At 41.5% G+C, this 60,948-nt stretch overlaps 2 protein-coding genes across 2 annotated transcripts; one reads left to right on the top strand and one right to left on the bottom strand.

The window, feature by feature from the left end:
• The first annotated feature begins 2,037 nt into the window (after positions 1 to 2,037).
• Positions 2,038 to 4,791, top strand: LOC138836941 (spermatogenesis-associated protein 31-like). The gene is made up of 3 exons (XM_070035645.1): positions 2,038 to 2,250; positions 3,461 to 3,518; positions 4,495 to 4,791. Exons 1-3 carry the CDS (start codon positions 2,056 to 2,058, stop codon positions 4,539 to 4,541), a joined length of 300 nt encoding a protein of 99 aa, XP_069891746.1. The 5' UTR covers positions 2,038 to 2,055; the 3' UTR covers positions 4,542 to 4,791.
• A 22,576-nt stretch (positions 4,792 to 27,367) lies between these two features.
• LOC138836933 (spermatogenesis-associated protein 31A3-like) lies at positions 27,368 to 33,672 on the bottom strand. Its single transcript, XM_070035636.1, has 4 exons — positions 33,473 to 33,672; positions 31,970 to 32,027; positions 31,145 to 31,205; positions 27,368 to 30,906 (listed from the first exon to the last, which is right to left on the bottom strand). Exons 1-4 carry the CDS (start codon positions 33,665 to 33,667, stop codon positions 27,453 to 27,455), a joined length of 3,768 nt encoding a protein of 1,255 aa, XP_069891737.1. The 5' UTR covers positions 33,668 to 33,672; the 3' UTR covers positions 27,368 to 27,452.
• Positions 33,673 to 60,948: the final 27,276 nt, after the last annotated feature.

Raw genomic sequence — 60,948 nt, 5'->3', positions numbered from 1 at the left:
ACCCTTAGATGTGTATTTTAATGTTTTTTTCTTTCATGCATGTGTTTCTAACGCATTTATAAGATTATCTCTTTGTTGCTTTTTATGGCCCTCCCCCACAGTATAACCCCTGCTTTCACTATATTTGATGTCAGTATAACTTGTGGAGGAGATGGGGAAAAACCAGTTGTTTAAGGATACAGGTGGACCTGTTGCAACAATGAGAAGTACAAGTTGTCATGTCCAAAACGAGCTTTACAACGTCGGTGCGGGGGGGGGGGGGGCGGGGGAGGGGGGAAGGAGAAGGATTGGGATGGGGGGGAGGAGGGAGGCTGGGAAGGGATGTGAAGGGTAAACAAAGGAGGAGGCTGCAATGCTTGGTAAGAAATGTACGCATTATCCTGCCCATGTAATTGTAACTCCTCTGTACAGTATGTTCACAAATAAAATAAAATTAAATTAAAAAAAAAAGAAAATGGCACAGAGCATTAACCGGAATTTTTCCACAGCAGAAGTATAGCCTCATGAAACATCACTAGTCATTAGGAAAAGGCAAAACCAGAGGGTCCCACCCCTTTACATCCACTAGGATAGCTGTTATAAAACAAGCAGAAGCAAGTGGAGCTGTGGCTCCAGTGGAAGACTGTTAGCCTTCAGCAAAAAAAAAAAAGCTCAGGAAGAGGCTTCTGCCCTCTTCAAGCCCAAGATCAGCACACACGAAAAACAACAAACAAACCAGAAAGTTGATGTTGGTAGGAATGTGAAGAACATAGAACCCTACTTTCTTGCTAGTTTTTTCTTTAGGTTGTTTTGTTTGGCAGTCGTATGATTTCAACTCAGTTCCTCACACTAGGCAGAGCTAGGGCCACACCTATTTTTTGCTTTTTAGTTACTTTTCAGATATTTTTCAGTTATCTTTCTGGTATTTTACCTCAAAGCCACCTTTGGACTTCAATCCTCTACTTCTTGTTCCTGCTTAGATGGAATTACAGATGAGAGACACCAAGTCATCATAGGCCATTATTCCATTTCAGCAGGAAGCATCTAGACATCGACAATAACTCTTTATAAAGAAATTGGTGAGTAAAATTGAGAGTGGGGAAAATGTAAAAGGACCCGACATCTGAATATGTTCACATGTGAAGATTTAACTCATGACTTGACCAGGATGCTTCCAGTTTCTTGAGTTTTTCAAAGGCAGCATTTTTCTCTTCTTTTTTACTCTCCTATCCCCCCACCTACCCACCTACCAACTTGCCATGCCCTAGGAGAGGAAATTCAGGATGATTCTCATACCTTGAGTCAAGGTCATCACACTCCTCTCCTTATCTTGCTTTCCAAGGTATTGAAGGAACATTTAGGACGATGACTACATCTCTGGAGACTGCTGGTTAACACATTTGGAAATAAGCAGGCCCAAGAACACTATTAGGCTGGAACTTCACACCTCAGCACTTAAACCCATCAGGAAGTCCATGCTCCTGGACCCGTCCATAAAAGCCTCCTTCTTCCCCTACCCACAAGGACTGCTCTTCTTTGTCAGGCAATAGCTCAAGTAGGTCTCATTTTGCCTGCAAATTTATAAACCTTTATTTCCTTTACTCTAAGACATTAATCTCACTGACATTGAATTGACATTGAATTCAGGGAACTGAATTTCCAGTAACATGGGAGAGTTGGGAGTTGTAGACAGGGGTCATCTTGAGACTAAAAAGCAAAGTGAACAACACAAAATCCAGAGTAAATTGTAAATTTTCAAAAACTGTTAACTATATGGTCTTTAAGCAGTGATCTCCAAAGAAACAGGTTATGTCTCAGTTCAAGGGAAAGGCACAGGAAATGGATGGAAGTATGCCTCTGACAGGTTGAGCAGGTGAATTTGGAGATAGGAATCTAGAGGGCCCAAGACTGAAAGACTTGCTGAGCTAGTGGCAGTGGTAGGGCTTTGTGACACATCACTCCTCCCCCTTGTGACTTAGTAGAAAACCAGGTCTTTGTGATGTAGGCCTTCATTTACTATATATTGCCAAAGAAACTCCCAGAGCTCAGTTGCTCAGGAGCAATAGTGCGATTCAGATGATGGAGAATCCTCTCTTGTCACTGAAAAGCGTTGCTATTCCATGGCTGAGCCCTGAACTCGCCACCTTTGCAATGGATATGATCCTTGCCATTGTGGGTGGGGTGGGGCTCTTCCGCCTGCTACTGCTACTTCCCTGCTTCAAGGAAAATCCATCTTCACCAACACCTGAGAGAAAGAACAAACTGACTAAGGTAAGATCCCTAAGGACAGACCAATCAAAAATGAGTATACACACACACACACACACACACACACATTGGAATTTTACTTATCAGAGTGATATTGTAGCATCTGTAAAGGAATGGAAGACTTGGGAAAATTAAGTGAATTAAGTCAATCCCAGAGACAAAGGATCCATGTTTTCCTTTATATGTGGAAGCTAGATTTAGCTTATATGTGCACAAATATGGTTAGTGCTATTCATGTGTACACAAATGTATTGACTGAGATATGGTAGAGTCAAAGCAGATCTCAAAGTGGAATTCATTAGAAAGCCAAAAATCCAAGTTCAGTAAAATAAAAAAAACAGGAAATGAGTTCTTGACAGGGTGGGGAGGGGGCAAAGGGAAAGGGGTAGTCACTGGAGAAGAGGGGGAAATGTAGACAAGAATCCAATGTATAATCTATCACAATAAGAAGGAAAGGGCTGAGTGGGGGAGGAATGGGAGACACTGTGGAAAGGATTAACAGTGATCAAGATACATGATATTCACAAATGCTTTGTGAAATGGCAACTCCTGTTTACAACTACTTGATAATTTTCTACATGGTTCTTTTGTTTACTGATATTTTCACTTCTCCAAAACAAGTAGCAAGGCTTCTAGAGGGGAAATTCCAGAAAAGAAGAGAGCCATCTTCTCCTAGGCACTATCAGCACAGGGCATAATGTCAGTAGCATAAGGTAGTATTCTGAACTCTCAGAACAGCTGTGTGGTGTGCAGCAAGTACCAGGGTTAATTCAAACCCTGAAGCCCAGCAACCAAGGACTGAGGTCCTGAGAGCTGAGGACCTGAACACTCAATCTTATGTCACAGCAGGGGCCTGAAAACCGCAGTCTCCCCAGTGTTAGGCTGATTAGAGGGCGGTTCAAAGTCCATGTCAACCTCCCATCAGAGGCTAAGGTCACCTTTGGATTCAGGAAGGAAAAGCCAACCTGGAAGCTGAGAGGCACCTGGAAATCAGGGTCTTGGTCTTGAGAACAGAAAAAGCACTGAGGTGATCTTGGTTGTCTGTCTCATATAAGAAAAACAGAAATAATTAGCAGCCACACTAACTGTGAAGAAAGGAAATGCAGGGACACTGGTGAAGACATCATTTTATCCAGAAACACCAAATATCTCAACTTGTCTAGGGAAAGGAAAAGAGTAAAGAGGTCTAAGTCACGTTTTTCTCATCTCTCAGTATTCTGTGGAGAAAAGAGGCCAGATCAAGAGCAGGAAGAAGAGTGTTGCTATGAAAGGTAGGCTCTGCACTTTCTCCCAAGGGGATTTGATCTCTATCTCTGACTACCAGAGCTAGGTCACCAAGTATTTCAGTGTGTAAAACCTTAGCAGGAGAGTCCTGGGAAAGAAACCAGAACTGGAGACACTTCTCAGGTTCTCTGCGTGGAAGGAAGCTGCTAAGTATCATGACAAATGGGAGGGGCTGAGAGGCTTTGAGGTAGCACTGCTTTGCTGTGGAGGTGTGTCACACAAGGGGAGGGGCTAAGAGGCTGTGAGGTAACACTGACTTGATGTGGAAGTGTGTCACACAGCGGGAAGGGCTCAGAGGCTGAGAGGTAACACTGACTTGCTGTGAAGGTGTGAACTCCAGGCCCACATGTGGACCAACTCAATTCCCTAAGAACTGTATTAATGATGAGACACCCTTTCTCCCAGTCTACCAAGAGAGGTTCTGCAGGTTATGGAGGTTTTCCGAGCAGGTGGTGCCTTGTAAATAAAGAAGCCCTACCCTTCTCTATAGCCTCTTAGCACTGGCACCTGTCTTGCCGCCATGAGTATAGATTTGGGATCTAGCGAGATCTTCCATGTTCTTTAATAGAGAGATGTTTCCTTCAGCCTCTTGGGAGTCCTGGGGCCCTCCCTTGTCTGCCCTAACCACTGTCTCTGTTTCTAGTTTGCAGACAGACTCGGGAACACATTGAAGAGATTCATGATCTAGTTTCCCTTTGTGTACATAAAGATTTTCCATGTATCCCTGTGCCTGCATTTCTACTCCAGGGAATGGAGTTATTTTGGGATTAAGGAAGAGTTTAGGTTGGTCTAGGATGTGGCTGAAATCTCAGATGTAGAGAAGTACGGGCTGTGTAAATATCAGGGTATAGTTTTGTGGGTGCCATGGAGAGCAGGTTAACTACACTTGCTTGTCTGGCCTATCTTGCCCATCCTGCTAGGCCTATCTGTTGCTTAATAAAGTTTGTCTCCTCTCTCGTACAGACACCTCTGGAAGCTCAATGACACCGGCAACTTTCAGCACTTCTTAAACGCAGATGCCCTAGGTGAAGTTCTCAACTCAGAATCTGCTACAGTCCCCCATTACCGAGGCATTCTGAGGAGGACATTTTCTCCAGCATTTTATCCCTGAAGACTTCCCCAACCCCTTCACCTGAATTCTCTGTCTCTGGCCTCTACCTTGTCACAAGTGTAGATGTATTCCCCGTTTCTGTTGGGTCACACTCATCCCAGAATGTGTGTCTGCCTCTTGAATCTTTGATTGCTCTAAAGAACATTTATTGTGCTCACTTGCACATTCTCCTCCCCCTTCTCATTCTCCTCAACCTGTGTCCCTGCACTCCACTCAACCTGACTCAAACATGGAACTTCAGGGAAGTCCCACCAGAAACCACCCCACAGAGCTCTCCAACCGACAGCTCTAGGGTGCCTTGTCCTATCCCAGCCCTTAACCCTGATATGCTGGAGCTGCCAGAGATAGTGATTAGAAAGAGCAAAACTAAAAGCTTTTCAGGAGAGAGAAAACCCTCTGGATTCTCTGGGGAACAGGATGCAGTCCCTGGGCATGCCTGGCATGCCTTCCTTCAGCCCTTCTGAAACACAAAGGGAAACACAGCAGCTTCCTGATTCTCAGGAGGTATTTTCCCCCACAGTGTTGGGGGGCCTTCCCTTTCTGAACAGTGAGTCCTTGGTGGCTCCTGTCAAGATGTCTGGTCATCCATTAGACTTATCCTCTATTTTGTTCAACATATTCTCTAAGTACATGCCAGTACAAGTTCAGATTAAAGTTCCTCCACAGTTCTTTCTACCCCAGCCCTTGATGCCTCATTCAGTCCAAGTTCAACACTTCATGCAAACTGTGCCCTGGCCCCAGCCTCCACCAATGGCTGAGTCTGAGGCCCTTGCCCATTTACATCTTGTGCACCATTCCTAGCATTTCATTCAGCTCCAATGAGGACATGTACATTTTCTGGCCTTACAGCCCAGAAAAAGTTCAAATTTCCTAGTCTACCTGCTGTTGAACAGGAAGAAAATCACTTTGTAAAGAAGTGCCTGGAAAGTCATAGGATTTCACCCTCTGTGGTCCAACAGTTTCACAAAGCTTTCACTCATGATCAGGGCCCCTGGCAAAAGAGGCTATCAGCCTTCCAGGTGATTTTGTCAGCTTTGGGTTGAAGAAAAAGTTAGAACATCATCTCCAAGAGAGGCTCATGCAGTACCTCTATAGAACAAAATTCAAGATCTAGATGTCTCCTGATGGGAAATTCCCAGGAACAGACCAGGTAGGGGACAAGTATAGGTATTTACAAAACTCCATATTTGTAGATAATAGGAGCCAGAATATACAGAAGGCAACCTCAGAGTGCTCAGAAGTGTTTCAGGGATGGGAGAACTCCAAATAGGACCTGGAACATTGTAAGTGCAGAATAGTGAAAGATCTGGATGGGGACACAAAGCTCCTGGGTGGATTTTCTAGATGCATAACTGAGAAAGAATTAGGAAAGGATTTGAATAGACCATCAAGTCATGGTTCAGAATACAATTCTCTGATTCATTCAAAGAAGAACTGCTTAGTAAAAAAAAAAAAAAAAAAGAAACATAAAATCCCATCTTACCAGAAAATGGGAGTTTATCAATATCATTAGTTATTCCAGGGGCACCACAGACCATACTTTGTCCCCCCACATCCCCACACACCTTGAAAACTCCAAGTTTAGCATGGAAACGGGCAGAGATCCACCCTTGGGAACTATGCAAACCTGCAAGAGTTCCTCCCAGGAGGTTTCCCACTTTGATGCTGCCGCTCAACAGCTATAGGACCCTCATATTAAGAAACTGGGTGAAACGCCAGTAGAGCTTGTGCCTAAAGATTCTCAAGCCCATAAAAGTCTCCCCCCATACCAATTTCACAGGGAGTGTCTGTGAACCTGCCCTGTAGTGACTTCAAGGCCAATCCCACAGACAAGGGGGTCCAGTTCCAGGGAGAAGATTTCACAATGTACCAAAAAATAAGAGAGAAAAAACTGACTGATGATCATACATCAATTACCTTCACCACATGAAACTCTGAGAGGAACATACACTGTATTGTCACAACTGTGTTCTCTCAGCAGTCTCTCCAATTGGAGAGGGGAAAGTGGACTATTTTCTGAGGTCAGATTGTATAGTCTTGTAGGGAGAAACCTGGCACCATGATAGTGTTCCATGATTGGGGAGAAGTAGTCTAGAACCACCTACAAGCCCTGTAATGGGCATGTCTGAGACATAAAATGAAGAAAGCTTCTGCCACAGTGTGTCAGTAGGAGAGATCTTTGTTGAATCCACATCTGAAAGGAAAGAAGATCTCAGGGAAATGGCAGAGGGTGAAGAGAAACTGCCCACTTTCTTGCCAGTCCACAAGAATTCCAATAATTTGTACTTTAGAAGTTTAGAACTTCTGAAGACCACTCAAACACCATCCCCCTCCAAAATTTCTATTTCCACGCATCCTGCCTGAAATAACAGGAAGAGTCAAGCAGTACAAGTGAGAGTCCAGCTTTTCATCATATCATACAGGATGTGATGCTAACACATTCCGTGAAGACTGTATGCTCCCACAGTGCTGCTTGCAGCATACATGTTGCCTTCCACCAACTTCCTATGAGTTAAGCTCTGCAGAGCCAAGAAGAGGATGCATGAAGAAGCAACAGGATGCCAAGACATCCAGCTTCCAGGACTCATGGTAGAGCAAGATGTTTAATGGGCCTGATGAAGGAGAGAGATTATCAGAGACCCAAAGCTAGAATCCAGAAGGAAAAGCTTCCAGGAATGAGGCCCTCACAAGGCCAGGAGCTGAATCCTCCTGCCCAGTTCTGGAAGATAAGTACCACAAGGAAGATCTCTTCCTTATCTGTACCGGAGAAAGGACAGCATCCTCCAGAAAGTCATTCAGGAACCAGATAAATTATCTTTTGTCAATTTTTTCCTAGTAAAGACAAAAGTCAGGTAAAGTCACTGGAAAATTCAAAGATCCAGTCAGCTAGTACCCAGAAGCAGGACTTAATTTAACCACAAGCAGAATTTTCAAGGACAGTGGAGTTTCTGAAGTGCAGACATGCCTGAGCACTGTTGGAAGAATCATAGGGAAGAAAATGAGATTTCAACATGAGTCTTATGTCTCCAAGAAAACATTGCAGAAAGCAGTATTTTAGCCTCCCCTCTCTCAACATTCCCACTATCATACGGCTCACCTTTCTCACTACCCCATGGAATCTACCTAGAAGAAGGAAGCCAAGTAAAGAACAGCAGGGTCTCTTTTGCCCAACCAGCCCCACTGGACATAGCCATCCTGTCAATGATTGGAGAGTCTCATACTATAACTACCCTGAACAGTCTTGCTTCCCAGAAAGCCTGCATCTCTACTCAGCCGTGCCTGCCAGCCTAGGGAAATATATGTCTCAGGCCAGCATACACACTTCCCATGGCACTGTCATCATATTAGTTTAGTGGTCAGTCACACATACCATGCTTCTTACATGGTATGTAAGGTGAAGTTTTCTTTTCTTTTTTTAATACGTTTTTTTATCATTAAAAAACTACAGAGGAGTTACAGTTACATGAACAAGGTCATGAATACATTTCCTATCAAGCATAGTTACCTTCTCCTTTATTTTCCCCTACCATCCCCCCACCTCCATAACCTCACTCCCCCCTCCCCTACTTCCCCCCTCCAGGCTTAAATTGTAAAGTTCATTTTCAACATAGTATCTTGTACATCTCATTGTTACAATGGGTCAACCTGTATCCCTATTTAAGCATTTTGTTTTTTCCCTTCCCCTCCCCAAACTCGAGAAGTGTATATACAAGATGCAGGGCACCAACATCAAAAACAGTGAAAACAGGGATTATACCGTTGGGGAGGAACATACAAAAAAATCACATGGTACATTATAAATATGTTAGGAACAATAGCAAGAAAGAAAAAAACCACTTTTGTCCCTATCTTGAGGTTCGTTTCACTGAACATCATCTTATCTGGTCATATGAACATAGCTTTTGACCATTTCTGCTAGACTCAGACATATACTAGTTATTGCAAATAAGGGAAATCATAGGACCTATGTTTCTTTAGTCTTGGCTTATTCACAATATAATTTTTTCCAAGTCTTTCCATTTCCTAACATTCTTTCTGATGGAGGCATATAATTCTATTATATATATAATATATATTATATATAATGTATATAATATATAATTACTGTTTCTTATCTGTCCATTGTTCAGTCCCTAGAGAAATAAACTACAGAAAGCCTTTATGATATGTCAGGATGAGGAAACCTGTGAAGACATCATGACAAGGCCTTGTTGACCCTACTTTTTAGTGGTTAATTGGATATTAGATTCTCTGGACTTCCCTGCCCAGGCAAGCTTTAAATTGTGATTCCCAGATCTCAACCACCACCAGCTGGTCTCATGACACTTTTATATGTTCTCTCTGGTGGAAGTTCTTAGGCATTCATGAGTAATTGCTTGCACACAGTGATTCTTCAGATGTGTAGTAATTCTATGAAACTTTCATGTCCATCATCTGCTGCAGGATGGGCCTGATTGACTTATTGAACTGAAACCACTTAAGCTTCAATAAAGGCCTGTATTGGGTTGATTTGGTTGTCCTTCTGGAGTTTTCTTATAACACACTTTTACCTCTGAGAGTGTCCTTCTATCCTAATAAATATTTTGAATAAACTTTGTTATTACTCTGAATACATGCTGTGTCTTGGATGAAATTTCTCATTGCAGTCCATGATGGCCATAGGCAGATTTTCTGTGACATTTTGATACATTTCAGTCTGAAAGTTGGTTGTTTTCTCCACTATCCTTTCCCTTCCTATCCTCACCCCACCACTGAAGTTGTAAAGTTCATTTCTGATATAGTGTCTTGAGTATCGTTCTTGCAATGGTTCATCTTTTGTCCTTCTTTAGCATTTTGTCATTCCCTTCCCCAAATCACACTTGATTTTTAAACCTGCACTATTGGATGAACTTTTTGGATTTTTCTTGTCCTTTTTTTTGCCCGTCCTGAGGCTTGAACTCTGGGCCTAGGCACTATCCCTGAGCTCCTTTCACTCAAGGCTAGCACACTACCACTTGAGATTTTTTTCTGAGCACTCTAGCTTTTTCTGAGTAAGTTTGTGGGAGATTAGAGTCTAATGGCCTTTCTACATCGGCTGGCTTCAAACTGTGATCTTCAGATCTCAGTTTTCTGATTAGCTACTATTAGAGTTGTGAACCACCAGTGCCCAGCCTTATCTTTTCTTTATTATTTTCCTATTTCCTGTGTAGTTCCCCATACTTGTCTTAAGTAATCTGTCCATGCAATAAGGCAACCATTGGGGAGTTCTGGGAACATGGCGGAGGAGAAGCTGGAATCTGAACAAGCTCTCGCATAGAAAGCAGTTTTAGAGTTCCAGTGAACAGTCCTAAGCCAGAGAATCACACCAAGTGTGCCATCACAGGACAGAGAGTTAGACAAGAGAGGGGAAGCCAAGACAAGGAGACACATCTGAGCGCCTGCCAGCAGCCGCCGCCGTGGAGGCGGCAGGGTCGCAGTGGCGACCGCAGCCGCGGCCATACCTGAGCGCTCATGCAGAGAGTCCGGGACGAAGGAGCCAGACACAGCGGGCGAGAGGATTCTACTCAATACCAGCAAGAACCGACAAGGAGCGGACTTCTTCATCCTGCAGTTTGCAGACCAGAGATGACCCAGGATCCAAGACTCAGCGTGAGTAGAAGCCCGACATGTTCACTCCTTCTCAGGGAGCAGAGGAGGGAAGGCCACCCCTCCCACCCAGCACCGGTGATCTCCATCTTGGATACCGACAAAGCTCGGAGGAGCTGCCAGCTCCAACTCAGGCCTTGGAATAAAATGAGTCATTTAGCAGGTCACAAGAACTTAACGGCGAAGTGACCTGCCAGACTCAGCTCCATCCAGGGAAAATCACCCAGCTCAGGCGCCAGCCATTGGAGTGGCTTTCCTCACTGGGTAACCAGAGCCAGAGGCTGCCCCTCCCTCTAGCAACCTCCACAATCAATTGAAAAACAGAAACCCTGAGAATGGCTCCAGGCTGGGCTCTGTGAGTTTTTCACAAAATAGCCCCAGGGAAAAGCTACTGTTTGTTGAAAGGCCTCAACTCTACCCAGAACCTAGCCTCATCACCCCTCTTTTGTGATTCTCAAAGCAGATCACCCTCCTATTAAACTAACCTGGGAGGGGGATCTCAAAATCTTGGGTAAAGCAGAGCATTTTTCTGCATGTTTGAACAAACTGACTTAAGAAACCAATCAAGCCACAGGAACTCAAGCTGACCAGAGACTCCAACAAGAGGCTGGTTACAGACAAAAGGGAGATACAGGATTCTTCCCACCACTCCCAAAAAAATCAAAAAAAAAAAAAATGAAAGACCTTTTTTTTTCTTCTTCTTCTTTTCTTTTTTCTCTCTTTTTTTTGGTACCTTATATATATAAAAATTTTTTTTCCTTTTCTAAAACTTTTATTAATCTTTAATTTTTGCCTTTTTTGAAAAAATAATTGTTTTCCAGTAACTTTTTTTCCCTCTTATAATTTTTATTTTAGGAATACGTGAATGTGCGTTTTCCTTTCTATTCTTGTCTTCTTTCTCTTTTTCTTTCTTTCTTAATTATCTTTTTGTATTTTGTCTAGCTCTACTGAACTTCTGATCTTTTTTTTCTCCCTTTCTTATCCTTTTCACCTTTTCCTCTCTTTTGTTCTTCTGTATGTGACTTAACTCTTGTCCTGCACATCCTCAGATAAACCCATAGTTAACTAGTAGACCCTATCACCCATTGTGTACACACTTAATCCACAAATTTATTACTCAATCCAAAACCTCTGAGACTTAAATTCCTTAATAGCAGTACTACCTCTTTATACCTATATAATATTTTAAGCATTTTTAAAAAGTTTTTCACATCTCCTCTATCTCCCTCCTGTTTTCTCAATATATTCACATTCCTCTCTAAATAGATGGTCTTTCAATCTCCATAACTATATTAATTTTTACGTTTCTATTTTTTTTCTGGTCTCTTTTCATTTCCCTTTCCCTTTCTTCTTTTTCTCTCTCTCTCTACTTGCATCCTACCCAACCTATTTCCTGCATTGAGATTAGGACATACTTAACTCTCCCTGTGCCTCCCCACACCAATCTAATCCTATTTTTTACCCACATCTCTCCCTAACCCTAAAAATTTCTGGTTTTCCAAATTCTTCTCTGCGGTTTGAAACCCATTAACATATAGTTGTTTGATGTTGAATAGATGTATCTGTTGAACTAGATTGTATCTGTAGACTATTGACTGTATAAATGCAAACATTGGTTGATGGTTGCCTTAAGATAGTGTTCTAGCACAAAACTGGTGCTATTTTCATCTCAAATGGGCAGAGTAAGCCGGAAAAACAATGGCAAATCCGGGTACCTCAATTCCCAATCTTGATAATCAGGGGTCAGATCAGATAATGAACAATCCAGAGGAGAGTTCCCAAATAGCTCTACAAACACTGGTGGCAAACATGATAAATGAGAAGTTTGACAACTTACAAAGGACTCTGTATGAGTGTGATAGGGAGAGAGAGGAGGCATCCCAAAAGTTTATACAGGAATATCATAAGTGTGAGGAAGCTACGCAAAAACTGATACAGGATTTGCATGAACAACTTGAGAATACTCAAAGAGAAAGGGAGGAATGGCGCGAGCAGGCTGAGAACACTCAAAGAGAACTGCAGGAATCCCACGAACGGGAAGAAAGAGAACTGCAGGAATCCCACAGACGGGAGGAAGCTAATCAAAGAGTAATTCAGGAACTGAGAGACCAGGTAAAGAATACACAAAGATCACTAAAGGCATTCATGAAATCCATTAACAAAGAGCTGAAGGAAGTCAGGGAGACCACAAAGGGAATGCTGAATGGAACCCAACAGAAGGAATGGGAGTCCAAAGAAACCATAACCAATCAACTAAGTGATTTGAGAACAAACACTGAACACCAAATTAAGGAAGTAAAGAAATTCATACAAGACCTAAAACAGAGCTTCAACAAAGAACTTGAAGCCATCAAAGCTGACCAATTAGAAGGAAAAGAGATAAAAAACAAAGTAGAGAGTCTTGACAGCAGGTGAGACCATGCAGAAGATCGAATCTCAGGGATTGAAGACAGCCTAGATATTATAGAGAAAGAACATACAACCATCCAAGACAAGTCCAAGAAATATGATAGATCTATCCAACACCTGGAAGACACCATCAGAAGGCCTAATCTAAGGATAATGGGTGTAGAAGAGCACCTAGAAACAGAAGTTAATGTTCTAGGAAATTTGTTTAACAGGATCCTAGCAGAGAACTTCCCAAACATACAAAAAGATCTGTATTCAGATACAAGAAGCTTTTAGAAGCCCAAATAGACCAGACCAGAATAGGACATCCCACTGTCATGTTATAATCCCCACAGGATCAATTCAGACCAAGGAAAAGATCCTTAAAGCTGTCAAGGAGAAAAGGTTAATCACCTATAAAGGGAAACCAATTAGAATCACCTCAGATTTCTCAGCAGAGACAATCAAAGCAAGAAGAGCCTGGAATGATGTATGCCATGCCCTAAAAACAAACAACTATCAACCAAGAATACTGTACCCAGCTAAACTCTCCTTCATAACTGAAGGCCAAATAAAATCCTTCCATAGCAAAGAAAAATTGAAACAATACATCTCCACCAAACCAGCCCTACAAAAGATTCTTAAAGATGTCCTACACATAGAAAACCAACAAGACCGCAACAAAGGCCAAGAAACTGCACCCAAACTGAGAATCCAAGAACCATAGGAAGAACCCAGTTTTTGCAGCCCCCAAGAAGGTGGATAACATGGCAGGAACTCCCAAATACCTCTCAGTACTATCTCTTAACGTTAACAGACTGAACTCTCCAATTAAGCGACATAGACTGTCTAGTTGGATTAAAAAACAAGACCCTTCTATCTGCTGCCTGCAGGAGTCACATCTTGCCCGTAAAAAAAAACACATTTTCAATGTTAAAGGCTGGAACAAAATCTACCAAGCAAACGGCCCCCATAAACAGGCGGGAGTTGCAATCCTAATATCAGATAAAATAGACTTCAAATTAAAATTCGTGAGAAGAGATAAAGAAGGTCGCTACATACTAATTAAAGGATCTCTCCTTCAGGAGGATATTACAATTCTAAATATCTATTCGCCAAACAATGGAGCACCCAAATTTATCAAAGAAACACTACTTTCCCTCAAATCCCATATAGATCCAAAGACATTAATTCTTGGGCATTTTAACACACCACTCTCCCCACTAGATAGATCAACTCGGCAAAACCTCAACAGAGAAACCGCAGATCTAAACAGCTGCATAGATCAACTAGACTTAACAGACATCTACCGAACATTTCACCCGGCAGCATCAGAATACACGTTTTTCTCAGCAGCACATGGAACGTTTTCTAAAATAGACCACATTTTATGCCACAAAGCAAACTTGTCTAAATTCAGAAACATTGAAGTTATACCTTGCATTCTCTCTGACCACAAGGGAATAAAATTAGAACTCAACACCAAAAGCCACCAAAGAAAGTCCAGTATCACATGGAGGCTGAACAACACACTGCTGAATCAAGAGTGGGTCATGGAAGAGATTAGAAAGGAAATTCAAATGTTCATGCTATTCAACAAAAATGAACACACAAATTACCAGCTCCTCTGGGACACAGCAAAGGCAGTACTCAGAGGCAAGTTTATAGCTCTGAGCTCCTACATCAACAAATTGGAGAGATCTGAAATTAGCAATTTAATGACACATCTAAACCTCCTTGAAAAAGAGCAGCAAGATAAATCCCAATCCAGTAGACGGAAAGAAATAATCAAAATTAAATCAGAATTAAATGAATTAGAATCCAAAAAAACTATAGAAAGAATCAACAAAACAAAGAGTTGGTTCTTCGAAAAAATTAACAAAATTGACAGACCCTTAGCAAATCTTATCAGAAAAAGAAGAGAACACACCCAAATTAATAAACTCAGAGATGAGAATGGAAACATCACCATGGAAACAACCAAGATTCAAAACATTATAAGAGAATACTTCTCAAAATGTTATGCTAATAAGTTTGAGAACTTGACAGAAATGGACCTTTTCCTAGCAAATGTTGACATGCCAAAACTAAACCAAGATGAGTTAAACCAGCTTAACAGGCCCATATCAAGCATTGAAATAGAAACAGCAATAAGAGACCTCCCAGCTAAGAAAAGTCCAGGACCAGATGGTTTTACAGCGGAATTTTACAAGGCCTTCAAAGCAGAGCTCACACCAATACTCCTCCAACTCTTCAATGAAATTGAAAGAGAAAGCTCACTACCGAACACGTCCTATGAAGCCATCATAACCCTCATCCCAAAACCAGGCAGGGACTCATCAAAGAAAGAGAACTATAGACCCATTTCTTTGATGAACATTGATGCAAAACTTCTCAACAAAGTTTTGGCCAATCGACTTCAACAATTCATCCAAAAAATCATACACCATGATCAAATAGGATTCATTTCAGGGATGCAAAGCTGGTTCAATATATGTAAATCAATTAATATTATTCATCACATCAACAGGAGCAAGAATAAGAACCACATGGTTATCTCCATAGATGCAGAAAAAGCATTGGACAAGATCCAACACCCCTTTATGATGAAGGTTTTGGAAAAATTAGGAATCCATGGAACATTCCTCAATACAATAAAGGCTGTATATGACAAACTTACAGCCAGCATTATACTCAATGGTAAAGAACTAAAGCCATTTCCTCTTAACTCAGGAACAAGACACGGATGCCCACTCTCTCTACTTCTCTTCAATCTAGTATTAGAATGCCTAGCTACAGCAATAAGACAAGATGCAGACACAAAGGGGATCCAAATAGGGAAAGAAGAAATAAAACTCTCCCTTTGTGCAGATGACATGATCTTGTATTTAAAGAATCCCATAGACTCCACTCCCAAATTACTCAAGCTGATTCAAAACTTTGGCAAAGTAGCAGGTTATAAAATTAACCCCCCAAAATCAATGGCTTTTCTGTATGCCAACAATGAGCAAAGTGTGGCTGAAATTAGGAAAGCAACTCCATTTGTAATAGCCCCACAAAAAATAAAATACCTAGGACTTAACTTAACTAAAGAAGTGAAGGACCTCTATGATGAAAAATTTAAAATCTTAAAAAAGGAAATCAACACAGAACTTAAAAAATGGCAAAACCTCCCATGCTCCTGGATTGGAAAGATTAACATCGTGAAAATGGCAATACTTCCCAAGGCTATCTACAAATTCAACGCAATACCTATCAAAATTCCACCCTCATTCTTCAAGGAAATTGAAGAGGCAATCCAAAAATTCATATGGAACAATAAAAGACCCCGAATAGCAAAAACGCTCCTCAACGGAAAGAACACTGCTGGAGGAACATCAATACCAAAGTTCAAACTATACTATAAAGCCATATTAAACAAAACAGCTTGTTATTGGCATAAGAACAGACCTCAGGACCAATGGAATAGAATTGAAAACCCAGAAATGAACCTACAGAACTATAGCCATCTATTCTTTGATAAGGGAACTAAAACAATAGAATGGAAGAAAGACCTCTTCAGTAAATGGTGCTGGCAAAATTGGTTAACTACATGTAGAAAACTTAAGCTAGATCCTTATATATCACCCTGCACCAGAATCAACTCCAAATGGATCAAAGACCTTGAACTCAAAGCAGACACTCTGAAAACATTACAGGATGGAATAGGAGAAACCCTAGGTCTCCTTGGCTCAGGCTGAAATTTTCTCAATAGAGACCCATAAACACAAAAAAATCAAAGAAAGTTTGGACAAATGGGATTGCATAAAGTTGCAGAGTTTCTGCAGGGCAAATGACATAGCTAGCAAGATCAATAGAAAACCCACGGATTGGGAGAAGATCTTTGCTAGCCATACAACGGACAAGGGTCTCATATCTAAAATATACTTGGAACTCAAAAAATTAAATCCCCCAACAACAAATCCTCAAAGAAACAACTGTCCAATAAATAAATGGGCGAAGGACTTAAAGAGAAACTTCTCTGAAGAAGAAAGAAGGATGGCCAATAGCCACATGAAGAAATGTTCAACATCCCTAGCCATAAAAGAAATGCAAATCAAAACAACATTGAGATATCACCTCACTCCAGTTAGAAAGGCAAAAATCAAGAACTCTAACAACAACAGATGCTGGAGGAGATGTGGACAGAAAGGAACCTTACTTCATTGTTGGTGGGAATGTAAACTTGCTCAACCACTTTGGAAAGCAGTATGGAGGTTCCTCAAAAGACTTCACATAGAACTCCCTTATGACCCAGCAATCCCACTTTTGGGCATTTACCCAAATGTTTACAAACAAGACCACACTAAAGCTACCAGCACAACTATGTTTATTGCAGCATTATTTACCATAGCTAAGATATGGAACCAACCCAGATGCCCCTCAGTAGATGAATGGATCAAGAAAATGTGGTATATATACACAATGGAATTCTATGCCTCCATCAGAAAGAATGACATTGCCCCATTTGTTAGGTAATGGAAAAACTTGGAAACAATTATATTAAGTGAAGTAAGCCAGGCCCAAAGAAACATAGGTCCCATGATTTCCCTTATTTGTAATATCTAGTAGATGTATGAGTCAAGCGGAAAAGGTCAGATAATGTGATGTCAGGAAAATGAACCCTTAGATGTGTATTTTAATGTTTTTTTCTTTCATGCATGTGTTTCTAACGCATTTATAAGATTATCTCTTTGTTGCTTTGTATGGCCCTCCCCCACAGTATAACCCCTGCTTTCACTATATTTGATGTCAGTATAACTTGTGGAGGAGATGGGGAAAAACCAGTTGTTTAAGGATACAGGTGGACCTGTTGCAACAATGAGAAGTACAAGTTGTCATGTCCAAAACGAGCTTTACAACGTCGGTGCGGGGGGAGGAGGGAAGGGGGGAAGGAGAAGGATTGGGATTGGGGGGGAGGGGGAGGCTGGGAAGGGATGTGAATGGTAAACAAAGGAGGAGGCTGCAATGCTTGGTAAGAAATGTACGCATTATCCTGCCCATGTAATTGTAACTCCTCTGTACAGTATATTCACAAATAAAATAAAATAAAACTAAAAAAAAATAAGGCAACCATGGCCAAGGAGTATATTGTTTACCCTAGGGATAAAATTCTACCATCCAACTTAATGCTTTTTTCCAGGTGCCAGTAAGCTTATTACAGAATCTAGAAACTAAACTCTTCTTTACTTTTTGAATATTTAAATAATATTTAAGTATTGTACAAAGCAGTTGACATTCACTGAAGCAATTTATGAATATAGTTCATCTTGATCAATGTTACCCTTTCAACATTCTAATCCACCCCTTCCAACTGAGACTAATCCCACAGTTCTCTCTTCCTTCCAGAACCTCACTTACCCACATGGAAAATAAACAATTGATTCCTTAAAGGACTTTGAAATGATTTGTTAGCAAATATTATGCTAATGATTATCGGTGCTGGAGAAATAACTGTTGATGCCATGTAAGTCTCGGAGCTGTGAACCTCGTTCGGAATCCATGGAAGTTTCAATGACTGTGTGGTCCTTGAACTGTATGACTGAGATGTAAGGCTCTCATGTGTATAGGCAATTACTAAATATCTCTGGAACTTGTGAGAAAACACTGAAACTACTGATTAGATAAATGCACTAGCAACTGGCTATTGAATACACCACCAAAACGAAATCATTACGGTTTTTTTTTTGTTAACATCTACAAATTTTGGGGCAACCTGATAATGGCTTGATAAAGTTGAGCAAACACAGAATTTTTAGGAGTGGAGAACAATTCAAGGTAAAAGTGGAAAAATGATCACATCTAAAGAATTGACTAGAAAAGAATTTAAGATAAAAAGAGAGGCCTTTTAAGAAAAAACATAAGTATCTTTCAAAACAGGATAAGAGAATTTCTTCTGGGGAAAAAAAGATTGTTTTAATAAGTAGGAGAGAAGCTGGCTCATATAGAGAAAGCTCCTAACTAGATTTCCCCTGACCAACTTATGTAAATGAAAGATGCGGTGGGTCATCTCTATTGGGTAGTGAATGATGTCCCTATGCCACACCATGATTGGTTAACATTTGTACGTGAGGACGCTCAGTTTGCATGTCAAGTTAGGACTTCCGGGGACTGTTTAGTCTGGCGGTTGGGACAGGAATAGGCCTGGAGGAGGGCTGGGAAGTGCACCTGTGGTCCTTGAGCAGAACTGTGTGATACGCTGTCAGATGGCTGTCGTCGGTTCAGACGTGAAGGCCAGGTGGTCTTGGGCCCTTCTTGGGATGTGCCTGGCCTGAGGCTCCTGAGGGCTCATGTGAGTGTGCCCGCAAGTCCTGGGAGGTGCCAGGTGAGAACCTCTGCGAAACACCAGAGACCCAGGCCGATGACGCTGAAATCCAGCTTGGAGGGGGACTGACTTAATTGGAGTTTCACAGAGGCTTTTCTGCTTGGGCTGGCTTCAAACTCTGATCCTCAGGTCTCAGCCTCCTGAATTGGTAGGATAGCAGGCATGCGCCAACAAATGGCTGTCTCATATAATTTTTATGTTTTTGTTGTCATATTATATTCTCATATCTATTTTCTGCATTGATAATATTTTTAAATATATCCAGCTTTAAATTTGCATGTTTATTAGCATCAGTTAGTTGTTGATTATTACAAGGTACTTTCACATTTATATGTCCATATATGAATACAATATACTTTGTACAAATTCACCCAGTCACCTTCCTGTTTCCCCTCCTCCCCTTCTCAAAAGTTTGATTGAGATCATATTCCATTTTCAAACATATATATGAAGTATTTCAAGTATATTCACCGTCTTTCATCCTCTCTGTGCAACTTTCCCATTACTGCGAATACCCATATCCTGCATCGAAGTACCTGCCTTACAATCCTGTCAGTTATTTCTAAAGCACGTGTTAAGTGTTCAAAGGAGTCTCACATTCATGTTTCACAGCCTATATACTATAACCTGACTGACCATGTTCTACCTACGTCCTAGCATTCATCGGCTTTTGGTGAGTTGGATATTTTCCTGTTTATTTACAGATGTAATATATTTCACTTTTAATTAAGATGTAATACATCTCAGCATTATCTATCAACTAACAGTCTGTTTTCGCACAAACACAAATGTTTTTTTTTTTTTTTGGGTCCGGTCGTGGGGCCTTGAACTCTGGGCCTGGGCGCTGTCCCTGAGCTCTTCAGCTCAAGGCTAGCGCTCTACCACTTGAGCCACAGCGCCACTTCCGGCTTTTTCTTTTTGCTTACGTGGTGCTGAGGAATCGAACCCAGGGCCTTGAGCATGCAAGGCAAGCGCTCTACCACTGAGCCACCTTCCCAGCCCCAAACACAAATGTTTTTGTGTGTACATATTATTCTTTATTACTTTGAATTTTATATCCAGCTAGAAATATTGAGCCAAAAGTTGACCAAATATTCTGGATTTTCTAGGTTTATAATGACATCAACTAGAAAGGTTGGTGGTTGCATATTTTCCCTCAATTCTCCACTCTGAAATTCTTAATGCTCCCTGTGTACTGATAAGGGTTTTAGGGCAATGTTTAACAGAAGCAATGATTCCTATTGAAGTCTTCTTCCTGATTATAAAGTAAATAGTTTTCATCTTTTTTACTTAAAAATTGTGTATTAATTGCAGTTTTTGTTAGTGAGAATGAACCAATCATTCCTTTCATTTATTTTTCAATCCAGTCCTTATTTAAAATTAAATAATATAATAGTAGAAAAAATGTAAGGTAAATTTGCAAACTTCACCACTGCTTCCTTATTTCATGACAACTGCCTATGCTTTCAGCTCTACAGATGTTCACCTATCTTCCAAAAGCTTGGAGGAAAAGTCATACAGAAAGTGAAATGGAGCATCACTTTCCAACCTTGAGGTCATTAAGGATCAGATTCAATTTTGGGTGAAGGTGTGACCTCATACAAATAACAAATGGTATAAATCAGGGTTTTAATTTTCCTTGAGAGCCTGTTATTACAGACTTACTAGCATATCTTCATCAGATTGACGTTTCCTACAAGTTTGGTCATTTTTCTGTTAACGAAAAAGGCAAGAAAGAAGGAGGAAAAGAAAGGAGAGCGACAATCATTGTGTCTATTAATCTGTGCATGATGATTTTTTTGTCTTCAGCTATGGTGGTGCTTCTTTAGGTGTCCGTAAGTAGCAGCTTCTAGCTAGCTGTCCAGCAGCCTCAGCCCTGTGGTAAGTTTCCTGTTGTCATCTTGTAAATTTGCCCTGAACTACTTCAGAAAGTGTTTTATGCTCTTAGCTATTTTTCATTCTTAGAGCTATAAATTTAATTACACTATATTTAATGAAATTGAAGACAATTGTTATGATATAATTTATAGCTTTTTTTCTTGCTTAGTATGCATTTGTCTGTGGTTTGACTAACTTTTCCTTTTACTGAATGACAATAAGTGCTCCTAAAGGAAACTCAGGTTGGAAAGGATCATTGGAATTTATACATTATTTCCAAGTATGTCATCCCTTTTGAGTTGATAAACAAGTTAGAGAAAGTTGACTAGACAAATGAGGCACTTATATAAAACTAAAACTGATGAATTTAAAATATATATGAGCCCATATCAGAGCTACAGGGAGAAAGCCAAGACACATCATGACACCTCTATGCTGTGAAGGTGCTATGTCTAGTGCCAGGGACAAAGTCCCAGGACCTCTGTGGGAGGTTAGAAATCTACCATTGAATAGAAGGACTCCACAGGAAGCCTGTACTCAAAAGGGATGGGCTAGAGCCAAGGGAAAAGGGGTAGAGGAACGAAGAAGAGAGGGGTAGGAAAATGCAGATGTATTACCTAGAAAATTAGGAAGTATGAGGGAAGAGGTGTGGACAGAGTGGTTGAGAATTTTGAAAGGGTGACATTGACCAAGATACATTGTATTTAGAAAACCCTCCGTGAAATGGCAACTCCTTTCTACAACTACTTAAAGATAATTTAAAAAATTAATTTAATAATAAGAAAGTAAGGATTACCTTTCATGGTAATGTTGTGAAGGGATTTATGGGATGACTCTTTGGAGATGTATTAATCTATTCATGCTAGTACTACTGAATATGTTACTTTTGCTATTATCAAAAACCCACATCAAGTGATTTAATGCTAATATAGTTAAACTCAAATTTTCTTGTACTCTTTAAGGGGTAAAACTATTTTTCAGTGAAAGATGAACTTGTTTAGGAAGTACAACTTAAATTTAATGCTGCTGCATGTAAGTTCATTGTTGTAAATCATGGTGGTTTAACTACAGAAATGAGTATTTTTCTCCCATTTTCGAGTCTTTTGAATTAGAGAGGTTAATTAGGACTTGAATTCAGTGTATTTCTTAACCATCACAAGCGAACATATTAATTATGGCAATGTAGAAGATTCTGATGTCACCTATATTGTATAAAATATGAATGACTATACTGATTATTGTGACTCATACAGGCAGTTGCTTTGGGTTTTGAAAATTCTAAGCCTGATCTAGTGAGGAAAATGCTGGTTAAAATGCCTTTTCTCTACATTATGGGATTTGTAGATTTTTTTTGTCAGTTGTAGGGCTAGAACTTTGGGCTTGGGCACTGTCCCTCAGCTCTTCAGCTCAATGCAAGTGCTGCATCGCTTGAGCTACAGCACTACTTCTGGTTTTCTGGTGGTTTATTGGAGGTAAGAGTCTTACATACTTTCCTACCCAGGCTGGCTTAAAACCGAGATCCTCAGATCTCAGCCTCCGGAGTAGCTAGGATTCTGGGTGAGTCAGTAGCGCCTGGCTGATTTGTAGATTTTTACATTGTGACATCTCCACATTCTCTTAGCTTCTCATTTATGTAGTAATCATTGGGCTTCCAGAGGTTTTATTTAAAAATCAGACCTATTCCAAGTATCACAACTTATTCTAAGAAGTTTATACACAGTAGCTGATCACTGACTCATACTTGGTACCTGAACTGGATTAGAGAGTTATCGGGCATAGTTTAGGCTGGTGATACATGTACTTAACCATCTTCTAGCCTCCCCAGTATCATTTCAACACATAGGAAATATGATTGACCAATTAAATAACCCACATTTTGTACCTTCCAGATTTTGCCTATTTTTTGTGGTTCTATTCCTTCATTTAATTTATGCATATGCTCATATAGCATTGTTGAATTATTATTTCTTAGAAAGTCACTAGCAATACATGTAACAGAAGAGTCTTTGAAGGGCCCTGAGTGCAGGGATCTGAGTCCTGTGCTGAGACGCAGGCATTCCTCCAGAGCAGGAGGAGAGAGGCCCCATCGTAAGGGTCGCACCTTGTGACCCCTGACGTGTCACTATATTTTGGTCAGTTTTTCCAGTTTTTCCAGTTGTCTAAATGAAAAATCTGGTTATTTTAGAGATAGCAATGGCTTGGTGTTATTTTACACAGAATCAAATGCTCCTAGAATTTACTTTTGAAATCTGTCTCAGAGGTTCTTCTAGAGGTCCAGTTTGATGTCTGAGATTTGGTGTCAGATACACTGTTTGCAAGAGAACCCCAATTCAATATAATTTTAACTTTTCACACCTTGAAACATGAACAAGCTTTCAATTTTCAACATTAACATTAAATTGTTATTAATTAAAAGTTCATTCATATATCTCCTATAAAGTATAGCTGATGAAATCTGCAAAATTGAAATCAAAAGAACAGTCTGTGATATTCATCTTTATTTTCTTTCTTAATGTCCTTCCCTACAAGTTATAATTCATTGAGATCTCCATCCCCCAAACAATCAGTAAAATCTATTCACAGTAAATATTGTGAGGGTTTAATTCTAATTCATTCTACATTTTGCTTTTTTTGGTTGTCTTTTTGTTTCCACAGTCTTGCTACTTAAGGGACTGTGAAGGATTTCAGATACTACTGCCTCCCAACTGTAGGTGACATCAGTCATGAACACTGAGTGCAGGTGTGGTGACAAGGGACATGATCTTGCCAGAGGTATGTAATTGACTAGGAAGTAACAGAGATGACTTATGTCTCTCTGCTCTTCCTCACAAGTGCTTGTCTAAGTATTAATTTCCACACAGAAAGACTACTCTCTCTACATCTCACATTCTGAAACCATGGGTTGTAAAGTCACTCATATCCCATACACCCTGTACACATTGGAGGCACTCGACACACTGCTGTGGTTTCTACTTTGTTTTCAATTTACCAAGAGTGAAATTTCAGAATGATGTGATTTAATATAAACAGATATGATTGAACCATTAGTTTCTACACTGTAGTTCTCAGCCTTCCTAATACTGAGTAATTGATATTTTTGCTCAACTCATCGATTTACTATCTGTTAGTAGATGAGGAATTTGTCTAATGTTTTCCATGCAGTTAATAACTGAGTATTTTAGGGATTATCTTATGAAAAGGGATCATATTTATTTCCCACTTCCTTACCATAAATTTATGGTTTAGGCTTTAGGAAAATAAGTAATTAAAAAAGTATACAATTAAAAACCAGTATTTACTAGATCCAGGGGAGAACCCTAAGGTTACAATTCCTCAGTAGGACAAATTCATGGACAAACAAAATAAACACCAGGCAAAAATACTCTAAAGTTAGGGGTAGTGGGATAAAATGAAAGAAGTAAACAAATGAAGAGAGGCAAGGAGGGCATAAGGCAGTCATAAAATTCAGTGCACAACTTAGAGAATTTGGATAAGAAATGGTGTTGAGAGGGGATGATGGAGAACAATGAAAGGGGTGACATAAACAATAATATTTAGCTTTGCTTTAAAGATACTAAATAGGACCTCTATTTTCAATGTGCACATTGCCAAATAGCACACAATATGAAATCCACTGTTTCTTAATCAAGGAATTGTTTTGTAAAACTTGGGAGAGGTTTGATGATTTGGCTATTTCTCTTTGTGCATCTCACAACATGGTTACACAGATATCTCCATAGTAAGCTGACTGATTTTCTTTGAGGTGGGAGGTCTGTTCCTAGAGTGGTATGAATGGATTTTATATGAAGTCTAATTTTGGTTTTTGAGAAAACTCTAAACTAATTTCAATAGATTCGTTTACCTTCCCACCAACAGTAAATAAGAATTCTGTTCCCTCTGCATCCTCACTAGCATTTGTTATATTTCTTGTGTGCGTGCGTGTGTGTGTGTGTGTGTGTGTGTGTGTGTGTGTGTGTGTGTGTGTGTGTGTGTGTGTGTGTGTGTGTGTGTGTGTGTGTGTGTGTGTGTGCTGACTCTGGGGCTTGAAATCAGGGTTTAGGAATTGTCCCTGAGATTCATTGCTGAGGATAGTCTTCTGGCACTTAAGCCAGAGTACCACTTCCAGCTTTTTAAATCTCTCATGGACTTTTCTGCCCCAGCTGGCTTCAAACCATGATCCTAAGATCTCATCCTTATGAGTAGCTAGGATTACAGGCTTGAGCCACTGGTGCCCAGCCCTGAGTTGTTTTCTTGATGATAACCATTCTTGTTGTGGATTTGATTTGTATTTCCTTTATGCCTAAAAATATTGAACAATTGTTCATGTATTTGCCATCTTATTTTGAAAACAGATAAGGAAAATATTCACTACTTGGTCATTAAGAAAAATGATGTAGTTTGCTAAAAATTGTATAGCCCTGGAGATCTTCATATTGGGTGAAATAGGCCATTCCCACAAAGACATATATCACATTGTTTTCTCTCATTTTTAGGAACTAGGAGAAAACAACCAAACTACCAAGGCCAATGATATAAAACGTGGATTACAGTGGAGTGTTGTGTATTTATGTGTGTGTGTATGTGTGTGTGTGTGTATGTGTGTGTGTAAATGCATTAACATTTGTTGAAATGACATGGGCAATTTAATGTTTATGAAAACCTTGAAACATTAGATATTTACTCTTAAATCACTTATGTTTGATGCAAATCTTGACAGTAACCTTTCTTATATATATTTTTAGAATCATAAATCACGATAGTGTTCCTATCTTTTCTTCAGCACCCAGTATGGGTCTGATATGAAGCAAAAAAATCACAACAAAGAAAAACACAAATTTCCTTAAACATGTGTGCCTTGTGTTCTGAATTTATTTTGCCTTGCAAATGGTTTTATGCCTAAAAGGGGCAAGTGATGTTTTTTTTTTCATGTCATGTAATTTTATTTAATTATAAAGGTGATGCACAGAGGGTTTATAGTTACAAATATCAGATAAAGGGTACATTTCCTTTGGACAATTGTTTTTCCCGTCCATACCCACTTACAAGTTGTAAAGTTCATTTTCAGCATACAGTGATCTATTTTTAAGCCAGTGTTGTTTCTATTTAAACAAAGGTTCCTGCAGATATATTAAGGCTGTTACTAGGACAAAGGTAACAAGATTCCAGTAGAATGTGCCCATGGGCTCTTCAATATTGATATAACTGATTGAATATCAAAGCTTGTCTGAAATGATAGTAGCTTTTGGAAGGAGATACAACACAACAGAACAAGCTTGGGCAGATGTCGATGTGGAGTCATGTGATGGAAGGGGAACATCCTCTACATTCCTTCCCCAGCATCAGATGGTCCATGTTAAAAAAAACCCCACACATTCTCAGTGTTGTCACCAACCTTCAGAAAGGAAGGTATAATTTTTTCAATACCAGCTGTTCATATATCCTGAGATTATAAAGTTGTATCTATACCAGACCCTAGTCAACATACCTTTTTTTAATAAGGTGGATCAGCAGAGATCATTGTACTGTCACTGCTTAATTCAAAATGGTATGTGGATTTATGTGAAAACCACGTGTTGCAGAAATGTACCTACCTGCACTGGGCCTAGGCTCTCTGTGCAGTTTCTGGTGTACACTGCCTGAGTCCATAGAAGAAACAACTCAAACTTGTTTCTTGTAACACATTCCTAGTTTCAAGATTCAGCTTATAGAGCTTTAAAGAATATGCAGGTACATTGCTGGGCACATGGGGCTCCTGCCTGCAAACCAACTCACTCCTGAGTCTGAGATCAAAATCTTGTCCCCCAAAGTGGCTCAGGTCAGGACAAGGCCAACATTCCATACTTTCTCTCAAACCAACTACACTATTCTCCATCCATGATTAGGATTCTATATTCCAGCAAAAGGAACAACAAAAGGCTTTAGGATCTAGTTCCAAAAGTCTCAGTAAACCAGTAGCTAGTCAACTGCCAACATTCTGGAGAACAGGCTGATTGGCTTCTATGCTTTCTGGAATTCAATACAACCCAAACCAGTGACCCAACAGCACAAAGGATCACTAGCCATGAATGGAAGCATGGCCTTCCCTACAGACCCCTATCATCCAGTGGCTGAGACAGCTTCTGTGAAGATTCCCAGAGAAGTGGTAATGGCAGATATAAGACAAACATAGGCTTTGTTAGTCAACATTCTGTTCTAGGTGAATAGCCCGCAAGTACAACAGATAATGTTCCAACTGAACCAAGTTCATTAGTTTGAGGAACATCCCAGAAATCTGTCTTCCCAGGCTTCCTCATCCTGACAACCCCAAAACTTGTACTGATGAAATAACAGGATAGGGAAGAGGGTGGATCGAAGCTGAGTCTTCAGTGGCATTATGTCATTTGCCCATCCCTTCTAGAAGCTTCTTTGAGGAAGACCACAGACTGCCCATCCTTACACCAGCCGAAGGCACAAAGAGAAGTCAGTACATCTCATGACACACAAAGACTGTATTTGAGGGGGAGACAGAGATTGTACTCATTCACAAAAAGCAGATTTGCTTGGCACGAACTGGAGTTAGTCCTCACAAAAATGAGCCTCACAAGGAAGTACATGATAAGCATAATATGCATGACTGCCTAACCCACCCTGGGGACATTGCCCTGGGCAATGGATGTGCTGCCCTGGGACATTTGTCTCCCTTGGACTATGCTGGCAGCCATGGCTGAGTAGAGACGCAGGCTTTCTGGGAAGCAAGTCTGTCCCAGCGTTGTTACGGTTTGAGAGACTTCTGTCATGGAGAGGACGGCTATGGCCAGTGGGGCCGGTTTGGGGAAAAGAGACCCTGCTGGTCTTCATTTGGCCTCCTTCTTGGTAAGGAGGAGCCATGTAGGAGTGGGAATGTCTATCTGTGAAGGCTTGAAATTCTTTGTGGAAAGTTTTGTTGGAGGCAGAAGGCCTACGGTGAATTTCTTCTTCTAGGATTTGCTCAATGGTGTTCTTGAGTGTCTGGGCTTCAGGCCCTCCACTGTCTTGGATTCTGCTTGTTGTTAAGTCTTGGTTCTTGCTATTGGCTGACTGGAGTTTTGAATTTGGCAGTGAGTCTGCCTGACTATTCTCTTTTGAATTAAAAATGGACATAAAAAACTTCTTTATTCGGTTTCCAAACTGACTCTCCGGGGGATGCTGTGCTCTCTCTGACACAGGTATGGAGTTCCTCCTCACAGTTCTTGTTTTCCTGACCTGGGCAGGAGAGTTCAGCTTGCAGCCTTGTGAGGGCCTCAGTCCTGCAGGCTTTGCCTTCTGTGTTGTAGCTTTGGGCCTCTCACAGCTCTGTGTCTCATTATGCCCATGAAACATTTTGCTGTACCATGGCTGCTGGAGTTTAGATGTCTTAGGTTCTTGCTGCTTGGTGATTTGCTCTCCCTTTGGCAAGGGAGAGCGTCGCTCATAGAAAGTGGATATGCTGCTTCCAGAAAGGTTCTCTGAGCTAGTTAGAGAACTCTGAGAAGCAAACATGTCATCAGCAATCAGCATATTGGGGGCACCACCTTGCAGGAATGCGTCAGCATTGAAATCCTGCAGGATATCATCAAAAGGGGTGCTTTCGCTTGTACTAGTTGACCCTGCGAGTTCTTTAAGGCATGAATCAAGTGGGTAGTTGGAAATTGAGATTCTGGAGGGTAATGGTGTTTCAGTGGTCCTCAGTAATTCTTGGATGGACACACTGTGGCAGACGTTTTCTTTCTCTTGTGTTGCAGACATGCCCATTTCTGGGCTATTTGTTGTTTCTAAACTGCTTCCTTCTGATCCTGGCACAATGTTATGGTGCCACTTTCTTCCTAGTAAGATACAAGATGGAGTCTCAGAAAGCAGTCTACCTTCCTTTCCACTAGGAGAGACCTCCAAAGGACCACAGTGATGATTATACTGTGTTCCCCTCGGGGTTTCAGGTTGTGAAGGTGGTTGAGAAGGTTGTAAGGCATGGCCTTCAGTTTTTTCTCTTTCTTTGCTCTTTTGTTCTTTGGGAAGGGCTTCTCTCTGGTATGCACCCTCCTTCACGGTGTGATAGGCCTTGAAGTTACTACAGGCCATGTAGGGTGACGCTCCCTGTGAAGTTGGTAAAGGGGGAGCCTTTTTCAGAGTAAGGATGTTTATCGGTTTGAGAATTTTTAGGCATAAGCCCCACTGGTGCTTTGCCCAAAGCTTCTTGATATGCACATCTAGCAGCTGTCGAGTGTCAGCATCAATGTGGGAAACCTCCTGGGAGGAGCTCTTGCAGGTTTCCCTGGTATTTAAGGGTGGTTCTCCGCCAGTGTTCTTGCTAAAGTTGGAGTTATCACGTGCGGGCAAGGCGTGATCTGTCTTACCCCGGTAATGACTAACATGCATAGGGACCTTGTCGCTACTGATCTGCTCCCATTTAGTGATGAGATGGGCTATTGGGGTTTCTCCTAGATAGTTCTTATTTGAATGAGTTGGGGGAAAATATCCTGAATCACTAGTCGGTTTCTTCATGCCGCTTTCTAATTTTTTCTGTGTTTTGGCCTCTAGAAAATCCCCTGAGCAGCTTTCTGCATCCCTGTCTAGAGTTCTCACTACTCTTCTCATAGAGAATTGCAGATCCGTTCTAGAGTTCTTCCATCCTTGGGGTACTGGACACTCTGGGGTTGTTTTCTGAATGTTCTGGTAACAATTATCTACAGATGTAGAGTTTTGTAAAAATGCATGTTTGTGGTCTGTCTCTGTTCCTATGCAATTCTTAGGTGACAGCTGGATCTTGCGATTTGTTTTACATACGTGCTGTAGGCTCCTCTCTTGGAGGTGATGTTCCAGCTTTTTCCTCATGTCAACGCTAATAAAATCACTGGATTCATTGCTAAAGCCTGTCTGGTTCCAGGTGTCCTGATCTTGACTAAAAGTTTTGTAAGACTGTTTGACCACAGAGGGTAAAATTCTATGACATTCTAGGTGTTTCTTCTTGAGATGATGGTCTAATTGTTGAACAACAGGTGGGATAGTACAGGACCTCACTGGAGGTGAAGGACAGGATTGTATTGGTGTACAGAACGTGTCATGGGCATAGTTCTGGATCTCAGCCACTGGGGAAGGCTGAGGCCACGATAAGGTTGGAGTGAAGGGTTGTGATTTGACCAAATGGTGCTGTAAAGGCTGTGGTAGAAAGTACGGTGGAGGTACTTTAGCTTGGACTTGTCCTGGAACTAAGTGCAAGAAACTATTGAATAAAACAAAGGGTAAGTCTAGTGGATGACCAGACATTTGGACAGGAGCCACCAGGGACTCGCTGTGCAGGAAGGGAAGGCCCCAGAACAGTTGGCAGCATTTCTGCAAGACCATGGGGAAGAACAGCTCCTGAGAATCAGGAAGCTGCTGTGGTTTTCCCTCGGTGTTCCAGAAGGGCTGAGGGACGGCAGTGTCTTGTGCACTGCTCAGTGACATCATCATGTTCCCCTGAGAATCCAGAGGGTGTTCTTTCTCCTGAAAAGCTGATTTCAGCTTTTCTCTCTTACTATTCACTCTGTCTGGCAAATCCAGATGATCAGAGTTGAGGGCTGGGATAGGAGAAGGCACCCGAGAGCTGTTGGTTGGAGAGCTCTGTGGGGTGGTTTCTGGAGGGACTTCCCTGATGTCACATGGGGGAAGACCCGAGTTTGAGTCGTGCCTGGGTGGAGTGCAGGCCACAGGTGGAGGAAAATGAGAACAGGGAAAAGACTGTTCTCCTAGAGCAATCGACGGCTCCGGAGGCTGAGACACACTCTGGGATGAGTGTGACTCAACAGAAACTGAGGAGCCCATGTGGACTGGTGACAAGGTACAGGCCAGAGGCTGCAAGCCCTGGGGAGAAGGAGGTCGGGAAGCCTTCAGGGACACAGTGCTGGAGAAAGTGTCCTCCTCAGAGTCCCTCGGTGACGGGTGGGCTGTAGCAGATTCTGAGTTGAAAACTTCACCTAAGGCATCTCCTTTTAAGAAACGCTGAAAGCTTCCAGTGTCATCGAGTTTCCCTAGGGCGCTGTAGGAAACAGGAGACAAACTTCATTCAGCAACAGACAGGCCCAGTATGGGCATGGGTAATTACCTGCTGTCCATGGCACCCACACAACCACACCCTGTCATTTACACAGCCCTTACATTTCTACATCCTGTGGCTTCAACCACATCCCAGGCCAACCTGAAGTCTCCCTCAACCCCAAGACAATTCCATTCCCTGGGGTAGAAATGCAGGCACAGGGACATGTGGAAAACCTTACCTACTCAGAAGGGAAGCTAAGTCATTCATCTCCTCAAGCTCTTCCCGAATCTCTCTGCAAACTAGAAATAGACGGTGGTTAGGGCAGATAAGGCAGGGCCTCTGGAACCTACAGGAGGCTGAAGGAAACATATCTCTATTAAAGAATATGGAAGATCACATTGGATCCCAGATCTGTATTCATGGCTGCAAGATGGCTACCAGTGCTAAGAGGGCATATAGAGGGTTAGTGCTGCTTTATTTACAAGGGACCACCAGCCGTGCAAACCTCCACAAACTGCACAACCTTTTGGGGGACTGGGAGAAAGGACGTCTCATTGCTAATACAGTTTTTAGGGAATTGAATTGGGCCACATGTGGGCTTGAAGTTCACAGCTCCTCATCAAGTCAGTGGTACCTCACAGCCCCTTAGCCCCTCCCCCTGTGTGACACACCTCCACATCATCAGTGTGACCTCTCAGCCTCTGAGCCCCTCCCCCTGTGTGACACACCTCCACATCATCAGTGTGACCTCACAGCCTCTTAGCCCCTCCCCCTGTGTGACACACCTCCACATCATCAGCGTGACCTCACAGACTCTCGGCCCCTCCCCCGTGTGACACACCTCCACATCCTCAGTGTTACCTCACAACCTCCCAGCCCCTCCCATTTCTTATGATGCATATCACATCTTCATTCCACGCAGAGAACCTGAGAAGCGTCTCCAGTTCTGGTTTCTTTCCCAGGACTCTCCTGCTAAGGTTTTACACACTGAAATACTTGGTGGCCTGGCTCTTGTTGACAGAGACCTAGATCAAATCCCCTTGGGAGAAAGTGCAGAGCCTACCTTTCAGAGCAGCACGTTTCTTCCTGCACTTGATCTGGCCTCTTTTCTCCACAGGATACTGAGAGATGAGAAAAACGTGACTTAGACCTCTTTACTCTTTTCCTTTCCCTAGACAAGTTGAGATATTTGGTGTTTCTGGATAAAATGATGTCTTCACCTGTGTCCCTGCATTTCCTTTCTTCACAGTGTGGCTGCTAATTACTTCTGTTTTTCTTTCTTTTTGGGGGGCAGGGTCCGGTTCATGGGGCTTGAACTCTGAGCCTGGGCATTGCCCCTCAGCTCTTCAGCTCAAGGCTAGCACTCTACCACTTGAGCCACAGCACCACTTCCGGCTTTTTGCTTTTTGCTTATGTGGTGTAAGGAATCGAACCCAGGGCCTCACCCATGCAAGGCAAGCGCTCTATCACTGAGCCACCTTCACAGCCCATTTCTGTTTTTCTTATATGAGATAGACAACCAAGATCACCTCAGTGCTTTTTCTGTTCTCAGGACCAAGACCCTGGTTTCCAGGTGCCTCTCAGCTTCCAGGTTGGCTTTTCCTTCCTGAGTCCAAAGGTGACCTTAGCCTCTGATGGGAGGTTGACATGGGCTTTGAACCGCCCTCTAATCAGCCTAACACTGGGGAGAGTGAGGTTTTCAGGCACCTGCTGTGACATAGGATTGAGGTTCAAGTCCTCAGCTCTCAGGACCTCAGTCCTCGGTTGCTGAGTTTCAGGGTTTGAATTAACCCTGGTACTTGCTGCACTCCACACAGCTGTTCTGAGAGCTCAGAATACTACCTTATGCTGCTGACATTGTGCCCTGTGCTGATAGTACCTAGGAGAAGATGGCTCTCTTCTTTTCTGGAATTTCCCCTCTAGAAGCTTTGTTACTTGTTTTTGAGAAGTGCAAACATCAGTAAACTAAAGAACCATTAAAAAATTATGAGTGGATGTACACGGGAGTTGCTATTTCACAAAGTGGTATAACTGTTAATTCTTTCCCCAGTGTGTCCCTTCCCTCCCCCCCACTCAGCCCTTTCTTTCTTACTGTGATAGATTATATATTGGATTCTTGTCTACATATCCCCCTATTCTCTGTTGACTACCCCCCTTTCCCTTTGACCCCTCCCAACCCTGTCAAGAACACATTTCCGATTTTTCTATTTTACTGAACTTGGATTTTTGGCTTTCTAATGAATTCCACTTTAAGATCTCCGTTGACTCTACCATATCTCAATACATTTGTGTACACATGTGTAACATCCACCGTATTTGTTGAGTATATAAGCTAAATCTGCCTTCCACATATCAAGGAAAACATGGATCCTTTGTCTCTCTGGGACTGACTTAAATCACTTAATTTTCCTAAGTCTTCTATTCCTTTACAAATGCTACAGTATCACTGTAACTGATCAGTAAAATTCCAATGTGTGTGTGTGTCTCTAACTATCTATCTATATCTATCTACCTACTTACCTACCTACCTACCTATTTTTGGGTTGTCTACCCTTAGGGATCTTACCTGAGTCAGTTTGTTCTTTCTCTCAGGTGTTGGTGAGGATGGATTTTCCTTGAAGCAGGGAAGTAGCAGTAGCAGGAGGTAGAGCCCCACGCCACCCACAATGGCAAGGATCATATCCATTGCAAAGGTGGCGAGTTCAGGGCTCAGCCATGGAATAGCAACGCTTTTCAGTGACAAGAGAGGATTCTCCATCATCTGAATCGCACTATTGCTCTTGAGCAACTGAGCTCTGGGAGTTTCTTTGGCAATATATAGTAAATGAAGGCCTACATCACAAAGGCCTGGTTTTCTACTAAGTCACAAAGGGGAAAGAGTGATGAGTCACAAAGCCCTACCACTGCTGCTAGCTCAGCAAGTCCTTCATTCTTGGGCCCTCTAGATTCCTATCTCCAAATTTACCTGCTCAACCTATCAGAGGCATTCTTCCATCCATTTCCTGTGCCTTTCCCCTTGAACTCAGATATTACCTGTTTCTTTGGAGATCACTGCTTACAGTCCATATCATTAACAGTTTTGAAAATTTAGACTTTACTCTGCAATTTGTGTATTTCACTTTGCTTTGTAGTCTGCAGCTCCCAACTCTCCCGTGTTACTGAAAATTCAGTTCCCTGAATTCAATGTCAATTCAATGTCAGTGAGATTAGTGTCTTATTGTAAAGGAAATAAAGATATATTAATTTGCAGGCAAAATGAGACATACTTGAGCTATTGTCTGAGAAAGAAGAGCAGTCCTTGTGGGTAGGGGAAAAAAGAGGCTTTTATGGACACACCCAGGAGCATGGACTTCCTGATGGATTTAAATGCTGAGGCATGAAGGTCCAGCCTAATGGTGTTCTTGGGCCTGCTTATTTCCAACTGTGTTAACCAGCAGTCTCCAGAGATGTAGTCATCATCCTAAATGTTCCTTCAATACCTTGGAAAGCAAGATAAGGAGAGGAGTGTGATGACCTTGACTCAAGGTATGAGAACCATCCCGAATTTCCTCTTCTAGGGCATGGCAAGTAGGTGTGTGGGTGGGGCGATAGGAGAGTGAGAAAGAAGAGAAAAATGCTGCCTTTGAAAAACTCAAGTAATTGGAAACATCCTGGTCAAATCATGAACTAAATCCTCACATGTAAACATATTCAGATGTCAGGTCCTTTTACATTTTCCTCACTCCTAATTTTACTCACCAATTTCTTTCAAAAGAGTTATTGTCGATGTCTAGCTGCTTCCTGCTGAAATGGAATAATGGCCTAGGATGACTTGGTCTCTCATCTGTAATCCCAGCTAAGCAGGAGACAGAAGTAGAGGACTGGAGTCCAAAGCTGCTCTGAGGAACACTATCACAATGATAACTGAAAAAGATCTGAAAAATAACTAAAGCGCCATAAAAATAATGGGACCCTAACTCTGCCTAATGTGGTCCTGAGTTCAAATGATACTATTGCCAAACAAAACAACCTAAATAAAAATCTAGCAAGGAACTAGGGCTCCATGTTCTTCCAGTTACTGCCAACCTCAACTTTCTCTTTTGTGTGGTTTTTCATGTGTGCTGATCTTGGGATTGAACCCAGGGCAGAAGCCTCTTCCTGAGCTTTTTGCTGAAGGCTAACAGTGTAACACTTGAGCCACAGCTCCACTTGCGTCTGCTTGCTTTATAACAGCTATCCTAGTGGATGTAAAGTGGTGAGACCCTGTGGTTTGGCCTTTTCCTAAATACTAGTGATGTTTCATGAGGCTGTATATCTACTGTGGAAAAATTCCAGTTGATGTCCTGTGCCATATTCAAATTAGGTTTATTTTTAATTCATTATTCTGTGCCAAATCTAGGGCTTGAAGTCAGGTTCTGGGTGCTGTCCTTTGTGTTTTTGTGCTCAAGGGTAGGGTAGTGCTCCACACAGCTCCACTCTTGGCTCTTGGGGGCGGGGGATGGAGAGAGGTATCTGTGTGATAAATTGGAGATAAAAGTCTTACATGCGGGCTGGGAAGGTGGCTCAGTGTTAGAGCGCTTGCCTTGCATGCCTGAGGCTCTGAGTTCGATTCCTCAGCACCACATAAGCAAAAAGAAAAAAGCCGAAGTAGCGCTGTGGCTCAAGTGGTAGAGCACTAGCCTTGAGCTGAAGAGCTGAGGGAGAGTGCCCAGGCCCTGAGTTCAGGCCCCACGACCGGACCCCCCTCCCCCCCAAAAAAAGTCTTACATGCTTTGCTGCCTAGGCTGGCTTCAATCTTTGATCCTAAGATCTCTGCTTTTGAGTAGCTAGGATTACAGACATGAGCTAGTGGTGCCCAGCAATTCATAGTTTTTTAGTCATTTAGTGTAGAACTCTCATTCCCAGCTGGAATAGACATAGTAAAGTGCTAACCCTAGACAAGCTTTTGTTCTATGTAATTATTTCCTTAAAGCCACAGTCGTTTATTCTGTCCTAACCTCTCATTTTGAATGAATATGCAAGTTTAAAGGGAGTGCTCACTATTTTGCACTGTATGCAGATATCACTCAGCTCATAACTCACTTCCTTAGTCCGAAGCATATTGAACCGTTGAAGAGGAGGTATGGACTGGACCCAGTGTGTGAGCACAGTTGAGTCTCTAAGGGCTTCTGGCCAGGCTCAACCTGGCCAATGTGCGGGGTTTATGTCTGGTCTGCACTTCCTCGCGGACACCAGCAGGGGCGCTCGCGGCACCAAGTGGCTATAGTGTCCCTAGGAGCATCTGGGTTGGAGGCTCAGCAGGCTCCAGGGCACAGAGCCTTGTGCTGGAGGGTTGCGGTGGGGTTTACAGGTTGAAGCTTATTTTTGGTGTGCTCTGGCTTCTTGAAACACACAAGAGAAGAGAGCAGCAAGGAGGCGTTAGCACCAAGCGGAGGACTGGAGTGATGGCCAGTGGAGGACACTCAGACGCGGACTCGGCCCTACCACCCTGTTCAGGACGCTCTTGAATCTTTCTATGCAGACCTGGAACCCAGGAGTGGCGGGATACACTCGTGAGTGCAGAAAATCGTTTAAAACCTGTATCAGAAACTGAGAAAACGCCATTGCATTATTATAAACTTTTATGAAAACCGTGGCTGGCCTGCTTCTGAAAATGAAGCTAGCACGAGGTGGTTTATAGTTGATTTGCCCTCCTAAGTCCGGAAGATGAAAGTACGTTTGACTCTGGGAGCCCAGGTGTCTTGCAGTCCCCAAGAAAGCTCTCGTTGTGGTAAGGTTAGCAGGAGCATGTTGAGAGAGGAGAGAACAGGATGGGATTGCTGGACAGGAAGGTCAAGCCAGTGTCTTCACTGGTGTTTTGGTGTGGATAAATCTTCCAGGGACTTTGTTACAAAAAGAAATCACTGGCCCTGGCCCAGGTGGCTTGGTCCTGCATTAGCATCATCGGTGTCTGGAGTTGGCACTCCACCCAGTAAGCAGACCAGAGAGGTGCAGGGCTGCCAGGTGGACACAGCCTGCTCAGACACAGAGAACAGACAGGTAAAGGGAAGCACCACCATCTGAGACTTTCTTACTTTTTTTTGGGTGGGGGGTCCCGTCGTGGGGCCTGAACTCTGGGCCTGGGCACTGTCCCTCAGCTCTTCAGCTCAAGGCTAGCGCTCTACTACTTGAGCCACAGGGCCACTTCTGGCTTTTTTTTGCTTATGTGTTGCTGAGGAATCGAACCCAGGGCCTCAGGCATACTGCTACCACTGAACCACCTTCCCAGCCCCGAGAGTTTCTTTCTTAAATTCTTTTTAAAACTAAGATTAATGATTTGACTTTTAAAATGTTTACTGTATTATTGAGGTGATATGTAGAGTGTTTACAGTTACACAAGTCAGGTAAAAAGTATTCCTTTTTGGTCAATGTATCCCTCTCTCTGTCTGTCCTAGTTTTTCCCTCCCATCCCCACTCAGTGTTCTATAGTTCATTTTCATCATAATGTCCAGTGAGAATCTTGCAGCATTTGCTCATCCATTGCCTTGTGACTCTTATCTCCATTTAACTAGCAAAAAATTCCCAAAGTGTAGGTATGGCTTAAATAGTAGAGCACCAGACTTGAGTGGATAAAACATGAGCATGAGGCTGAGTTCAAGCTCCCAAAGAAACAAAAAACAAACAAAATTAAAACATCTTCCTAGAGTATATTGACATGGCTCAACTTTATACAACGTTATATCTCTATAAATAATTTCTCTGATTTTTAGCTATTAAGGTCCACTGGTTATTAGCAACTTAAACTCCCTCCCCCTTTAAAAAGTAATGTAAAAGCATAACTTCTTTCAATATCACTTTCCTTTAGTTGGAATTATCGTGCTGAATTTGTCAGATCAATGTGGCCTGGACAACTTTGATTCTTATTCCTCGACTGTTGATTTGTTAAACCATGCTAGTCTCTGTGTGGAGCACACAGCTGTACTGGGGTGAGAGTCACATGTGCATAGACAGTGATGTAAGGCAGCGCTGTTGGAATCTGAAGGTCTCCTGGCAGCTCCACGCCTTGAGTTTTCTACTTTCCTCATTTCTTCCCCAGGCCTCTCTCTAGCTTGTTGAACCCTTCTTAACTCTGGCTCTTTCCCTGAAAATGTGCCTTCCTGAAATGCTTGATATCTCCCTTTGTGTTCTCCTGTGCAGTTTTGGCTCTTAGCAGCCTCTGTGAAGGTCAGAAGTGAATGCTCAGGCATCTGTGAGGGAGAGGGAGCAACACTTTACGGAACCTGCAACTGCCACATATCCTGGCTATTGGGTGTCTCCTGTGCCCCAAGATGTGCTATGCTTCCACCCCAGATGTCTGAGGGCACTTCTCACCTGAGGAAGATTCTTGCATAGCTCACTGCTTGGCCCTGGTAAGGAAGGGATATTTCACAAACCAGATCCCAAGTCCTCTGTTCATGAGATCTCTACCTGGTGTTCTGGTTCACAGCAATCCAAAGAGAAGCTAAGACCCATACCACATGTCTGCCATTTGTACTCACGTTTTTTATTATTTTTTAAAATGCCCCGCAAGGAGAAAATATTTGCAAAACACATCCAAAACGCTTACTGGTAATAATCTTTGTCCACACTAAAATATTAGTAAATAATAATAGTTTTCTTGGGATCCACATAGTTCAGTGTTTAGACCAGAATTTCAATGGAATTGTGAAGCAACAGTAAGGGAAGTGGCATTCCAGATTCTATAGAATGGAAATAATCCTCTGGATTATAGAAACTGAATGATATATTGTTCTGTGGCTATTTAAACCATTTCACCATAGAATCTGAGAATTTTGTAGAAACTACCAAATTGGGAAAGTTTGGGTTTAACATAACATGACTTCTGTTTTGAAACTGTGAGGTCAGTGTTATTGATGTGGAATCAGGCTGTGTGCTTCTATCCCAGAACCTCTCACAGACAGGAGACGTCCTAAGAAAACTGCAGGTTAAATCTGCCCCTGCTGACATCATTGAGTGACCCCTAGAAGTGATTCCTAGAAGTCCATCCATTGCACAGATAGAGCCCTGTGCTTCTGATGTGAATCCATATATTTCCTCCCTCTGTACACAGCCTTCTCCCTTGACTGCACATGTACCCACCCAGTGTATTTTTAATATTCTGGTTTGGTAGAGCCCAAAGCAGATTACATTTTGCAAATCACATTTTCATGAGTGGAAGTATATGTGTCCATGGGGAAGAGACTGTATGTTTGTAACATGGCCTTGGTGTTTTATATTGCTTTTGAAATTACCTAACAGGGTTCTCTGATTAATGACAGGGTCTGATAGTCCTACCCAGGGGCCTGGGAGGCCTAGGCAAGTGCAGTTACAGGACTCAGTGCTTTGGGGCAGTGAGCTCTCAAAGTCTCCTTTAAGTCTGTGTTTAAAAGCAGAAACTGCTGCTTTGCCTATTCTCTGTATTTTATTTCACATAATGGTCCAATCTTGACAGACTATGCAGAAGTTATGGGTCCTGTCAGAAAGTGGGGTGTGGTGGGTTGTTGAATGTAGCTGGGATGGGAATGTGTCCTGATGTGAATGCTGTGGGAGCCTGCCTGGCTGCAGAGGTAAGCCTTGTTCCTAGACTCTGCTGTCCTGACTGGTGCTGTCACTCCTCTACCTCCCATCTGGCCTGCCAAATGAGGACTGCATAGCTCTCCTTTTAGGGTTATTTCAGCCCTTTAAAGATGCATATTTATGGTCAATATGTGTTCCGAGTGATATATAGGGTAGATAACAGAGAGTTTTAGAAAGTTGTACAGAAGTTCTTAGATCAGTAGTCGGTGTAATTCAGGAAATACTCATCAAATGCCAACTGTGGGTCAAGCAGTATAATGAAAGCTGAGGAAATAACGATTAACTCTGGTTCCTTATGAAAATGACCTGCTTTATTTAAGGTGCATTGGCAGTGATTTGAGAGTCACCTCACTTGATTGCAACCTGTTTTTTTGCCGAATGCAGAGCTTCTCTTTTCCTTTAGAATTATTATGCTTCTCAGAAATGTGTCCTGAGTACATTTAAACCTCAGAGGGAGTGAGTGAATTGGGAAACTGGCATTTTTTTTACATAAGGACACACTTTGCACTATGTTTTATGGAGAGAAGTAAATTGCTCAATCCTAGTTGTAGCAATCTCTAGTTTCATGTATGATTACAAGCTTATGATTTCTACCTAGCTTTTTTCTCCCCTAAGGTGATGCTTCCCCAATTGGTTTTGACAGTTCACTTGTTAAAAGGAAATAACTAGAAATGGTTCTTTTCTTTTGAAGCTGTTCAGAATTCGTCCATTTAAAAAGAAATTTTATTTATCAATAAGGCTCATCATCAGTTTTTCATATTGAGATTTTTTCTGATGAAGCAAGAGAAAGAAAACAAAAACAGGTCTTTTTTGTTTGTGTTCTGGTACTGCAACTTGAACTCAGGGCCTGCCTACTGTCACTGACCCCTTAGTTTTTCTGCTCAAGGCTATTGCTGTAGCACTTGAGTCACACATACACTTGTAGCTTTCTGGTGGTTGATTGGAGATAAAAGTCTCAGGAACTTTCCTTCCTAGGCTGGGTTTGAACTGGGCTCTTCAGTCGTCAGCTTCCTGAGTAGTCAGAGTTATAGATATGAGCAGAGGGGCCCAATTTCTTATCAACTTTTGAAGAAAATGTCAGAGGCTCCCGAGCTTGCAGTGCTGTGTGTAACTAGCAGTGTTCCTGTCAGGCCTTATGGAAAGTGTCACCTTGTGAACCCTTCCATTTCCCTAAGTGATTAGCTGTCAATTATGTGAGTTGATTCTAAAGCCTCTTATTTAGAGTGTAAAATAAATGATAATTCATTAAAACTTGATCAAATTGTTCCTCTCAAGGGAAGACTGTGTCAGCATAGGTATTATTTCTTTTTCTGCACTAAGCTTTGCATACTTTGTGTTAGGAAAATAGAAATGTGGTTTCATACCATGGATGTTATCTGCTCTTTCTTAGAGTTTGTATGAACTCAGCTTGTGGCCTCCATATCAGGGCTCAGATTACAGACCAGACTCAATAACAGAACCATAGAAGAACATTCTAGAGGTTTAGTAAATTTTGTATTCTGTGGAGTGAGATATGCCTATAGGTTAAACACAGGGGTCCTGAACAAAAGTGGAGGAGGGGGCTGATTGGTCCAGGTGTCATAGCAGAGAGACATTACAAGAAAGACAAGGTGAATAGATAGAAAGACAGACATGGAGGTTGAGGCCCATAGTTGGGAGAATATGGAGAAGTTAGAGAGTATATGAAGTTAGAGGGCATAGAATGGAGATGTCAGGAAAGTCAGAGGTTATATCAGATAACAGTGAAGGTAACAGGGCACAGCAGAGAAGGAAAGGGAGATCAATGTCACAGGAGAGAGCACAGAGGCAGGGGCCATGATAGAGAGAGGACAGGGCGAACAAGGAGCACTAACAGATGACAAAGAGGCTGGGGGGCAGAGCCCCAGAAGATATAGTTCAGGGGATATAGGCAAAAGACATCAGGAAGGTCAGGAAGTGACAGAAAAGAGAGGAGAGGGAGTTCGTGAGGCACAGTAGACAGGACTCAGAATGGAGGGCTCATAGCACTCAAGGAAGTCAGAGCCCAGCAGAGAGAAAGGACAGGGAAGGCTAGGGCATAGCGTGGACAAGGAGGTCGGGAGCACAGCTGAGAAGTTAGGCAGGTCACAGAGGAGAGGGGTGAATGAAGCTATAAAGGAAAGGAAGATCAGGAATCACAAAGAAAGGGTATTTATCTCAGGGCACAGTCAGGGAGAGAGAAAACATGGAGGTAAAAGGGTACAGGCAGAGAAAGAGAGGGGCCCTACATCTTTGTGCTTTTATTGTGCCCAAAGTGATATCCAAATAGGGCCCCAGGGTTGCTCTATCCTGGAGTGTGAAGCATGGATGTGGTAGTTCAGAAGGAACTGAATGTAGTCAGGTTTATTGTGAGTACAAATGTCTGAGTGGTTTCTGTAAAAGGAGTTGGAGGAAAGTGGAGCAAAATCTGTCTATTTTGCTCTTGCTGCCATCTGGACCCCTTTGGAAAGGATGTCACAGTGAGCAGGCCCCGCCTCTGTTAGGAGTAGTTCAATTACAGTTAAAAATGAATATGAAGACAGGATAAAATCATAAGCGTTCCCTACATGGGGACAATGTCCTCACAGAAAATGTCAGGGGACTGAATGTGTGGTGAGTTGTTTCACCATCATGAAATAGGCAAAGCAAGCCTTGTGAGCCGTGTGAGATTCTCAGTAACTAGTGTGGGTGAGAAAATCCAGGTTTTGGGAAAGTGGGAAGCATTCTAAGGTCAGACACCTGGTGCCTAACCCAGAGCTTTCTGTAGTCTGGTTCTGGAATCAGGAAGCTAAGAGAGTACCAGGATGACAAGATTAATATAGTGTGACAGAGGGGACAGAGAGGGGGCTGAGCTGATGTTCCCAGAGTCCATGAAAAAGAAAGGTGTAGGGGGGAAATGGAGCAGGTTGCTCAGTTAAACAGGTAAGGAAGTTAATCCCCACTAGGACTCAGCCAATGACATGTCTTTGGAGAGGTTGATTCCCTTCCTGGGATCCCTTTGTACACAAAAGGAATGGTGCAGACCAGTGGTCTGCTGAAGACATCATTGCACCTGAGCTCCTTCCACAGTTGTGCCTGCAGAAAACCTCTCCCTTCCAGAATGTTCTGAAATTCCCATTTTCCACAGTAACACTTCAACAGTTAGGTTTTCTTTTTTGTTTTTTTTTTAATCTTTTTTTGGGTCTGGTCTTGAGGCATGAACTCTGGGCCTGGGTGCTGTCCCTCAGCTCTTCAGCTCAAGGCTAGCACTCTACCACTTGAGCCACAGCGCCACTTCCGGCTTTTTTCTTTTTGCTTATGTGGTGCTGAGGAATCAAACCCAGGGTCTCATGCATGCAAGGCAAGTGCACTACCACTGAACCACCTTCCCAGCCCACAATTGGGTTTTCTTTACACCTCCTTGTGCCAGGAGCATGTTAGAAGTTTACTGGGCCTGTGAACATGGTCTCAGAGTAACACTTGTAAAGGCCCGACACATGTAGAGAGGGCTGCAAAGAAAAGCCGTGAGAATGAGGCTGTTGAGCGTAGAAACTGTGTGTGATAGGCATCCATAGATATCAATCATAGCATCACATAACAAATGGACGCTGAGTGTGTGAAGTGTGCTATTCTGAATGGATGAGAAGAGCAAACAGTGTGTCAGCCACAGTGGAGACTGTGGTTACCCTGGTAACAGACACAGCTGGTGCTGACCTGTGTGCCCTGCGCACCCATGACCGGAGGAAAGGCTGACCTGAGGCCCTGGTGAGTGAAAATGGAAACAGAGTTTCCAACTCCCTAAATGATGTTGCAATAACCAGCGAGGCCCGGATAATAAGTGGGGCCACGATAATCAGCGTGGCTCCGTGGCCCGGCCGCTGAAGGGGGCGGGAATCAAGAGGTGAGCCTCACTGCTGCACAGCCGGGCCCCCGGAGGGGGCGGGACAACGAGAGCCTAGCACCGCCCCGCGGGGAGTGCCACAGGAGGGGCGTGCCATGCCGCCGAAGGGGCGGGGCAAGCCGCCGGAAGGGGAGGGGCGCAGCCTGTACATAGGCTGCCTGTTAGGAGTCCTGAGGAGAGACCGAGAAGGGAAGAGTAGGGGAGAGACCAAGAGTCCTGAGGAGAGTCCTGAGGAGAATCTGAGGAGGGTAGGGGAGAGAGAGCAAGGAAGAAGTAGCACAAGGGAGAGGGCAGACACTGAGTGAAGAGAGGCGGCAGCAGGGAAGCCTGCCGAGTAGCGCAGGGCAGGCCTGAGGAGGCAGGCCAGCCTCCACAGCCATCCGGGACGTCCTCCAGAGGTCCTTCGGGCCTCCTCGAGGGGCCATCCGGGACCTTTCTCTGGAGCGGCCCGTGGAGAGGCGCCTCCTGGCGCAGGGCGGGGCAGGCCTGTGGAGAGCCGAGAGGTGGCAGAGGAGGAGGGAGGGAAGAAAAGGAAAAGCCTTCCCCTTCGGAGCTTTGCAGCTTTGCAGCTTTGGAGGTCTGGGGTTGGAGGTTTGCAGAACAACCGACTGATTTGTGGTTTGCAGACCTACTAATACAGATCGGGGCTGCCTACTGGAGACTGGGAGGCTTCATGGTCGAGGCTGCTCTTGGTTCTAGGTATCTTGCCCAGGACAACGTAGTCGCAGGACCCCTTTCTGGTGTGAGTAGTGTAAATAAATTTGTTTGTTACATTTTACCGTGCCTCGAGAAGGATTTTCTCACTCTTTAGAGGTCATTGGCAAACCTGTGCCACTTGTTTCCAACCCCTGAGCCATGTAGGGCTGTTTGAACATGTATGAAGAATCCTCTTTGGCTCTGGGCTGGGCTTCTAATGAGTCCTTAGATAGTTTTAGGGAAGTCTAGAAGCTTTCAACACAGAGCCAATCATTACTTTTACAAACCAGTCGTTTTTCAAAATAAAATTGTATAAACTTCCAGTTAAGCAAAATGAAAGTAAATTCTCAAACCTCTCCACTAGTTATTGATTTCATGACACCTATGTTTTAAGCACAGTGGCTATTTACATATCTATGTGCATGGAGAAAATGCCATGTGATATGTGAAACTGTGCATCTCTTTCCAACCTATCCTGTGGACAGGTTCAATTCTGGTCAAATTGAAATACTTCCACCATGAGAAAGAACAAATGCTACACATCAGGTTTTAATAATCAATGAGAGCCTGTAGCTAGCAGTTAATAGCATATCTAAGTGAAAATTGATGTTTGCTACAAATTCAAGCATTTTTCTACCTCTTAATTAAAAAAGAAGGGAGGTGAGAAAGTAGAGAGTAGGAAAATTTTTCTCACTGTGTCTCTAGCCTGTGAGGGATGATGATGTCTTTTGTTGTTGTTGTACAGACAAGAGCGATGCTCCACTGACCTCTGCCTTGCCCCTGGCATCCTTCAGCAGCATTTTGTCCAGCAGCCACGGCCCTGGATTTGCTAGTCTACATAGGACAGATGGTGAGTCTGCTATTGTCAATCCACTCTGGTGTCTTCCAAAGATTTTATATTCTTAGCTATTTTCCATATAGCTGCAAAACTACTTATACTGAAATTTAAGGAAAGGACCCATCATGTTATCATTTGTTAGCTTGCTTCTTGCTAAAACTTTGTGTTTATTTTGTTTTGGTATCTTTTCCCCGTATTGAATGACAATAAATGCTGATGAGGAAAACTCAGTCAGAAAAGAAATATTGGTGGTCATAGATTATTTCCAATTATTTCATCGTTTTTAGTTTTAAAGTATTTCATTTTAAAATAGCATGTGACTGGCAAGTGAGCTGATCATAAGAAAAATATCACCAAAACTAAAATAAATAAAGAAAAGACATGAGGCAATTTCAGAGCTACTGGGTAAAGTAACCAAGGTAGCACATGATGCCTCTGTGATGTGTAGGAGCCATGGCTTGTGATAGGGAGATGTCCAAGTCCTAGTACCTCAGTGGGAGGAAGCCAGAAATGTAGCATTGAAAATAAGGAATCCTGTCCACGCTAACCATGTGAGGGGAGCTACAGGATCACTCTCTGAAGATGTATTAATCTATTCATGCCAATCTAGCTTTACTAAATACATTGCTTTTCCTATTGAGCAAATAACACTTTAGTTGATTAAACAATTGAATGCATTGAGAACTCAACAAGTCCTGTTACTCTTTCTTTTCTTTCCTTCTTTCTTGTTTTCTTTCTTTCCTCCTACTGAGTAGATGCACAAAGAGATTTCAATTCCTTAGTTGTCAGGTTTTGAGTACAATGCATTTTGATGAAACCCAATGCCTACTACAGTTATATTTTCAAAATAATAATTTCTTTTCTAACATTTCCACTTCCTAATGGCTTCCAAATTATTATAATAAATGAGTAAAGACTGAAGTTAGTTTAAAGAGACTCAAGGCTTGTGTCTTCTGTTTCTGACTTGCAGAGAAAGAAATTTTAAGAGTCTGGGTCCCTTGCTTTGAGGACTGGGTACTGTAGAGGCTATAAACACTAGGAAGAAAAATTTCAAAGTAGAAGTTCCACTTATTTCTAATATATTTAATGTAAACAATTCATGTTTGATATATTATAACATGTCTATTAAATGACTATGCAAAGTTTATCTTCTATTTGGGGGCTTCTACATATATTCAAATGACACATTAAGGAGATTGAGAATTATCTAATGGGGCTGGGAAGGTGGTTCAGTGGTAGAGTGCTTGCCTTGCATGCAAGAGGACCTGATAATTCCTGAGCACTACATAAACAGAAAAAGCCAGAAGGTATTCTGTGGCTCAAGATCTGAAGTGTTGTTGGATATCGTCCCGGCCAAGAGTTCAGGCCCTACAACTGATTAAAAAAATCCCTAATTAAAAAGCTGGTGATGGTAGAGAGGTAACATGTTAGTATCATTTAATATATACTCTGAGAGTATGTTTGAAATCCTTTATTGTGATTTTCCTAGAGTTCCTGTGATGAGAACAGGCTGGACTTGCTTTAGTTACTGTAGGATGAATCAAACAGATAGCTTTTTGGCTGTATATAGTCTTTGGGAAAGTAGGTCTTTCTCCACAGCTTGTGCTCTGGAAAATTGCTGGAGGCACAGAGAAGTCAGTCAGCAAGCACTTAGACCAGTCTAAAACACGGTTCTCCACTTTTTTCATCCTCACATCCATTCATGTTGCATGCAAATAACTGAAATTGTTTCCTAAGAAAAAAGAGCAAAAGCAAAGGTTTTAACTCTCCATGAAATAGTCAGAGTGGTAAAGAAGCCTCAGGGTTAAGCCCAGAGGTCTGAGCAGGTGTCCTGGGAGCAGGTATTGAGCTAATTGTCTCTTCCTTGTAGACACCTTCAATTTTGAAGGAAGACCCTGCTTCCCTCACCCTCTCCCCACTTGCCATATCATGTTCTGGAACCCAATGGGTCATTATGGGGAGAGGAAGGCATGACATCCCATTTGAAACACTATTACAGTGGCCTATCATGTGGGATTATCTTGTATTTCACATTAGCCCACTTAGAATTTGTTCTCTGTGTATCTCTGCTCTTGTTCTTATTAAAACTTCAGGAAAATATGAACTTATTTTCACTTTTCACCTAGTGAGTCTCCTTTTTGTGAAATGAGAAATGGGTCAGCAAGACCAGTGGTTATTTTTATTAATCACTGGTCAGAGGAAGGTGGACCCAGCCCACACCTGTGAATTTCTGTCAGCCTTTCATCTCCCTTGGGAAGCATCTGCCTGTGTGTCAGGATTCTGCTAGAGGGGAGCAAGCGGTTACATCGAAATAAGATAGGAACTTGCAGTATGTCTTCCCCCATTGAAAGTATTATCCAGGTAGGCAATTGATAAGGACAGTCTAATTCCTGGACTGGGTACCACTAAAATGGAATTACCCTTCAATAGAAGCCTCACAGTATCCTAAAATGATGGTGTGTTTTCCTCATTTGCAAAGCACACTGCCAAGAAAGCCACAGAGGGGCTGGAGAATTGGGATTGTGGTGAAGAAACCCTGTGTTGTGAGCAATGTCATATATAATATCAAATTTTATTAAGTAGCCATGAATTAGAAATATATGTTGATTCGCTTCACGTTAATTCACCAAACACTTAAGATCCTAGGGCACTAACAATGTAGTCAATTTTTATTCTACCCTTAATTAGTAATATTAATTCTCAGACCATACCTTACACTTCCAATTAATTGAAGTAACGAGCAGTGTAGGCTAGGAAAGAGTTAAACTGGTGGGCACAGGGTTTCAAGAAGCCTTGCCTAAGGGCAAGAGCTTATGGCCAGATAAGATACTTCCCAGTCACAGAGCTGTCACTGAGCTGTTGAGGCCAAGTGGTGTCAAAAATCAGAGTTGTTTCCAGTGATATTCTGGTTCAAGGTACACAACTTATTTCAAGAAGACTTGAGTTTGGGTCTAAAGATGATTTTCAGGCACACTTCATCCTGAAGAATAAGTGAGTGAGTGAAATCAAGCTGAGGATTGACCTGAGCTGAAACTTCCAGGATAGAGTTGGGAATTAGGCACTTGTAAATCCTTGACACATAAGCTGGATGGTCTGATATTGGGTCAGTGTGTGCTGCTGTGTCCCTGTATTAGGTATTACTCCTTTTATAGTTTACATGATGGAGTTGCACAAAAGAAAATATCTGTTATGTTTGGTAAGCTCATGGGCTTAGTGTCTGTGGTATGATTTTATGTATTTTCACATGTGATTATTTATTGGCACAAATTATTTATCAGTTCTTGCCTCATGCTGTGCCAATGGATATTCACAATGTATGCAAATAAGAGGTAAAATTTTTCTTTCTTTTTTGGGGGGGAGGAGGTCTGGTTGTGGGGCCTGAACTCTGGGCCTGGGCGCTGTCCCTCAGCTCTTCACCTCAAGGCTAGCGCTCTACCACTTGAGCCACAGCGCCCCTTCTGGCTTTTTTCTTGTTTGCTTATGGGGTGCTGAGGAATCGAACCCAGGACCTCATGCATGCAAGGCAAGCGCTGTACCACTGAGCCACCTTCCCAGCCCTGAGATGTATAATTTTTGTATGTGGCAATTATATTCATCTCAGTTTAATGCTATTACTTCACAAAATGATATAGATCAAGTCTAGGCCTTAAAGCTACTGTTCTATACATTATGCAGAAACCCAGCTGTTTCTTGTCACTGTGGCATCTGGAAGGGCCTTGGTACCTCAGAGGAAGATAGTGAGTTGTGTTTTTCTTGGTTTTCTTCCTTAGCTTTTCAAAATTTACCTAAAAATGCACTCTTCCTGTTGGCTCTGTCAATTGTGAAGTGACCAATGAGCAAGCCATGAAAATTGTATCACTTGCTATTGCCTCTTTCTAGAATTACATGAGGCAGTAATACCATTGTAAGATCCTTGATTGTCTTCCAGCATGAGATGGAGCTTGGAGGGGAATCAGTCAGTCTTATTAAATTTCTTCCTGAATGCTCATCCCAGCCCTATAGCTACATGTGGAAAGGCTGTCAGTGTATGGGACCCCTGAGCTTTAGAAACTTTCTCTGTGCAGTGGGACCTTCTAGAAGTACTTTTATTTTGAATCCTGGTATTTTATTCAGCTAAGGCTTCTGTGAATGGGCTGAGAAGGGAGGAGGTGGGGGACAGTGGAGAAGCAGCCTAAGCCACTAACAATAGGCGAGTTGTGGGACCAGTCTTTTGTGTGAGGTGACCAAGTAATTACCAGATGCTGGACTCCCTTTGGCTTCTACATGGAACTTTTATTTTTTCTTTTTGAGATAGTATCCCAATGTAGCCTTGACCTGGACTTGAAATTATAGTCTTCCTATCTCAGCCTCCTGAGTGCTGCAATTACAGGCATGCACCACTACATCTTACATGGACTTTACAGATCTGCAATATTTGATAAGACTAGCAGAATGGCTTGAGAACTACTGATCGGCACTGCTAGTGAGTAGGAGGCAGCCATTCATCTTGCCCCTTTTAGAATGCCATCAGTGTGCTTTGTTTGGTTTGATGTTATGCTGTGTTATGTTATGTTATTTTGATGTGATGTTAGGTGAGAGTTGGCTCCCAAACTGCCTTGAGTTCCCCAATATTCATCAGGCCAATGCTTATATATTTCCTGTTCTCCCTTTAATATTTTCTTAAGTTTTAGAGAAAGCTTGTTTGACCCTGGCATATGTAGATAGCATTTCTAAACCAGTCTACTGCAGCTTCCTCACCTGCAGAGACCTGGGTTTACCTGGGACTGTGGTTCCTGCTTCAACAAATGGCCCCTGGCAGAGGGGACTCAGCTGGTTGCTTACTTTATTAGTGAATTCAGTCAAGCAGTTTAATTGGCAAGTTAATAGCTATTCCTCACCCTAGGTTCGAGGTGAAGTGTTCAAGGTTGATTAATTGCAGTTGTGGAAAGCTGCAGGGATGTGGGATGTAGGGATGTGGCTGCCCTGTGGGAGAGGCTGCTTCCAGGGCTACACTCTGGGAACATGCTGAACCTTTCATTTCTATGCATTCATTTGTAGGGGTTCCACAGAAAGATGGACAGGTGCAAAAGAAAAGAACAGTATCAATAAATTATTGAGGACTGTAATACTAACCAGTAGGACCATGAGAATTTGGGGCATTTAGCCATTTCTCATCTAACATTTCAAGTGTTCAACTTCCAAGTACAAGAAACTGTCAAGCCTAATTTCTAGCTTTGTCCCCCACCCCATGGTAATATTGAGCTCAGGGAGGCCAGAGCTCTATTGTAATATTTTGACTCCTCATTTTTTCCAGTCCTGGCAGTGAACTCAGGGCCTGGTCACTATCCCTGAGGTTTTTTGTTTTTTGTTTTCTTTTGCTCAAAGCCAGCACTGGACCACTTGAGCCACAGGGCCACTTCTGTCTTTGTCTGTTTATGTAGCACTGAGGATCACACTCAGTTCATGCATGCTAGCTAGGCAAGCATTGTACCACGAAGCCACATTCCCAGCCTTCATTCCACATTTTTAACTTTAAATAGTAATTACAAAATTGTAGTAGGAATTTTAGTCAAGGCTATGTACTCTCAGCCAGAACCCAACAGACTTCCACCTACCACATGAGGGGTGTTTAGATAGACAGTAGAACAGGGAAGGAAAGTGTTAGATAAGTATCAGCCTTGTCATGAAAGATGAAACTCTGTCATAGAATGGAGAACACTGGGAAATCTAATTCCTGAAGCAGTGTGGGAAGGATGGTGTTAACAAAATGTGGAGTCTTATGAGTAAGATTGGTATTAATAATAATATTAATAATAAGATTGGTAGTAATATTAATATTAATATTTTTAATATTAAAGACAAGATAATATTGTTAATAATATTTCGCCACTTGTCTCTAGACACTTGCCTGTTATGGCAACTACAGCTATTAAGAATATTCAGTTCACCTGGCAATTACTCAGAGAGTAGACTGTATGTGTTCTCATAACACATACACTGATTAGTTTGGTTGAACCTTTCCATGAGTCATGCATGGACCAAAGCATTGAATAGTACATAACAAGTTACACAATTTTTATTTGTCCAGTAAAATAATATTATCTCCATATTAACATCACAGTTTTTCTCAAAGTACCATGGAGAAGATAGGTTTTTATAAAGCATACAGAGTCTGGTGTTGGTAGTAACACTTGTAATCCTAATTACTCAGAAGACTGAGATCAGAGGATCATGGTTTGAAACTAGCCTAAGCAGAGAAAGCCAGGAGAGTTTTATGTCCAATCACCATTAAAAAAAAAAAAAAGCTAGATGAGGAGCTCTGGCTCAAGTGGTAGAGCACTAGCCTTGAGCAAAGAAGCTTGCAGCAATGCCTAGGCCTTGAGTTCAAGCCCCAGGAACACACACACACACACACACACACACACACACACACACACACACACACACACACACACACTAACAAAGCAAATTGATCTTTATGGAAATTTTTTTGTTCCCTCAATCCAACTTTTCTGCAAGTTTAAGTTGTTTCCAAATAAATAAATAAATAAAAACAAGCCCTTACAAACAACTAGCATCACAATCCATTTAAGAATGGGCAGTGGGTTTTGTTTGAGGCAGCTTAGGTAGGTTTCTATTGTCCTCTATCAGCCTTCTAGTGCTGGAGGATATACGCAGGTACCACAATGTCTGGTCTTATTTGAGATTCTGGAACAAAGAAGTGGATCTTGGATAGGGCAAGCAGGGGGACACAGAAAGGGAGAGAGGGCAAATGAGCAAATGCAGTCATTATATGCAGTGTACATTGTGTAAAATTTGAACTCTAACTTGAGGATAAGGATGGGCTGAGGAAAGATGAGAGAAAATGGTGGAAAGAGTGACATTGATCAAGATGCACTGTGCTTCTAACCTGACTTATGGAACTGAAACTCCTTAAGGGATAATAAATTAGAAAACAGAACTGCATCATTGCACTTAGCAACATTTTGAGTATTTGAACACAGATTTTTGTTGAAGCAAATGAGTAGATCTTAGCATCTAAGCTCTAAAGCTTACAGATGCTTTCTATTCTACTAAGCACATAGCTATACCTATGTGTAGGGCTATGCATAGAGGATGTAGTTGAGAAATAATGTCTGTACCTCCCCAGTAAAACTCCACAAGTCCTAATGTAGGTGCTCTTGCACTTCCTTCCTCCCTGTCAGGTACCATGTCAACTATCTGACTTGTCCTCCTCACTTAAACATCAAGGCAGGATGTCAATGCTAGCAGATCATGAGAGGCTCTCCCTTCTTTCTAAATAAACAAATTAGTTCTGGATACAGACCCACAAATTAGGCATCAGAGCCCTTGGAAACAGTATTCAGATTTTGCTATATAAAAGACTGTTTGGAGGACAGTACTCTTTTGCAGGCATTAATTACTAGCAAAATTAATTACTAGTAATAATCAGTAATTTCTAATTTCTTAGCTTATAATTCAGAAAATTCAGGTACAGTCCATCCTAAAGGATCATGTGCTTCACAACCCAGATTTATCCAAGCTTCAACTGGCAAATAATTTGGAAATAATATTGTCCAGGAAATGGAAATAAGAGTTTTTTCTTTGTTGCTATTCTATTCTTTTTTGTCTTCTTTTTTCATTGTTGTATCTATCTATGTTTTTATGTATCTATGTATCTATGTATCTATGTATCTATGTATCTATGTATCTATCTATCTATCTATCTATCTATCTATCTATCTATCTATCTACCTACCCACCATTTTTTTGTTGGAGATGGGGCTTGAAATCTGGGCCTGACCACTTTTCCTGAGCTCTTCACCTCAAGGTTACGCTCTACCACTTGAGCCACAGCACACCTTCCTGTGGGTGTATTGGTGATAAGAGTCTCACTGTCTTTCTTGCCCTGGTTGGCTTTGAACCGAGATCCTCAGATATCAGCCTCCTGAGTAGCTAGAATTATATGCATGAGCCACTAGCACCTGGCTTCCTTTATCTTTTTTTAATTGTTTTTTTTTGTTTGTGAAATGCTGTACAGAGAGGTTACAGTTGCATGAGGAAGGTAAGGAGTACATTTCTTATCCAGCATTGTTGCCTCCTCCTTTGGTTTTTCTCCTATCATCCCTTTCCTCCCGCCTCCTTAGCTATCCCCCCCAACACCACCACCCCACCCTCTAAATTGTAAAGTTCGTTTTTCAACATAGCTTTTTGTACATCTCATTGCTGCAATGAGTCAATCTATCTTTGGGACAAAAAAGAGGGCACAATAATGGAAGGGCAAAGGGTGAAAAACGTAGCAACTCTCTAGGCACTGTGTTGAAAATGAATTGTACAACTTGTGAGTGAACATGGGAGAGAAAAACTGGAAGAAACAAGGGAGGACATTGTCCAAAAAGAAACATATTCTTTACTTGACTTATGTGCTTGTAACCCATTTGTACATCACCTTTACAATAAAAATAAAAAATTAAGAATACTATATCTGTTGAAATATACAGGCATTTTTGGTTGTCATTGGTTAACAACAGCATTAAATTATTTTTTTATGTTTTTATGCTTTCAATTTTTTGCTTTTTAAATATTTTTTGTAAAGATGCTGTACAGAGGGGTTACAGTTACATCAGTAAGGTAATCAGCGTATTTCTTGTTGAGCATTGTTATTTCCTCATTATTACTCTTTTATTATCCATTCTCTCCCCATCTCCCCCACTCCTACCTCCAAGAAACTTGTAAAGTGTCTTGTGAGTATCATTGTTGCAATGGGCCATCGTATTCCCCTTCCCCTCCCCAAATTAGATAAATATATATACAAGATGCAAAGTACCAAAATAAAATACAATGACAACAGAGTTATACCACAGGAAGAAGAACAGATGAAAGAAACAAAAACCAAAACCACATTGTATTTTAAAACAACAACCAAAAACCAAAAACCACTTGTGTCCATATCTTGGGGTTCATTTCTATCAGCATCATCTTATATAGTCATATATATATAGCTTTTGAGCTTTAATGCTCATCTGATAAGATTATACTACACATATACTAATTATTGCAAAAAAGGAAAATCATGGGACATATTTCTTTGGGTCTAGTTTGGGTCTATTTTACTTTACTTCACTTAATATGATTTTTTTCCCAATTCTTTCCATTTCTGACCAAATGGGAACGTGTCATTCTTTCTTTTTTTTTTTTTATTTGTGAACATACTGTACAGAGGGGTTACAATTACATGGGCAGGATAATGCGTGCATTTCTTACCAAGCATTGCAGCCTCCTCCTTTGGTTTACCCTTCACATCCCTTCCCAGACTCCCCCCTCCCCCCAATCCCAATTCTTCTCCTTCCCTCCCCTTCCCCCCCCCCCGAACCGACGTTGTAAAGCTCATTTTGGACATGACAATATGTACTTCTCGTTGTTGCATCAGGTCCACCTGTATCCTTAAACAACTGGATTTTTCCCCCTCGTGTCATTATTTCTGATGGAGGGATAGAAATCCATTGTGTGTGTGTGTGTGGGGGGGTGTATACACATATATATGTATACATCACAATTTGTTTTTTTAATTTTTTAATATATATTTTTATTGTAAAGAGACTGTACACAGAGGGATTACAGTTACATGAGTAAGGTAATAAGTACATTTCCTATCAAGCATTGTTACCCCTTCCTTTGTTTTCCCCTACCAGCCCTTCCCTCCTACCCGCACAACTCCTCCTTCCCCCACCAAGTTCTGAAGTTCATTTTCGAAATAGTGCCTTGTACATTTCATTGTTACAATATGTCAAACTGTATACCTATTTAAGCATTTGGTTTTTTCCCTTACGATTCCCAAATTAGAAAAATGTGTGTACAAGATGCAGGGCACCTGAAATAAATACGGTGAAAACAGAGGCTATACTATGGGGGAGGAACATACAAAAGAAACCAAAAAAACCCACATTGTTCATTATAAATCTGTTTTAAACAATTGCAAGAAAGAAAATAAAACCACTTGTTTCGCTATCTTGGAGTTCATTTCACTTATCATCATCTTATATGGTCATATGTACATAGTCTTTGACCATTTCTGCTTGTCTCAAACATACATATATATACTGGTTATTGCAAATAAGGGAAACCATGGGACCTATAGTTCTTTTGGACTGGCTTACTTCACTTAATATAATTTTTTCCAAGTCTTTCCATTTCCTAACAAATGGGGCAATGTCATTCTTTCTGAGGGAGGCATAGAATTCCACTGTGTATAGATACCACATTTTCTTGATCCATTCATCTACTGAGGGCCATCTGGCTTGGTTCCATATCTTAGGTATAGTAAATAAGGCTGCAATGAACATAGTTGTGCTGGTAGCTTTAGTGTGGTCTTGTTTGTAAACATTTGGGTAAATGCCCAAAAGTGGGATTGCTGGGTCATAGGGGAGCTCTATGTGAAGTCATTTGAGGAACCTCCATACTGCTTTCCAAAGTGGTTGAACAAGTTTACACTCCCACCAACAATGAAGTAAGGTTCCCTTCTGTCCACATCCCCTCCAGCATCTGTTGTTTTTAGAGTTCTTGATTTTTGCCATTCTAACTGGGGTGAGGTGATACCTTAATGTTGTTTTGATTTGCATTTCTTTTATGGCTAGGGAGGTTGAGCATTTCTTCATGTGTCTATTGGCCTTCCTTCTTTCTTCTTCAGAGAAGTTTCTCTTTAAGTGTTTAGCCCACTTATTTATTGGGCAGTTGTTTCTTTGAGGATTTGTTGTTGGGGGATTTAATTTTTTGAGTTCCAAGTATATTTTAGATATGAGACCCTTGTCGGTTGTATGGCTAGTGAAGATCTTCTCCCAATCGGTGGGCTTTCTATTGATCTTGCTAACTATGTCCTTTGCCATGCAAAAGCTCTGCAACTTCATGCAATCCCATTTGTCAAAACTTTCTTTGAATTGTTGTGCTTCCAAGACTCTATTAAGAAAATTTCAGCCTGAGCCAAGGAGACCTAGGGTTTCTCCTATTCCATCCTGTAATGTTTTCAGAGTGTCTGCTTTGACTCCGAGATCTTTGATCCATTTGGAGTTGATTTTGGTGCAGGGTGATATATAAGGATCTAGCTTTAGTTTTCTACATGTAGTTAACCAATTTTGTCAGCACCATTTACTGTAGAGGCTGTCTTTCTTCAATTCTATTTTTTTAGCTCCCTTATCGAAGATTAGATGGCTATAGGTCTGTAGGTTCATTTCTGGGTTTTCAATTCTATTCCATTGGTCCTAAGGTCTGTTCTTGTGCCAGTACCAAGCAGTTTTGATTAATATGGCTTTATAGTAGAGTTTGGAATTTGGTATTGATATTCCTCCAGCAGTGTTCTTTCTGTTGAGGAGTGTTTTTGCTATTCGGGGTCTTTTATTGTTCCATATGAAGTTTTGGATTGCCTCTTCTATTTCCTTGAAGAATGAGGTTGGAATTTTGATAGGTGTCGCATTGAATTTGTAGACAGCCTTGGGAAGTATTGCCATTTTCACGATGTTAATCTTTCCAATACAGGAGAATGGGAGTTTTTACCACTTTCTAAGATCTGTTTTGATTTCTTTTTTAAAGTTTTTAAAGTTTTCAGCATAGAGGTCCTTCACTTCTTTGGTAAAGTTAATTCCAAGGTATTTTATTTTTTGTGGGGCTATTACAAATGGAGTTGTTTCCTAATTTCAGCCACACTTTTCACATTGTTGGCATACAAAAAAGCCATTGATTTTGGGGGGTTAATTTTATACCCTGCTACTTTGTCAAACTTTTGAATCAGCTTGAGTAATTTGGGAGTGGAGTCTATGGGATTCTTTAAATACAAGATCATGTCATCTGCAAAGAGGGAGAGTTTTATTTCTTCTTTCCCTATCTGGATCCCCTTTATATTTGCCCCTTGTCTTATTGCTGTAGCTAGACATTCTAATACTAGATTGAAGAGAAGTGGAGAGAGTGGACATCCTTGTCTTGTTCCTGAGTTAGGAGGAAATGGCTTTAGTTTTTCACCATTAAGTATAATGCTGGCTGTAGGTTTGTCATATACAGCCTTTATTGTATTGAGGAATGTTCCATGGATTCCTAATTTTTCCAAAACCTTCATCATAAAGGGGTATAGGACCTTGTTGAATGCTTTTTCTGCATCTATTGAGATAACCATGCGGTTCGTATCCTTGTTACTGTTGTGATGAATGTTAATTAATTTGCGTGTATTGAACCAGTTTTGCATCCCTGAAATGAATCTTGTTTGATTGTGGTGTATGATTTTTTGGATGAATTGTTGAAGTCGATTGGCCAAAATTTTGTTGAGAAGTTTTGCATCAGTGTTCATCCAAGAAATGGGTCTACAGTTCTTTCTTTGACGAGTCCCTGCCTGGTTTTGGGATGAGGATTATGATGGCTTCATAGAATGTGTTCAGTAGTGAACTTTCTCTTTCAATTTCATTGAACAGTTGGAGGAGTATTGGTGTGAGCTCTGCTTTGAAGGCCTTGTAGAATTCCACTGTAAAACCATCTGGTCCTGGACTTTTTTAGATGGGAGGTCTATTATTACTGTTTCTATTTCAATGCTTGATATGGGCCTGTTAAGAAGGTTTAACTCATCTTGGTTTAGTTTTGGCATGTCAATATTTGCTAGGAAAAAGTCCATTTCTGTCAAGTTGTGAAACTTATTAGCATAAAGTTTTGAGAAGTATTCCCTTATAATGTTCTGAATCTTTGTTGTTTCCGTGGTGATGTTTCCATTCTCATCTCTGAGTTTATTAATTTGGGTGTGTTCTCTTCTTTCTCTGATAAGATTTGCTAATGGTCTGTCAATTATGTTAATTATTTCAACGAACCAACTCTTTGTTTTTTGATTCTTTCTATAGTTTTTTTGGATTCTAATTCATTTAATTCTGATTTAATTTTAATTATGTCTGGCTATTGGATTGGGGTTTATCTTGCTGCTCTTTTTCAAGGAGGTTCAGATGTCTCATTAAATTGTTGGTTTCAGATCTCTCCAATTTGTTGATGTAGGAACTCAGAGCTATAAACTTGCCTCTGAGTACTACCTTTGCTGTGTCCCAGAGGAGATGGTAATTTGTGTGCTCATTTTTGTTGAATAGCATGAATATTTGCATTTCCTTTCTAATCACTACCATGACCCACTCGTGATTCATCAGTGTGTTGTTCAGCCTCCATGTGTTACCGGACCTCCTTTGGTGGCTTTTGGTGTTGAGTTCTAATTTTATTCCCTTGTGGTCAGAGAAAATGCAAGGTATAACTTCAATGTTTCTGAATTTGGACAAGTTTGCTTTGTGGCATAAAATGTGTTCTATTTTAGAAAATGTTCCATGTGCTGCTGAGAAAACCGTGTATTCTGATGCTGCTGGGTGAAATATTCGATAGATGTCTGTTAAATCTATTTGATCTATGCAGTTGTTTAGATCTGTGGTTTTCCTGTTGAGTTTTTGCCGAGTTGATCTATCTAGTGGGGAGAGTGGTGTGTTATAATCTCCAAGAATTAATGTCTTTGGATCTGTGTGGGATTTGAGGGAAAGTAGTGTTTCTTGGATAAATTTAGATGATCCGTTGTTTGGCGAATAGATATTAAAAATTGTAGTATCTTCCTGAAGGAGAGATCCCTTAATTAGTATGTAGTGACCTTCTTTATCTCTTCTCATGAATTTTTTTTTTTTTGGCTCCGGTTGTGGGACCTGAACTCTGGGCCTGGGTGCTGTCCCTCAGCTCTTCAGCTGAAGGCTAGCACTCTACCACTTGAAACACAGTGCCACTTTGGCTTTTTTCTTTTTGCTTATGTGCTGAGGAATCGAACCCAGGGCCTCATGCATGCAAGGCAAGAGCTCTACCACTGAGCCACCTTCCCAGCCCCTCTTCTCATGAATTTTAATTTGAAGTCTATTTTATCTGATATTAGGATTGCAACTCTCGCCTGTTTATGGGGGCCGTTTGCTTGGTAGATTTTGTTCCAGCCTTTAACATGGAATATGTGTTTGTTTTTATGGGCAAAATGTGACTCCTGAAGGCAGCAGATAGAAGGATCTTGCTTTTAATCCGACTAGACAGTCTATGTCACTTAATTGGAGAATTAAGTCTGTTAATATTGAGAGATAGGACTGAGAGGTATTTGGGAGTTCCTGCCATGTTATCCACCTTCTTGGGGGTTGCGAAAACTGGGTTCTTCCTATGGTTCTTGGATTCTCAGTTTGGGTGCAATTTCTTGGCCTTTATTGTGGTCTTGTTGGTTTTCTATGTGTAGGACATCTTTAAGAATCCTTTGTAGGGCTGGTTTGGTGGAGATATATTGTTTCAATTTTTCTTTGCTATGGAAGGTTTTTATTTGGCCTTCAGTTATGAAGGAGAGTTTAGCTGGGTACAGTATTCTTGGTTGATAGTTGTTTGTTTTTAGGGCATGGCATACATCATTCTAGGCTTTTCTTGCTTTGATTGTCTCTGCTGAGAAATCTGAGATGATACTCATTGGTTTCCCTTTATAGGTGATTAATCTTTTCTCCTTGACTGCTTTAAGGATCTTTTCCTTGGTCTGAATTGATCCTGTGTGGATTATAATGTGACAGTGGGATGTCCTATTCTCGTCTGGTCTATTTGAGTTCTAAAAGCTTCTTGTATCTGAATCAGCCTATCTTTTTGCATGTCTGGGAAGTTTTCTGCTAGGATCCTGTTAAACAAATTTCCTATACCATTAACTTCTGTTTCTAGGTGCTCCTCTACACCAATTATCCTTAGATTGGGCCTTCTGATGGTGTCTTCCAAGTGTTGGATAGGTCTATCATATTTCTTGGACTTGTCTTGGATGGTTGTATGTTCTTTCTCTATAATATCTAGGCTGTCTTCAATCCCCAAGATTCGATCTTCTGCATGGTCTAACCTGCTGTCAAGACTTTCTACTTCGTTTTTTATTTCTTTTCCCTCTAATTGGTCAGCTTTGATGGCTTCAAATTCTTTGTTGAAGCTTTGTTTTAGATCTTGTATGAATTTCTTTACTTCATTAATTTGGTGTTCAGTGTTTATTCTCAAATCACTTAGTTGATTCGTTATGGTTTCCTTGGACTCCCATTCCTTCTGTTGGGTTACATTCAGCATTCCCTTTGTGGTCTCCCTGACTTCCTTCAGCTCTTTGTTAATGGATTCCATGAATGCCTTTAGTTATCTTTGTGTATTCTCATCCTGCTCTCTCAATTCCTGTATTACTCTTTGCTTAGCTTCCTCACGTTCATGCCATTCCTGTAGTTTTCTTGGAGTGTTCTCAGCCAGCCCACACCATTCCTGCCTTTCTCTTTGAGTATTCTCAAGCTGCTCACACAAATCCTGTATCAGTTTTTTAGTAGCTTCCTCACGCTCATGATATTTCTGTATAAACCTTTGGATTGCCTCCTCTCTCTTCCTATCATGCTCATACAGAGTCCTTTGTATGTTTTCAATCTTTTCATTTATCATGTTTGCCAGCAGTGTTTGTAGAGCTATTTGGGAACTCTCCTCTGGATTATTCATTATCTGTTCTGTCTCCTGAATATCATGACTGGCAGTTGAGATACCTGGTCTTGCCATTTTTCTTGTGTTTTTGCAGTTTACTCTGCCAATTTGGGATGAAAATAACACCAGTTTTGTGCTGGAACACTACCTTAAGGCAAGCATCAACCAAAGTCTGTATTTGCACAGTCAATAGTCTGCAGATACAATCTAGTTAAGCAGATACCTCTATTCAACATCAAACAACTATATACAATGGGCTAGGAGCCACAAAGAAGAATTTGGTAAACCAGAAATTCTTAGGTTTAGGGAGAGATGTGGGTAAAAAATAGGAAGAGTGATGTGCAAAAGCACAAGAAGAGTTAACTGAGTCCTAATCTCAAAGCAGGAAATACGACGGATAGGATGAAAGTATAGAGATACAGAAAAAGAAGAAAGAGAAAGGGGAAAAAAGAGAGCAGAAAAAATGGAGAAGTAAAAATTAAGAATATTATGCAGAAACGAAAAGAAAATATTCAGAGAAGAACATGGATATAATGAGAGAAGGGGAGGGATAAAAAGGAGATGTGAAAAAATTAAAAATAAA

The sequence above is a fragment of the Dipodomys merriami genome, unplaced genomic scaffold (assembly GCF_024711535.1).
Source record: "Dipodomys merriami isolate MVZ:Mamm:240054 unplaced genomic scaffold, mDipMer1.0.p SCAF_26, whole genome shotgun sequence".
NCBI classification, from domain to species: domain Eukaryota; kingdom Metazoa; phylum Chordata; class Mammalia; order Rodentia; family Heteromyidae; genus Dipodomys; species Dipodomys merriami.
The sequence above is the reverse complement of the archived record's forward strand: the minus strand, read 5'-3'. Positions and strand labels throughout refer to the sequence as shown.

Coding starts and splice junctions, on each gene's coding strand:
- LOC138836933 (XM_070035636.1), bottom strand. CDS start 33,667: ATGATGGAGAATCCTCTCTTGTCACTGAAAAGCGTTGCTATTCCATGG. Junction 32,028..33,472: donor GAAAGAACAAACTGACTCAG/GTAAGATCCCTA, acceptor CTCATCTCTCAG/TATCCTGTGGAGAAAAGAGG. Junction 30,907..31,144: donor TTAGCTTCCCTTCTGAGTAG/GTAAGGTTTTCC, acceptor TGTTTCCTACAG/CGCCCTAGGGAAACTCGATG.
- LOC138836941 (XM_070035645.1), top strand. CDS start 2,056: ATGATGGAGAATCCTCTCTTGTCACTGAAAAGCGTTGCTATTCCATGG. Junction 2,251..3,460: donor GAAAGAACAAACTGACTAAG/GTAAGATCCCTA, acceptor CTCATCTCTCAG/TATTCTGTGGAGAAAAGAGG. Junction 3,519..4,494: donor GAAGAGTGTTGCTATGAAAG/GTAGGCTCTGCA, acceptor TCTCTCGTACAG/ACACCTCTGGAAGCTCAATG.